The 72,089-nt window shown below is 36.5% G+C and overlaps 4 protein-coding genes and 1 long non-coding RNA gene across 5 annotated transcripts in view; 2 read left to right on the top strand and 3 right to left on the bottom strand.

Moving 5' to 3' along the window:
- The window catches only part of LOC128228377 (arrestin domain-containing protein 3-like), a 9,446-nt gene extending 7,228 nt beyond the window's left edge, over positions 1-2,218 (bottom strand). The window contains exon 1 of the mRNA XM_052939667.1: positions 1,909-2,218. Within this exon, the coding sequence (XP_052795627.1) occupies positions 1,909-2,023 (115 nt within the window). The 5' untranslated portion in view covers positions 2,024-2,218. The remainder of the gene's footprint in view (positions 1-1,908) is intronic.
- A 12,570-nt stretch (positions 2,219-14,788) lies between these two features.
- Positions 14,789-31,120, bottom strand: LOC128228833 (arrestin domain-containing protein 3-like). The gene is made up of 6 exons (XM_052940343.1): positions 30,845-31,120; positions 17,825-17,962; positions 16,619-16,842; positions 15,638-15,820; positions 15,290-15,472; positions 14,789-15,138 (listed from the first exon to the last, which is right to left on the bottom strand). The coding sequence occupies exons 1-6, from the start codon at positions 30,957-30,959 to the stop codon at positions 15,007-15,009; spliced, it is 975 nt and encodes a 324-aa protein (XP_052796303.1). The 5' UTR covers positions 30,960-31,120; the 3' UTR covers positions 14,789-15,006.
- Positions 31,121-33,461: 2,341 nt separating this feature from the next.
- On the top strand, positions 33,462-43,141 carry LOC128226562 (uncharacterized). Its single transcript, XR_008259695.1, has 3 exons — positions 33,462-33,565; positions 38,083-38,206; positions 42,366-43,141. It is a non-coding gene; the product is annotated as an uncharacterized LOC128226562 (long non-coding RNA).
- A 2,649-nt stretch (positions 43,142-45,790) lies between these two features.
- LOC128229070 (ubiquilin-1-like) lies at positions 45,791-57,832 on the top strand. The gene is made up of 15 exons (XM_052940721.1): positions 45,791-45,922; positions 50,125-50,277; positions 51,693-51,755; positions 51,991-52,125; positions 52,387-52,512; positions 52,755-52,805; positions 53,105-53,182; positions 53,489-53,606; positions 53,862-54,008; positions 54,303-54,526; positions 54,731-54,846; positions 55,172-55,326; positions 55,456-55,568; positions 56,081-56,165; positions 56,501-57,832. Exons 1-15 carry the CDS (start codon positions 45,812-45,814, stop codon positions 56,560-56,562), a joined length of 1,737 nt encoding a protein of 578 aa, XP_052796681.1. The 5' UTR covers positions 45,791-45,811; the 3' UTR covers positions 56,563-57,832.
- A 2,979-nt stretch (positions 57,833-60,811) lies between these two features.
- Positions 60,812-70,675, bottom strand: LOC128227039 (aldehyde dehydrogenase, mitochondrial-like). Its single transcript, XM_052937216.1, has 14 exons — positions 70,290-70,675; positions 69,698-69,802; positions 69,241-69,381; positions 66,743-66,872; positions 66,200-66,261; positions 65,916-66,044; positions 65,647-65,760; positions 64,136-64,238; positions 63,440-63,624; positions 63,041-63,205; positions 62,559-62,716; positions 62,034-62,108; positions 61,709-61,748; positions 60,812-61,230 (listed from the first exon to the last, which is right to left on the bottom strand). The coding sequence occupies exons 1-14, from the start codon at positions 70,335-70,337 to the stop codon at positions 61,198-61,200; spliced, it is 1,488 nt and encodes a 495-aa protein (XP_052793176.1). The 5' UTR covers positions 70,338-70,675; the 3' UTR covers positions 60,812-61,197.
- Positions 70,676-72,089: the final 1,414 nt, after the last annotated feature.

Genomic DNA, 72,089 nt, shown 5'->3' with positions numbered 1-72,089 from the left:
TAATAAGCATTGCGTTTTTTCTTTAAAGCACAACTATGCACATGTTTCTGATAAAGCGGCGGTCAGGAGGCATTATACGTATGTATTAGAATACAGCCTGTTTTTACCGCCAATGAAATTGCAGGTAAGCAATCATTAAGTACTAGGCTTAATAAGAATTTCTACTTTTAATTGTTTAAAGGGGCTAGGCTCCCGATGGTCCAAAAATCGGCAAGTACAGAATTTCCTCAAAACATGCCTACATTTGTCAGTGCTAATAGGAGGCCGATAATACATCACTGTACAGGGTTTAGACAATAAACACAACAATGAAGTTGCTGTCTCATCTGTGTTTCCTCGTTTTAAATAGCGCATACTTGTTTCCCACTAGCAGATCAAATCATATTTGTTGACGAGTACAGATAAATATACCGACGCTATTTCTAAACTTATTTGGAAATACGTGGTAGACAACTCCAGTAAATTTGGAAAAATGCGCAAAACTGGTAAAAAAAGCATGTGTAGTAAGCGATGTATTACACCAGAAAGTAAGATTCAATGCATTGAACACAACGATGTCAATTTTATGTTAGTTTTTGACAAATTTCTTGTTCTCTTGCAATTGTATCATCTGGTGTCTAGTCCCTTTAAAGGTCCACCAACTGTCAATCATCTAATACACAATCCCTGCGACAGATTTTGGGTTTAAAAATTGTCAGCCAATAAGCTTGAATTCTAAGTCAGTTAGATGACCTAAATTAAAATCATAATGATTAAGAAGGGCTCGTTCGCTACGCTCACTCCGCCCATTCTTATCCATGAAGATTTAAATCATGTCATCTAACTATTTCATAACCATCTCTTGTTTTCTTCTAGCTTAACGTGTTTGAATTAATAGTAAAACAAATGTTCGCTATAGAATTACACTTGACAGTTGACAATCATGTTTTATTCCACATGATTGAGTTTCAAACGCATTTATATTGCATGAACTTACATTTAATCCTGAATCGACCGGAGTACATACTAATGTTAGTCTTGTGATTCTGGTGGTTGGCAAAACAAACCTAAATCAATATGACCTCTTTATTTGGATGTTTGCGTTTACTTTGCTTCGTCGATTTTTCGATTAATGATCATTGACTATCACTGAATATTCCAAATACATATCGGATTTCAATTATATAAAACTTGTAGGAGATTCCCAAATGGTAATTTTGTAATGCTTTAAGATTATAAATATGTCATTTTAAAAATAAATGCTTTATTTACCATTTATTTAGTGTGAGTACATATTAGCAAGCTAACTTACTATGTTTTAGTGGTTTAAATTTTATTGTGTAAACTACCCACAAACTTGGACAGCCACTGTTTACATATACCACTTCACCTGATTAAAATCAATAATGACTGTCTGCTGAGTTACTGAAATAAATGTCTCCTTGTACAAAATATATATTGCTTACCACTATTGGCACTAAGAATATGTTGTTGTTTAGTGTTATTATTGTTGCACCAGAATTAAACCATTAAATTTTAGGTAGATCTCCCAAAAAATGATAACGTATGTTTATAATGTTTCAAGTTATGACTATGGAAGTAAGTGTCGATTTATGTATTGTCCAAGGTCAAGGTGCTAAGTCACAGGCCGGGTCTAACTAGCATGGATTAAGGGAAAACGTAACACAAGCTTTGAATGAAAATAGGACATTTATTAATGCCGTAAAAATATTTTTACGAAATATCGTAAAATATAACATGGAGAGTCTATAGCTTGGGTATAATAATGTTAACATAACAATGCGTTTATTCTATTTATTACCATTGATTCATATGATTACTACCATGGCTTTATTTGTAGTTTTTTACGTATGTTTAAAATATTTAGATAGCAAAGTAATACGATAATAGTGAATTGTGACCACTTACTTCTGACTTTAAGTTCTTCGCTAATTTCCAGCACGACCCTGCCCGAGACCTGGTCTCCCGGAAAGTATACTTGTTTAAGATTATCAATGTGCACAGCTAACGTTCTTTTACCCATCTTGCTTTCACAGTCGAAATTGAAAAATATCCAAAACGTTCAACAATCAATTATTTAATTCGTATAAGCGGTGTTCAAAGTATACTTGCACAAAACAGAATAATTGCCGTTATGTTCGGATTGCAAAATTCGATCATTTAAAAATATGAACCTACATGTATATGAATTGCAAAATGCTATAACTTCAAATACAGAGAGATCATTTGTACAAGGCATACGCTTACGACCCAAACTAATCAATACTCTAACAATATAGCTAAATAAGAATGATAAGGTCTCAAATCATACCAGTCTATACATGTAATAAATACCAGTCTATACATGTAATAACTGCTCAAGTGTTATTGAACATTTTAAAGCATTGGGCTTATTAATAATTTAAAATAATAATGTTTGGGTTTTGAGGAACAATCTTTTTCGGGAGTAAAACATATATCCCCTGTGACATATTTTTGGGTAATAGAGAGAGATTTAAATTTAAATTTGACGAAATAATGTTTAATCATATGCATAGAGCATTTGCAATTTTGGGGAAAAAGTTTGTCAAAAATTTAACGATGTCGTTGTAACAAAATGCCTCAGTCTACCTTATCAAGAATGTTTTGAGGGTTCATTCACATGATATAATTACAAATAAAAAAGATATTTAATAAAATAATGATAAAATTCATTGTGTATTTGGTAGTACTGACTAACTTGATATAAAACGTATTCATATTATATTGAAGAAATTTCAATGTGTGTGAAGTTGACTCAGCCATCGGCAATCGAAAATCGACATTCGATATTATATAGCAAATCTTCAATGTCGGGCTGGAATGTCGAGCTGGACGGAATTCTAGCTCGACATACGATATTTTATAGGAAATATTCAATGTCGAACTGCAATGTCGAGCTGGACGGTTTCTAGCTCGACATTCGGTATTATATAGCAAATATTCAATGTCGAGCTGGACGAAATTTTAGCCCGACATTCGATATTATATAGGAAATATTCAATGTCGAGCTGGACTAAATTCTAGCTCGACATTCGATATTATATAGCAAATCTTCAATGTCGAGCTGGAATGTCGAGCTTGACGGAATTCTAGCTCGACATTCGATATTATATAGCAACTCTTCAATGTCGAGCTGCAATGTCGAGCTGAACTAAATTCTAGCTCGACATTCGATATTATATAGCAAATATTCAATGTCAAGCAGCAATGTCGAGCTGGGCTAAATTCTAGCTCGACATTCGATATTATATAGCAAATATTCAATGTCGAGCAGCAATGTCGAGCTGGACTAAATTCTAGCTCGACATTCGATATTATATAGGAAATATTCAATATCGAGCAGCAATGTCAAGCTGGACTAAATTCTAGCTCGACATTCGATATTATATTGCAAATATTCAATGTCGAGCAGCAATGTCGAGCTGGACTAAATTCTAGCTCGACATTCGATATTATATAGGAAATATTCAATGTCGAGCAGCAATGTCGAGCTGGACTAAATTCTAGCTCGACATTCGATATTATATAGCAAATCTTCAATATCGAGCAGCAATGTCGAGCTGGAATGTCGAGCTGGACGGAATTCTAGCTCGACGTTCGATATTTATAGGAAATATTCAATGTCGAGCTGTCATGTCTAGCTGGACTTAATTCTAGCCCGACATTCGATATTATATAGCAAATATTCAATGTCGCGCTGGAATGTCGAGTTGGACGTAGTTCTACCTCGATATTCGATATTATAGCAAATCTGCAATATCGAGCTGTCATGTCAAGCTGGACGGAATTTTAGCTCGACATTCACTATTAAATAGCAAATCTTCAATATCGAGCAGCAATGTCGAGCTGGACGGAATTCTAGCTCGACATTCGATATTTTATAGAAAATATTAAATGTCGAGCTGTCATGTCGAGCGGGATTAAATTCTAGCTCGACATTTGATATTATATAACAAATAGTCAATGTCGAGAAGCAATGTCGAGCTGGACGGAGTTCTAGCTCGACATTCGATATTATATGTAGCAAATATTCAATGTCGAGCAGCAATGTCGAGCTGGACTAAATTCTATCTCGACATTCGATATTATATAGGAAATGTTCAATATCGAGCTGCAATGTCGAGCTGGACTAAATTCTATCTCGACATTCGATATTATATAGGAAATGTTCAATATCGAGCTTCAATGTCGAGCTGGACTAAATTCTATCTCGACATTCGATATTATATAGGAAATGTTCAATATCGAGCTGCGATGTCGAGCTGGACTAAATTCTATCTCGACATTCGATATTATATAGGAAATGTACAATATCGAGCTTCAATGTCGAGCTGGACTAAATTCTATCTCGACATTCGATATTATATAGGAAATGTTCAATATCGAGCTTCAATGTCGAGCTGGACTAAATTCTATCTCGACATTTGATATTATATAGGAAATGTTCAATATCGAGCTGCAATGTCGAGGTGGACGGAATTCTAGCTCGACATTAGATGTTATATAGCAAATATTCAATGTCGAGCTAGAATGTCGAGCTGGACGGAATTCTAGCTCGACATTCGATATTATATAGCAAATATTCAATGTGGAGCTGGAAGGTCGAGCTGGAAGGAATTCTAGCTCGACAGCGGGTTTAAAATGACTTTTTCGTGTTAGTCTTATCTCTTCTGTTAAAAAAAACAAAACTGTCCCACTGTAGCATGTTTCTTGTTTTGTGTTTATGTCGAATGTGAGCAATGTCTTGTAATTGTAATCCATAACTTGTTTTGCTAGGTATTTTAATAATAATATATCTTATATAACTCTGTGTAAAATTATTAATCTATTTAAATACCATAACAGCCGTTTGATATCTGCAACGGTATTAAAATTGAAGCCATACTATTTTGTTTTAATATTTTATGCGATGGCTTTCTAAACGGCTTAAAGAAAATAATTTTTGCGGCTCTTTTTTGAAGCATGGTATTCGTCTCATATGCGTTTGCTTACTTTTCCCCCAAACGCTACAACAATAGTCAAACATAGGAAGTATATACAATTTATAGAACAATTGTTTCATTTGATCCGTTTAAAAGTAATTGGGCTATCTTTGCAGTTACTTTCTTGTAGACAAATTCAACGTGCAGGTTCCACGACAATGATGAATCAATAACAATTCCAAGCATTTTTTTCGAAATTACATTTTCAATTAATACTTTGTCTACGGATAAATGAGTGCACATGTATTTCTCTTCCTTGCATTTCAACCCAACAACATGCAATTAGTTTTTTGTGGATGTATTGCCATATTGTACACTTTGCACCAATCCGATACCATATCTAAATTTATTTGCAACGTACGTTCAATTTCCTGCGTATTTTAACATTTTGCATATACATGTAGTGTAGTATCATCAGCATATATAAGTCAATCAAGAAATTTTTAATTTTTAAAGGACATGTCATCAATATATATTAGAAAAAGAATAGGACCAAGAATGGATCATTGAGGAACTCCAGACCTTATGCATCTTCATGAAGATTGGGAATCCCCAAACCTTATAATTTGGTGTCTATCTTTCATATACGAAGTTATCAGTTGGACGGAATTATCACTGAAGTTGTATAATTTTAATTTATTTAAAAGTATTTGGTGATCTACTAGACTAAACACCTTTCGTAAATCAAGGAAGAGAGCACCTACATAGTTTCCATTGTCAATTCCATCAAATTAATCATCATTTATTTTTATCAACGCTGTGTGACAAGAATTTTTTTCTCGAAATCCAGATTAAAATGCATGTATGATATTCGTATTGTTTTAAAATGTTTTGATTTGATCTGCCAAGTGCCGTTCAAACACCTTTGACAGTGTGTGTGTGTGTGTGTGTGTATATATATATATATATATATATATATATATATATATATATATATATATATATATATATATATATATATATATATATATATATATAAAGAAAAAATGGTTTGTGGTTAATAGTGTCATTATTATTATTAAACTCTCTAAGGTTCTTCCATAACACCCTAGAATCTTTACAGTTTTTACAACTGTATTGTAATAATCTTTCTTGGATCGAGTAACATTTTTTCTTGAAAGTCTATATTCCGACCACTGTTTACGCTATTTTAATCGATTTCTTTCATATATAGCCAACCTAATTTCGTCAGAAAACCAGGTTGGTTGTGTTTCAAATTTTATTCGTTTTTCTTTCAGTGGCACATGGTGCGTCAACACCTCATTCTGGCGCTTATACAACACTTTCATGGCTTTATTAGGGTTTTGAATTTGTTTAACCCCATTTATATTTGTTAAGATCTATGTAGAAGGAAATTTCATTAAAGTTCCTGAAGGACCTATATTTAAATGTATGATGCTAATGCGTGATTTCTGAAACCTTTTGCTCTAGTGAAACAAACTGGAAAGTGGTCACTTATACTTAAACTTGATACAAATGCTTCACATACTCGATCCACTGAGTTCGTTTATACATGATCTATAATAGAGGATGTTTTCTCTGGAACCCTTGTAGGAGCATTAATAATCTGATTTAATCCGTATTTCATAATACAATCCTGCCATGCGGTAGTTTTAAATGACTCACATTCTGCCTTATAGTTTATGTTAATGCCTCTTATGATATGATACTCTAAATTTAAATCCTCAACATTCTTTGACTGATTACTGAACATATTAATCCATTCTAACTTACTATCAGGTGGTCGATAAATGAAACACACTAGAAATCGTTTGGCATTGCAAAAACATACTTCAATCCAAATTGTTTCAATGTGTTCAGACTCAAATTCTTTTCTGCGAATGAAGGGTATATTTTCTCGTATGTACACGTTATAAGTATAAGTTTTGCGCGATGACATCAAATATAATTTGATTTCCCAAAATATTGGCAAGAAATGTTGGATATTCAAGCATGCAACGTGTAAACCTTTGCAAATATTTAGATTACAAGATAAATACAATACCTCCTTTTAGTAACCCATTCCAAAGATTTCTCCTATCAGGCTAGATTAAGTTTTTCTTGTTTGACTAGTACACATCAATGTACCATGCTGTAGCTCCCATGTTTATAAAGCAGCATACAATATATATATATATATATATATATATATATATATATATATATATATATATAAAGAAAAAATGGTTTGTGGTTAATAGTGTCATTATTATTATTAAACTCTCTAAGGTTCTTCCATAACACCCTAGAATCTTTACAGTTTTTACAACTGTATTGTAATAATCTTTCTTGGATCGAGTAACATTTTTTCTTGAAAGTCTATATTCCGACCACTGTTTACGCTATTTTAATCGATTTCTTTCATATATAGCCAACCTAATTTCGTCAGAAAACCAGGTTGGTTGTGTTTCAAATTTTATTCGTTTTTCTTTCAGTGGCACATGGTGCGTCAACACCTCATTCTGGCGCTTATACAACACTTTCATGGCTTTATTAGGGTTTTGAATTTGTTTAACCCCATTTATATTTGTTAAGATCTATGTAGAAGGAAATTTCATTAAAGTTCCTGAAGGACCTATATTTTAATGTATGATGCTAATGCGTGATTTCTGAAACCTTTTGCTCTAGTGAAACAAACTGGAAAGTGGTCACTTAAACTTAAACTTGATACAAATGCTTCACATACTCGATCCACTGAGTTCGTTTATACATGATCTATAATAGAGGATGTTTTCTCTGGAACCCTTGTAGGAGCATTAATAATCTGATTTAATCCGTATTTCATAATACAATCCTGCCATGCGGTAGTTTTAAATGACTCACATTCTGCCTTATAGGATATGTTAATGCCTCTTATGATATGATACTCTAAATTTAAATCCTCAACATTCTTTGACTGATTACTGAACATATTAATCCATTCTAACTTACTATCAGGTGGTCGATAAATGAAACACACTAGAAATCGTTTGGCATTGCAAAAACATACTTCAATCCAAATTGTTTCAATGTGTTCAGACTCAAATTCTTTTCTGCGAATGAAGGGTATATTTTCTCGTATGTACACGTTATAAGTATAAGTTTTGTGCGATGACATCAAATATAATTTGATTTCCCAAAATATTGGCAAGAAATGTTGGATATTCAAGCATGCAACGTGTAAACCTTTGCAAATATTTAGATTACATGATAAATACAATACCTCCTTTTAGTAACCCATTCCAAAGATTTCTCCTATCAGGCTAGATTAAGTTTTTCTTGTTTGACTAGTACACATCAATGTACCATGCTGTAGCTCCCATGTTTATAAAGCAGCATACAATTCTGCTATTTAATGTGTTTAATAATTTCTTTTAAGTTATACATTTTTACAGTGGTATGTCACCTAGCAGAACCGTGCGCGTGCGGATTGCCTTTATAGTCGGGTAAACTAGTAAACTTTTTATTTATTATTGTAGTTATGTTCAGTGCTCAAATCCATCTTTTATGTAATTGTACGCATAGATATAATAAGGTACAGCCTTTGTTAGCTTATTGTTCCGATATTTGTATCCATGTTTTCTTGTTATCATATACCCGAATTTAAATTAAAAAAATAACGTATCTTGTATATTTGTGAAGGAAATGAAGGCTAATAAAATTGATTGCCAATTCTCGCATTTTAACATACAAAAAGACGTTATAGTGTCACGACGGGGTCAAGCCATAATGCAGCCTATGATTTTAAAAATAATTTAAATAAGCAAATTAACAATTCATGGGTCAAACTTCTATAACTTCTATAAAAAAAATCAAGTGTTTAAAAAAAAGTATTGGGTCCCTTCCAGCTCGACATTGTAGCTCGACATTGAAATTCGCTTTATATTCTTAAAATATCGAGATGGATGCCGTCCAACTCCACATCCAAATCAAGCTGGACATTGAAGATTTCCTTTAATTATATCATAATTATGTCATGCGGAAATTCCGTCCAGCTCGCTATTCCAGCTCGACATTGAAAAATCCCTATATATTATCGAATGTCAAGATAGGATTGCGTCCAGCTCGTCATTCCAGTTAGACATTTAAAATTCCCCATATGACATCGAATGTCGAGCTAGAATTCCGTCCAGCTCGACATTGCAGCTCGACAATGGAGATTTGCTATTTAGTATCGAATGTCGAGCTAGAATTCCGTTCAGCTCGACAATGCAGCTCGACAATGAAGATTTGCTATATAGTATCGAATGTCGAGCTAGAATACCGTCCAGCTCGACATTGCAGCTCGACATTGAATATGTGCTTCGTATAATATCGAATGTCGAGCTAGAATTCCGTCCAGCTCGACATTGCAGTTCGACATTGAATATTTGCTATATTATATCGAATGTCGAGCTAGAATTCCGTCCAGCTCGACAATTCAGCTCGACATTGAATATTTGCAATGGAATATCAAATGTCGAGCTAGAATTCCGTCCAGCTCGACATTGCAGCTCGACAATGGAGATTTGCTATTTAGTATCGAATGTCGAGCTAGAATTCCGTCCAGCTCGACAATGCAGCTCGACAATGAAGATTTGCTATATAGTATCGAATGTCGAGCTAGAATTCCGTCCAGCTCGACATTCCAGCTCGACATTGAATATTTGCTACATATAATATCGAATGTCGAGCTAGAATTCCGTCCAGCTCGACATTGCAGCTCGACATTGAAGATTTGCTATATTATATCAAATGTCGAGCTAGAATTCCGCCCAGCTCGACAAATCAGCTCGACATTGAATATTTGCAATAAAATATCGAATGTCGAGCTAGAATTCCGTCCAGCTCGACATTCTCGCACGACATTAAAGATTTCCTATATAATATCGAATGTCGAGCTAGAATTCCGTCCAGCTCGACATTCCAGCTCGACATTGAATATTTGGCATATAATATCGAATGTAGCGCTAAAAATCCGTCAAGCTCGACATTCTCGCACGACATTGAGGATTTCCTATATAATATCGAATGTCGAGCTGGAATGTCAAGCTTGGCGGAAATCTAGCTCGACATTCGAATGTTGAGCTAGAATTCCGTCCAGCTCGACATTGCAGCTCGACATTGAAGATTTGCTATATAATATCGAATGTCGAGCTAGAATTCCGTTCAGCTCGACAGTGCAGCTCGACATTGAAGATTTGCTATAAAATATCGAATGTCGAGCTAGAATTCCGTCCAGCTCGATATTCCAGCTCGACATTAACTATTTGCTATATAATATCGAATGTCGAGCTAGTATTCCGCCCAGCTCGACATTGAATATTTGCTATATAATATCGATGGTAGCGCTAGAATTCCGTCCAGCTCGACATTGAAGCTCGACATTTAATATTTGCTATATAATATCGAATGTCGAGCTAGAATTCCGTCCAGCTCGACATTCCAGCTCGACATTGAATATTTGCTATATAATATCGAATGTCGAGCTAGAATTCCGTCCAGCTCGCTTTAATAAGCAAGCGCGCTATCATTGCGCCACCGAGGCTCACGGTCAAGATTTTTCATGTGAGGAAGCTAACCAGCTAGGTTGCGGAACGTCGGTGGTTCTACCCAGGTGCCCGCCCGAGCCTGAAAATTGCCCTGAGAGGCACCTTGGGTCTTCCTCCACCATGTAAAGCTGGTATGTCCACACCATAATGTCCTCGTAAAGAGGCGGGAGTGTCATAAAACTGGGAAATAACAACAGCAACAACAACATCGGTCTCAGCCGGTATAGCTGTTTTTAAGATGCGTTGTTATGCTACAGCAATTAGATGAATAGAGTGCATTAAGGTGGCTTGCCAGTTTTCTTTGACGTAGGTCGACGTAATAATGGTCGTAAAGTAAAAATATCGTAGCGCCCTGATATTTGGTATTCATATACAAGGACACCTCCTTCGTTTTGTACGATTCAGATCTTTATAGTCCTTTTTTTGTTTAGCAAAGGGCTGTTTTGTACAATAAATGAAAAATTGAAGTATCTGGAGTAAAAATGGCTTATTTTTTTGCTGCATTAATTCCAAAAACAACATTCGGATGCTCTTGACATGGGAAACGGAACAATGTAAGTCAGTGTTGTCAATCGGAATTTCATAAAATGTCACTATGATGGGCATTAAACGTTTGTTTTTTTTAAATGCGCGATTCTTTTGACCTTAGAGTAGTACCATACGATCTTCGGTGAACAATTTGGTCGACGAAAAACAATTCAATTTACTAACGACTTACGCAGTCTTTTTGCTATGACAATTCCGAACAAGTTTATGAAATAAAAAAAATCGGGTCTTTCCGTGAAATAGTTCACAAAATGCGTTAGAAGTAAATATTTGCATTAAAGTTGAAGTAGCCTAAACGACGTCATTCGACGTAACACAAGTTTCAACGTTACAAAATCTTAATGTAATTGCTGTTTGTGAAAATATTGACGGTAAGACCCCTATTTTCTATTTCATATTTTTGTTTCATATTCATATTCAGTTTAGATAGCCAGAACTGGCTAGTTTTCAGGCGGCGAGGATGCCTGGATTTCAATCCAGTGACGTTGGGTTGCTTACCAGAACGAACCAGCATTTCAAATATATTTCCAAATGTTTCTATTTTCGTAAACGCTTTATTTCTAAAGGATGATCTCAATTTCTGTCAAGAAAACATGACCAGAATCATTCATTTCCGATGACTTGTAAAGATGATAATACACTGTTTGCAAACAAAACCAAATTATCCTCCAGCCTAATTATCAGTTCTCTTTATTTCTATAGTAACCTTAAAACTACTTAGGTATATCTTCTATTATTGTAATACTTCTCTATAAGTGCAATAATGATAATTCAAATGAAAACCATTTTAAATTTCATTTTCAATAGATGTACACTTTTTTTCTAAGCGGGACCTCTAAGTTATACTGCTGTTGTGTCAGCTGTAGGCGCAGCAGGAGCAGCAGCAGCAGCAGCAGCAGTAACAACAACAATAACAACAAATATAAGCAATAGAAACACGACAGTGACTTTAATTGATATAGAGTATGTTAGTAATAGGTTAGGTGGGGGTGAATATTTTATAGATAAAATCGGGGGGTCATTATTTTATATAGGGTGTCAGTATTTTATAGAAAGGGGTCATTATTCTTTATTCTATATTCTATGGGGGTCAGTTTACAACGTTACACCGGCCAGCATGTGCGTTTGACGTCACGCTTCAATGTGCCTATAACATTTCAAATATCTGGTTCTGTCCCTGGCAGTAGGAAAGTGGTTGGCCAACAATAAACTAACACAATTTGAGTATTACCATATAGCTAATCATTGTATAGATATGATTTATAGTGCGTGAAGACGGGGGCGTAGTTTTTATTTCCGTGCTCCCTCCTCGGCAGTACTCACGGCTCCAAGGGCGCTCTGCGTCAACACCGTATTGGCTGGAAATGCATGAGTGATTTAAAAATCGAAAAAAAGAAAAGAAATATAACAGTTGTATATATTCAAAATGACAGATTTATCGGTCATTCATATAATTGGCGCAAACGAGTTCCTGTGTTGATTACTTTCAAATTATTGTTTCAGAACAACGGCGCTCTATAACAACTTCAAAAAAGATTAGCTAAAAGGCAACGCGCTTATCACGTACGAACTGCTGACGGCATGACCGTCTTCAAACACAGTCCCATAGGAGCCCCGGCGTTAGGCGGTGGAATTTCCGGTTGATCCTGAAGAGGTTGCGAGGCAGGTGGAATAGCGAAGCCATCTTGTTGAGCGATGTTGCGCAGAGGAATAGAACATATTACTATCTTGACGGTAACATCCAGATTAAACCCTATTACGGCAAGATCAACTGTGAGCTTAAAATCTCATTATGTTTTTATGATGAAAATTTATTTATTTGTATGCATATCCAAGTGACTCCTCTTCACCTTTTTACCTTTTTAACCCTTAAAATGATAAAAAATGAATTTATCGCAATGCAACAAAACCGAAAGCAAATCTAAATTAAGCACGCACGACGTCATTACGAAATTTGTATATCACGTGACTTTCGAAATGCAAATGATTTGCATTTTTTAGCTGAGAAGTTTTTGGTTTAGAAAAGATTTTCATGTAATGCATCTGAAAACACTTTTTGTCAAGATTTTACTCTATATTGATTGCAGTAAAAATAAAGTTATAGTATAAATATATATTAGTGGGGTTGCGAACCCACGCCGGTAAAGTCAAGATTATTTTTGCAGAAAAACAACACTAGATCCACAAATACAAATATCATTACTGAGATATATTGACATATTTATCATAAATTGATTACAGCATGTGGTTATGTCAAGCAACCAATCACGCAGCATCAAAGCTTTTGTGAAAATTGTGGTCTTCAAAAACGAATATCAAATATCAATTTTGCTGAAGGGTTCCAGCTTTAAATATCTTAGTTTTTACACTCCTAATGTATTGCCATATTTTATTTCGTCATATACAATATGAGGGAGGATTTCACTTAACAACATGGATGCTATGCTCCGCCCACTTATCTGCCACATTAGCATATAGCAAGTCAATGGACCAGTTTGGAATTTCGTTGGTATTTCCCATACATTTCCTTTTAATGAAGGATCGTGTGGACCTCGGTAATTCATCAGGCATTATATGAGACTACATCATAGCTATATATTCACTTTTAAAGTTTCTGTTTAAGTGGCCCTGAGGCTTTAACAAAACGAACGCCGTAAAACGGTTTACGCCAATTTTAATCGATTGCGAATTACTAAAATGACGATTTTTTGTTAAAATTAATCGAAGATTGAGGGTTTGATATTTTTGTTTTTCTGTAGTAAGCGTACTTGCTTGTTCACGGTCGTACTTGTACGGTGGCATATAGCTGCCGGAAAATAACCTGTTGGCGAATTGTTTCGCGTTAACCACTGAATGTTCGCGAAACCTTTTCTGTAAGATAAATATTACAAGACTAAAAACTGACTTGAAAGTGTCCAGACCTGCCACCTGTTACCTTTTTTTAGCTGTACAACATTAACAGGTTAACTAGTTATGGTTTAGTAATTCCACTTAATAAGTAACATTACTAACTGGTTAACTAGATAAGATTCGTGTAACCACTTATCTAGAAATGCATTCCAAAGTCAGGCGCTAACAGGTTATCTAGTTATGATTTGCGAGTTCCACTTAGTGAGTAACTTACTAACTGGCTAACTAGAAAAGATTCGTGCCTTGTGTTACAGAGGCACTTATACACGGACTACAGTCGTTCTGTGCTTTTTACCAGCAATGAGAACTCCAAAATTTCCAAAAGTTTTTACCTCTTATTCAGGCGGTAGTACCCGGTAAGTATCATTTTCCTTTTGTCCTTCAGTATGACACGGTCGGGGACTAAACCTGGGACCTACCCCATCCGTTCCATGATTTGTATGTATCTAGGGTGTTATTCTTTGAATTGCAGTATGTTGTATTGGTTGTGCTTTACGTTTTTTGTTAACAACAGTTCCACAGTTTACAGACTGTGAAATTTGAGAGATATTACCAGGGAGAACATTCAGTTCCATAAACTTGTTATGTGAATATGTAGCTGTGGATGTTATGTAATTCTATGTTGTTGTTGTTAATGATTATGATGATGATGATGTTGTTGTTGTTGTTGTGGTTGTTGTTGTTGTTGTTTGTCATTATCATTGTTGTATAAAAATCAATGAAAACACAGAGTTATCAGTCGTTCATGTAGGTGGTCTGCTTACTCAAGGAAACATACTTAATTTGCTGTTTTGACAATTTACAAATTGTTACTGCTAGCACGTTTAATGTCATTTTATTTTTTTTCAAAACATAAACATAATGCATACAAACACACTATGTAACAACTTCAATACCAAAAGTTTTCCTATAGAACAGACGGACTAAAATAGCTGCGTCGTGTACGCTGTGCTGACGGCATGACTTTGTCTTAGTATAGTTCTTGAAAAGCACCAGCATAAGGCGGTGGAATGTCCGATCGAAGCGGTAGATCTTGTTCAAAGTGATGGCGGCGCTGATGGAAGTGCAAAACCGTGTTGTTGAGCGATGTTGCGCAGAGGGACAGAACCAATCACTATCTCTATGGGAACATTCAAATCAACCCCTATTCCGAAAGGGACGACTCGGATCTAAACGAAAACAACGACGGAAATATGATTAAGAAGACTTTAAATAACTGCGAATTATTAAAATGCTGAATATTTGTTTTAATTAATTTGAGGTTAAGGTTTCATGGTCTATAAGCGGGCAAAGTTCACAACGGACGATTTTCTGGCTTACATTGACGTAATATCTTATGTCGATGATCCCGCACCCCCTCAGGAATGATTGCGGCACCGCTGGGATATGGAGCCGTTCCCCAACGAAGGTGTCCGTTCCGCCTCCCTCGATCTTGCCGTGACGTAATTTGCACAGAACGGTTTTAGCGGTTCGCGTTGCTGAACTCGCGTGATATGTAACCGACTGAAACGGAAGACAGAGAAACACGTAAATCAAGCGCATCAACATCGTGTACGAGGGTATGATGTGTAGTTTTGCACTTAATAAAATCTCTTCAGTTATATCAGTTGTAAATAAAACTAGCTAGGCCCGCTTGAATGTCAATCCTGAATCAAAACGTTTGCTGACCTTTATTAAAGAACCCTTTGAACATGTCATAGTGCGGTTGCTTTGGTTGTTGATTTCCGCCCAGAACTGGACCTCCTCCCCGGCCACGTAGCCCTGCCGCTCCAGCCGTACATGCGCGGAGATTGGGTCCGAGGCGCAGCAAAGGCAACACAAAACCTTCTGATCAGTCTTCTCAGCCCGACTCTGAAAAACACAAAATCCGACTTCAACAATTATACATTTGTAGGTACTCGTCCACGTTTAATGACTTTTTAAGACATCGAAAAAATATGATATGAAATGTGAACAGAATGCTTGTACCAATGGAAAATGAGTTTAAGTGTTAACACTTATTCAGACATATGAGAATTTGTTCCGTTTTCTTAAGCGTTAGCGACGCGATATTTGAAATTGACAAACGCCTGACAAAAATGATCAAATGTGTTTCTGTGAGTGTTTTTTTTTTCTTGTTGGTAAATGATAAAAATGTGTGAAATACCTCAAAATGAACAAAGATTAAAAATGTATTGCCAACGTAATATTTGAGTCCCAACTATATTGCAGTTGATCAGTAATCCTTCTTGTTTAAGATGCAATATACAGAATAAACCATACATTATTTTAAATATTTCTGTCATTCTGCATATGAAAAACACATAACACTGCATTGTAAGCTTAATATATCCAAAAAACAAAATAAAAATATCTTTAACAACACAGGTACAATCCGCATGGTTATGCCACACCTTTATGATCACACATCCCACCCCCCCTACCCCCATCCTTTTATCAATTAAAATAAAGGCAAAAGTGTGAGGTCAAGGAATAACTATAGGCATATCTATAAATTATCTTATTAATCTTATCCAAAAAGGGAACTGTAATTTACAGGTAGGTAAGGTTGGGGTAAGGCATAACCATGTGTCCAGTTATGCCCGGAGTTTGTTTGTCTGCCATAGTTCGATATACGTAAAAATTACGAATATAAATCACAAACCTAACCTCGAGATAGGGCAAAGTGTTTAGGTCCAGTATGTCCATGACGGTGATCTTGTGATGTGCGTGCATATCGAACGCCCAAGGGCGGTCGACGTTAGCATTGAACATGTACCGGACCTGGCCAGTCTGGTCTTCGTACGAGGATGGCACGTTGAAGGGGATGGTGGTCGTGAAAGGGAACGTGTACACGTTAGGGGCCATCACACTTACCTCCTCGCCCGTTTCCTCTGTGGGAGTAAATAAGCTAGGGTGTTAACTGCAGCTCCAAATTTCTCGATATATCTTAAGCGTAGTAGGTCTAAGTAATATATTATATAAAACTTAATAGGCAATCGTGATTATGTTCAAGGGCCTTCCAGATTTCAAAAGTGGCTGGGGAAAGCCAAATATTAGAATATTTAAAAAGTTCATGTTGTATTTATCTTTGGTGAACAAACCTTTTCACGAGTAAGACATACATCCTTTGTGTTTCGTGTTTCTGGGTAAGAAGGAGTTGACCAAAACGTAAGAATATTTTATCGGGGGGGGGGGGGGGGGGGTCGAAAAAGTATGTTTACAATATAAACCTACTTTTGTATCAAAATTCCCCAATCAACAATGTCTTGTGGTTTCTTGGTGATGTGTTTTCAAATAAGAAAGATCTTTAAACAAAAATGAAAAAAATAGTGCATTAAATTAATTCCCTGTTTTCAACAATTCAAATAACTGCAACCACCACAAAGCCACGATACATGTTGAGAATTCTGACACACAAAAAAAAACATATTCATTTCGAATAAAGATATAAATTACGAATAGTCCAAATGCTTTTTGATTGAATATCTGATAAAATCTTCTTTCGTAAAAATACTCAACTCCTAAACACACCAACACATATTGCAACGGAGGTAGGTGTTATGCGTGCTAAATATTGAACCTCAAAACGATTCATTTTATGTTATGGTCCTTCAAACAATATTTTTGATTGTGGAAGGCCTGTCAAATAATTTCGTTTTCATGGTTTAAAATGAGGATTTGATATGAATTACACCAAATCAGTGTACATTATCACGTTATAAGGGTTTAAAGTTGATAAAGTTCAGTCTCAAATATTTTAGACGGGTTCACCTTTACAAAGTTTAGATGTGTTTCCTATATTAAGATACTTATTAGTTTAATAACCGTCGGAAGAAACGGTTATTTTAACTTCTTCCTCTGTCATAAAACTACCTTTTCCATAGAGCGGGAATCGCTGTTCAAAGTAGTCCTCATGGCTACAGTGAGTGACACTCCGTTGTTGGTTATCATGGGTGGTATACGTCTCTGTCCAGCAAACATCCGCGAATCCATTAAACAGAAGCTCGATTTCTGCAAGGTGAACCATTTCATGTAAAATGTAAGACGATATCTCGGGTGAAATTATCCATTAAAGGATGCTTTTTAGGATTAAAAAATGCATTGCCTTTCCTAATCCATTAAATAGACGCCATGTCTGTTACGAATTCTGGAACAGGCTGATTTGTAACCTGCGAGGAAAACTAAAAATGTCTATATGTTTTAACCGTGGCTAATTATTTCCTTGTGTAAGTTTTGACATATAATTTAACATCTGTTTGGTGTTGCTGTTTGTTTTGCCCCCTTTGAAAACATGGGCATTCATTAATATTTGCAAAATTCGGAAGGTCGCTCGGGTGGTCTGTCTGTCGGTTTGTCGGTGTCAAGTCTTTCGCAGAATGACTCGAAAACAGTTTCACTTAAGACATAAAACTTCTGTCAATTGTATATGCTTTGATCAGTAAATGACCTCTTTTGTTTTGACGTCAAAGTTATGAGTTATGAAAAGAATGTTCGCGCAATAATTCAAGAAAGGATTGAAATGCGACCATCAAACTGTTTTGTTAGGTTGTTCGGATCGCGAATCATCGCATATTAATATACATGTTAATTGAAAATTGTGGTGATTGATTTTTTCCCGCGTTATACTGACGTAATTTGAAAGTCTGTTTCCGGTTACGGTCGGGACGTTCTATTTACAGAATGGGTGAGAAAGAATTACTCTAGTGTTTTTTTATGAAATGAAGTATATTTTAGGAATTTTTGAATGAAATAAGTACTATTGATGTAAATATAGGTAATGAATTGCGGGATTGGTGTCATTATCGGGTATATGAACGCAGTTGGGTTGGTTAAAGTACGCGTGGAGTCCTTGGACTCACACACACTTTAACCAGCATAACTGCGTTCATACCCCGAAAATTGCATCAATCCCGCAATTCATTCCTTAAATAATCCCTTTTGGAAAGGTACACATTTAACGTATTTAAAAATCGTTATGGTTACTGTCTAAAGCATGGCTTTCAATATCCAGGTTTAAGCCAAGAATGCCCACGGTCTAGAAAACATCGGGTGATTTTTGATATGTCGTGAACACATTCGTAGGTCAAATTTTTAGATCTTACTAATATTTCAACATAAACCCTTTATTTTGTTATTTCATCTCTGCGCGTGTGTTCCATCAGTATTTCGATTATGTTTAGTTCAGATAAATGATGAGTGAATATTAATGAATATTCAAAATACATATGGTATTTCAATTAATTGAAAATTGAAACGGATTCCCAAATGGTAAGTTTAGGTTATTGTTTATTTGGACCTACAGCTGAAATAACTGAAGCAATACGAATACATCTAGGTTTGTTTTCTCATTTCAACAATAACAAAAGGACAGTTTAAGTATTATTCCCTTTACTTAATACGATCCGTAACCAAAGTTTTAAACGTGCTGAAAGTCTGGGGAATGCTAAAATGGGTATCGGGAGTGATTTTGATGACGCAGAGAATTGAAGAGTTGATTGCGAGAATTAAGCCAATACTGAACATGACTTATGTGTTAGAACTGTTGATGTTGTTATGTACAATAAGTGTTGTTTTTAAAGAAAATTTGTGTGATAGTGTATTATATCGTTACGAAAGCTGTTGAAAAGACGATTGGTCTGTGAATTCTGCAAACAATTAGTGATATACACCAATTATCTGTCAATGCATGTTGCATTTAGTAAGCTTTGAATGATGCATGATATGAAAGCAATAACAATATATGGAAGAAGCTGCTGTAATATGCATTGACTTACAAATAATCTGTACATCATCCATTCGTACAGACTTGCAACCATGACATCCAACTTTATGCTCTCCTCCATCTGCATAGCATCTAGACAACCACTATACTATTCACTCTCTGAGCACGTTTGGTGGTTTGATGCCTGGAGAACAGCCTTGAATATGCAAACATGAAGGTATCGACACTGGCAACATCGCTTACCAAACATGTCAATTTCAACAGCATTGATAGCGATTTATCGCATATTTACACCTTACTTTAATATTGCTTAACAATGGCCTGGACTCAAATTGCATTAAAAGCACCAAAAGGTGAAGTTCTACACATCTTTGCATACATCGCATGTCATTTCAGTTAAATTTTCTCCATATTTGGACATTCTGGCTTGTATGACTCGATTTAAACAGGAAAACAAAAGTTGTAAAAGTCAGGAAATGGCATAGTTTAATAAACAAGACAGGATAAATACATTTCATAGTGATTATTTGACAGAAATAGTGATTATTTGACAGAAGTAGTGATTATTTGACAGAAATACTGATATTTTTTTTCCAAAAACGACACTTTAAAACAAAGCTGTCTGGTACCACGCCCGTACCGGCATGTTTTGTGAAAAACACTTTCGATTAGCCCTACATACATTAATACACCCAAAGCTACCCTAATCTGATAGTAAGTGTCTGATAGTTTCACTGTCTGTCATCATATTACCTGTGCGTCTGTAATTTAAAGGCGTTTTTCAGCTAAACCTGAACTCAAATGGCATTTTAAGAATCAAATGGTGCAGTTCTACACCCGTTTCAAGTTCTCGCAGTCACTTGAGCATGACAAAGATGGTACCATGATAGAAGTTGATCAGAAGGTGTAATACCTTGTAGCCAGTTAACGCTTACAAAATAACAAAGTCCTCTTGATCAGCAATTTAATTAAGTTTTCGAACACATTAATATTGCAAATGCATTTATAAATACATATATTCGGTATGATTTACAATTTATGATACAACCATAGCAAAGTTAGAAATATGTTTAGGAGGCAAATTACTTAGTCCCCAGGTATTTCATCTTTGATCAATGTGCTTTAAAGATTGCAAAGAGCAGAAATCACCCGCATTTCCTTGATCATTTTTGTTACAAATGTTCTGTTTACTTGCTTTATCCGATAATCATTCTCAACAGGCAATAAATATCTGGTCATATGATACCGAGACTTGTCATCTGATAATATCGGGTACCACCCTACTTTCGGTTTGAGTTTACCTTTGTGTTGCAATTTAAACATATCTTTACTGATGACGATGCCTTGTTTTATATTTGTAAAGGGTCATGCAATGAAGGTACCTGTAAAGTTTCATTGAATTTGGACTTGTAGTTTCAGATTGTTTTAAAGCAAAACAGTAAGTTGTCCATATTGTTGTTGTTGTTGTTGATATCTCAATGCCTTGTTGTATTTTTGTAGAGGATCATTAAATGAAGCTTTCTGTAAAGTTTCAGTGAATTTGGACTGGTAGTTTCAGAGATGTTTTTAAAGCAAAACAAGAAGTTGCCATCTTGTTGTTGTTGTTGATCAATCGTGACCAATTGTTGTAGCTTAGAAGAGGGTCACCCAAGGAAGCTTCCTGTAAAGTTTCATTGAATTTGGAGTGGTAGTTTCAGAGGAGATGTTTGTTTAAAACAAAACAGGAAGTCAGCCATTTTGTTGTTGTTGGTGCTGTTGTTGCTGTTGTTGTTGTTGATCAATCGTAATCCCTTGTTGTAAGTTTGTAAAGGGTCATCCAAGGAAGCTTCCTGTAAAGTTTTATTGAATTTGGAGTAGTGGTTTCAGAGGAGGTGCTTTTTAAAGCAAAACAGGAAGTCAGCCATTTTGTTGTTGTTGTTGTTGTTGTTATTCAATCGTGACCCTTGTTGTATTTTTGTAGAGGGACACCCAAGAAAGCTTCCTGTGAAGTTTCATTGAATTTGGCCAGGCAGTTTCAGAGGAGATGTTTTTAAGCAATTGTTGACGGACGGACTGATTGACGGACGGACGACGGACCAAGACCGATCTCAACAGCTAACCTTGAGGGGAGCAGGACTTTTCAAGCCCAAGACTTTTCAACCCCTTCTGAAAACGAAGACTTTTCAACCCTTAGACTTTTCAACCCCTATTTCAAAGACTTTTCAACCCCTACCTGTTTGGACTTTTCAACCCCTAAATCAAAGACTTTTCAACCCCTAGTTGAATTATTTTAATAGCCATATTGAAGACTTTTCAACCCCTTAATCAAAGACTTTTCAACCCCTACTCTGCATTATTTGATTTTTAAAAGAAAGTAATTGCATTGAAGGTGTCATTTTAATAATATTTTATTGTAGTGTAATAAGTTAAAATTAATTTTATTTCCTGGATTGGGTTATGAAACTCAGGAAACCATACACATAGTTTATCATAATGTAATACGTTAAATTGTATTTCCTGGGTTGGGTTATGTAATTCTTAGAACCATACACATAATTATGTTAAAGTAAAGTAAGATTTTGATGCTTGGTTGCCCCGAAAAAGTGTTGTATTATTAAGTGTTTTACACATTTGAACGAATTAACATATATAATGGACGAAGTTATGACCATACTTTTGTTCTTTAAGTAACAAAATTTAATAGTTGCAAAAGAAAATAAACACATGTAGAACACCGATAAAAACTTCCATTTAACAATTATCAAACTATCATTGCTTTCAAAAAAGGTTAGGGTGCTATTTCAGTACAGTTCGATTTTTGTTGTTCATAATACAATCAATTATGTATTATCTAACTATTCTGAGAATTGAGGGTAGGGCAATAAGTTAAAATGAAGCTTTTTTGTTTGGTTTTGAAATCCGGAAATCATACACAATATTTATCAAGCTGCTCATAGTTTGGAATGATGGCCATCAGGGTATACCATCTTTAATTAACTGTCACTTTCAAGTCACTATAACCTAAATTAAAGGTGTTATGAAGCCCCTTAATCCCTTAGGAATTTATGACCATGTCACACGTCTTCCTTATTAAAGGGTGTGTAATCTTTATTCCATTCTTTAATTGCATAAAACAAATGACAAAGGGGTTGAAAAGTCTTGGGGTTGAAAAGCCTGACAGCCACCTTGAGCAATTCGTGCTCCGGTGAGCTAAAAACACAGTTTCCTATCTATAATTGAGGAACGCCTAGGCCTAGAGACCTTGAACTTGGTAGAGGTCCTTCATACATGACCAGCGCTCTAACTATTTTGACGCCAGTTTGGCTTAGACCTTGAGCTGAAAATCCGATTTATTTCAATAACTGAAGAATGCTTGTATTCATGTACCTCAAATTAGGTATGCTACTAAACTGCATCTGCTTCCTTTTGGTCATGTTTCAACAACATTCGCGACGTCTTCGGTGCTTTGCATCAAACTTTGTCTTGTATATACCTTTCATGGAATTTCGTTTGAGGCCCCTAGGCTCAAGGTTAAGGTCAGAGTGACAAAAAATAGAAGAATAAATATAATTTTATGCCGACATAAAATGTTTTATGGATCTGCGGGTTGAACTGAATTACCCCTTGCTAAATGTGCGGGTTTAACCGGTTACATCTAAAGCGTGGCTTATCAGCGTTCCACGCCACGACCAGTGGTCACGTGGTGGGTGCTTGGCTTATCAGCGTTCCAAGCCGTGACCAGTGGTCACGTGGTGGGTGTCAGCCTACGGCTAGCCTCCCGCGTCAGTCATCCTAAAAAAATCTTCTGAGACACGTGCTTGCATATTTTGAGCAAAATATTTTGCATAATTTTACAGATATATTGTGTGCGAAGGTACATACTTTACGCATTATTAATAGGAATTGCTTCGTCCTATTTCTGGATTAAAAATATAGTGGTGGCAACCTTTCGATGCCTTTTAACGGGTACAGGGTGATACAGGAATCCAGTGGATTTCACGTGAAATCCGCTCAAAACGTGAAATCCACTCAGAACTCATTTATTTTAATTAATAATTATTTTTTATTGTATACATATTGGAAAGTGCCTCATAAAGGGTTTATATTTCAAATTTTATTGAAATTGGTCAAAAAATGAAGAAGTAAGAGCAATTTTTCGATTTTTTTTCGAAAATAGATCGGAAATCGAGGAGAAATCCAGATTTCGAGAAGTGAAATCCACTCATAACTCATTTATTTTAATTAATAGTTTTTCTTTTTTGTATACATATTGGAAAGTGCCTCATAAAGGGTTTATATTTCAAATTTAATTGCAATTGGTCAAAAAATGAAGAAGTAATAGCAATTTTTCGAAAATAGATCGGAAATCGAGTTGAAATCCAGTTTTCAAGAAGTGAAATCCACTTATAACTCACTTATTTTAATTAATAATTATTTTTTATTGTAATAATATTGGAAAGTGCCTTATAAAGGGTTTATATTTCAAATTTTATTGAAATATGTCAAGAAATGAAGAAGTTAGAACAATTTTTCGGAAATTGAAGTGAAATCCACATTTTGACAAGTAAAATCCACTTTTTGAGACGTGAAATCCACTCATAACTCAGTTAGTTTTAACAAATTATTTTTTTGTTAAACAAATAATTGAAAGGGCTTCATCATGGGTTTATATTTAAAATTTTATCCAAATTGATCCAAAAATAAGAAAGTTGTAGACCTATTTTGAAAAAAGATTGGAAATCGAAGTGAACTCAACATTTTGACATGTGAAATCCACTTTTTGAGACGTGAAATCCACTCATAACTCAGTTATTTTTAACGAAATATTATTTTTTTTGTTAAACACATAATTGAAAAGGCTTCATAATGGGTTTATATTTCAAATTTTATCCGAATTGATCAAAAAATAAGAAAGTTGTAGACCTATTTTGAAAAAAGATCGGAAATCGAAGTGAAATCAACATTTTGACAAGTGAAATCCACTTTTGGGGACGTGAACTCCACTCATAACTCATAACTCACGAGTCTGCCATATTAAACAAATTGTCAAAAGACTCGTTGACGGCCAATTAGGTGGACTATGTGCAAATCGTTACCCAGTTGACATTGATTGGTTCAATGATCGAGTGGATGCTTTGAACATACAACTTCACATCAATCTGCATTCCCGTTTTCCTGGTCGTGCATATCTATGGCGATTCAAGATATTTTGGTCGGCAGAGGCGAAGGCAATACACTTCAGTCCAGATGGTTGCCACCTTTCCAGAGACGGGTAGTTCAAACTTTTGTCAAATCTTCGGGCAGCCAGAGTTGCAGCCTTCCATACCACAGTCAAGTGATACGCAAGTTACGTTTTTATGTTTCAATAACTAGCTTGGTACATTACGCAAAAGTTTGGAATAGCTTTGCACTTCCTTAATTTATGAAGAATATTCAACTTCGTCAATGATATTCCATTACGATAAGCTTTATGCTTGATATTTCAGTTTGATTAGTTGAAAATACATCTTTACAGTTTTATTAATTGTATAATATTGTTTGTTACTACAGTGTGGCATGATTTCACTGTTTTCAGTGGGGTATGCAAATGTTCTTGTCTATGTGGTGCACAAGGTGTCCACAGGTGGCTTTGGAATGTGACCACGGTGTGGTCATAATTTTTTGCAGTCTTCACATTTTAGACCTTGTGCGGTGCACAATGCGACCACGGTGTGGCGCGGGTCAACCTTATTTAGTGCGGTGCACATTGCGACCACGGTGTGGCGCGGGTCAACCTTATTTAGTGCGGTGCACATTTTTGACCTTGTGCGGTGCACATTGCGACCACAGTGTGGCGCGGGTCAACTTTTTATTTAGTGCATTGTGCACATTTTTTAGCCTTGTGCGGTGCACATTGCGACCACGGTGTGGCGCGAGTCAGCTTTTTTTTTATTTTGTGCGTGCGACCACGATGTGGCGCGGGTCAACTTTTTATTTAGTGCATTGTGCACATTTTTTGGCCTTGTGCGAGCACATTGCGACCACGGTGTGGCGCGGGTCAACTTCTTTATTTTGTGCGGTGCACATTTTTTGACCTTGTGCGGTGCACATTGCGACCACGGTGTGGCGCGGGTCAACTTTTTATTAAGTACATTGTGCACATCTTTTGACTTTGTGCGGTGCACATTGCGACCACGGTGTGGCGCGGACCAACTTTTTTGTTTTGTGCGGTGCACATTTTTTACCTTGTGCGGTGCACATTGCGACCACGGTGTGGCGCGGGTCAACTTTTTTATTAAGTGCATTGTGCACATCTTTTGACTTTGTGCGGTGCACATTGCTACCACGTTGTGGCGCGGGTCAACTTTTTATTTAGTGCATTGTGCACATCTTTTGACTTTGTGCGGTGCACATTGCGACCACGTTGTGGCGCGGGTCAACTTTTTATTTAGTGCATTTTGCACATCTTTTGACTTTGTGCGGTGCATATTGCGACCACGTTGTGGCGCGGGTCAACCTTGTTTGGTGCAGCATGACACTTTTTCTGCGGCGTCAAAAACGTAAGGCTGCCACGGTATCTAGTTGTCCTTGCTGCCCCGACACAGACACTAACAAAGAAGCACCAATTCCACTACATGGAACAAGTCGAGACAACTCTCGTCATGCCTTGACTGCAGGTTGAAATAAGAAGGTGGCAACTGAGAGGCGGACTGGACGGCCTAGAAGTAAGAAAACGGCCAGCGCCACAGCTTTTCCGGATACCTCTCCAAACGTGTCAAAACGTACTAGGCTTTTGCAGTCACATTACAATTCGAATTGTGAGGCGGAGGCAGAAGCCCCGGTTCTGGCAAATCCGTCTGTATCTTCTTTATCGATGAACAATCATCACTTCATATCATTATATCATGAAGATTCCGAAAGTGAAGCTGAGATAGTCATCCCAGCCCCTCCGAACCCTTACAGTTCACGTCTGAGAAGATCAACCATCCACACAATGTATATCCCTCCTGGAGGTGTTCAGACTGTTCATATTCCAGGAAGCGACACTTCAGACTCAGATAAGTCTGTGGAAGACACAGACTACCCTTCTCGCCAACACTCGGAGTTAATAGGTAATGGCACACCAATTCAATATTCTGAGCCTATTAGCTCCCCAATCCTATCGCAAATAAAGAAGTCGGTCCTAAAAGCTATCTGGGCATATACATTGTAAATATATCGACATAGCTTCGCTTCTGCCGGCATCAATCAATCAACACCAATAAATATTCAAATAATCTATGTATATATTTTTATGCATTTCTTTATGTTGTGTATTTCTAGTGCAATCAACTCATTTCTTAATTGTTTGTGTATTGTTTTATACGTCATTTCATTGAACATATACATGTTAAGGCATTTGTTCTAGTATATTGTGGTTTTATTGTTACACGGTTATTCATTATTGGGCGGTTATTTGGACGCCCAATGTGCTAGTCGTGAATAATATGTTACGAGGATGTCAAACTCGTATTTATTATTTAGTTTTGACATTGAATAAATGTCCTTTTCACTGACTGTGGTTTATTATTCACGTCTCCCACTTAGTTGAACTTGTCATGGCCAGCCCCTCCTTATTCAGTAGCAATACATAAAACAGTTGAAACTGAATCTCACAACGAAGGCTGAAGTTCTTTTGTCAATCATTGAAAACCTGGTTTCGTCGCATTGCGGCGTTTCTTGTTTGCTTTTTAATATAACTATGTTATTGCTTTTGATTGGCATATATTTCATCATTAGTGTATTCATTTCTAAGACAAAACGGCGTAAAGTCGAGTGCGCTGCTCTACGACATCTCTTGTTTCTCTGCTTTATTACTGACATGTACATTACATGACATGGGCCTAGAAAACTGGAGTGATTATGTGATCACTGCCTTAAAATTAAGATAACATATCTGTACCCAAATAGATATATCACACATAGCATTTCAGAGAGCGTCCATAAATTGATTGAAATATAAAAACGTTCTGCAACGTTGCCTTACACACATTTTTCTTAATCATTGTACATTTGAAATATTTAGAGATTTTTTTCTACAACCGTAGTAGCGGTGAGAAGTTAGTGGCCTAGCGGCCTAAAGTTAGCGGCCTAGCGGCCTAGAGGCGTGAAGTTGCCGACCTAGCGGCCTAGCGGCCTAATTATTTTTTCTATTTCCAAGCAATTGTTAATGCGTTTTTTTTCAAAACAATGACAAATCAAAGTTTTTTATTCATACAGATACATAGCCGCCTTAAATTGTTTTCTATTCAGAACATTTTTATTTACCTTTTATTCTAAATCAAATTTAAATTACCTGTTTTATGCACAAATTATCACTCTGAAGCGTTTTTCAACTTTTTTTCAAAAAAGTCGATCAAGCACTTCAGCAACCTAGCGGCGTGAAATTAGCGGCCTGGCGGCCTAGCGGCCTAGCGGCCTAAATTGAATCCTATTTCAAAGCATGTATACATGTATTTTCTTCTAAAACAATGACATATTAACTGTTTTTATGCACACATTTACACATTGAAGCGATTATCAACATTTTTTTTTTCAAAAACGTTGATAAAGCAGTCCGCTAATTCTAAGCATCAAACATGCCTGTTCTTCTGAAACAATGATATATTTACTGTTTTATGCACAAATTATCACTCTGAAGCGTTTTTCATTTTTTTCTAAAAAAGTCGATCGAGCACTTCAGCGGCCTAGCGACTTGAAGTTAGCGGCCTAGCGGCCTTAAATGCTTTCCTATTTTTAAGCATGTATACATGCATTTTCTTCTAAAACAATGACATATTAACTGTTTAAATGCACAAATTAACACGTTGAAGCTGTTAGCGATAATCAACATAGTTTTTTCAAAAAAGTCGATTAAAAAGTCAGCTATTTCAAAGCATTAAACATGCCTGATCTTCTAAAACAATGATATATTTACTGTTTTTATGCACAAATTATCACTCTGAAGCGTTTTTCAACTTTTTTAAAAAAAAGTCGATCAAGCACTTCAGCGGCCTAGCGGCCTAGCGGTGTGAAGTTAACGGCCTAGCGGCTTAGCAGTCTAAAATGGTATCCTATTTCAAAGCATGTATACATGCTTTTTCTTCTAAAACAATGACATATTAAATCAATATTTTTTTTCAAAAACGTCGATAAAGCAGTCAGCTAATTCTAAGCATTAAACATGCCTGTTCTTCTAAAACAATGATATATTTACTGTTTTTATGCACAAAAAAAAGTCAATCGAGCACTTCAGCGGCCCAGCGGCCCAGCGGCCTAGCGGCGTGAAGTTAGCGGCCTGGCGGCCTAGCGGCCTTAAATGGTTTCCTATTTCAAAGCATGTATACATGCATTTTCTTCTAAAACAATGACATATTAACTGTTTTTATGCACACATTTACACATTGAAGCGATATGCGATTATCAACCGGTTTTTTTTAAAAAAACGTCGACAAAGCAGTCAGCTATTTCAAAGCATTAAACATGCCTGATCTTCCAAAACAATGATATATTTACTGTTTTTATGCACAAATTATCACTCTGAAGCGTATTTCAACTATTTTTCAAAAAGATCGATCGAGTACTTCAGCGGCCTAGCGGCGTGAAGTAAGCGGCCTAGCGGCCTGGCGGCCTAAAAGGGTATCCTATTTCAAAGCATGTATACATGCATTTTTTTCTAAAACAATGACATATTAACTGTGTTCATGCACAGACTATCACTCTGGGGAGATTATTAACATTTTTTTCAAAAAGTCGAACAAGCAGTTAGCTTTTTAAAGCATGTGAACATGCTTCTCCTTTTATTTTTTTTATATATTTTCTGTTTTATGCCCAACTTATCACTCTTAAGCAATTATAACCATTTTTTTCTCAAAAAAGTCGATCGAGCACTTCAGCGGCCTGGCGGCGTGAAGTTAGAGGCCTGGCGGTCTAGCGGCCTAAATTGAATCCTATTTCAAAGCATGTTTACATGCATTTTTTTAACAATGATATATTAACTGTTTTTATGCACACAGGAGAAAATGCATGTATACATGCTTTGAAATAGGATTCAATTTTAGGCCGCTAGGCCGCTAGGCCGCTAATTATTTCACGCCGCTAGGCCGCTAGGCCATGAAGTGCTTGATCGACATTTTTGAAAAAAAGTTAAAAAGAAAAACGCTTCAGAGTGATAATTTGTGCATAAAACAGTTGATTTAAAATTGTTTTAGAATAAAACGTATAGAAAAATGTTTTGAATAAAAAACAATTTAAGGACGCTATTTAACTGTATGAATAAAAAAAACTTTGATTTATCATTGTTTAAAAAAAACGCATTAACAATTGCTTGGAAATAGAGAAAAAAATTAGGCCGCTAGGCCGCCAACTTCACGCCGCTAGGTCGCCAGGCCGCTAGGCCACTAACTTCACGCTGCTAGGCCGTCAACTGCACGCCGCTAGGTCGCTAGGCCACTAACTTCTCGCCGCTAGGCCGTCAACTTCACGCCGCTAGGTCGCCAGGCCGCTAGGCCACTAACTTCACGCTGCTAGGCCGCTAACTTCACGTACATAACCGTAATACAAATTGCTGCTTTAGACATATTTAGTATATGCCTTTGTGTATTTAAACTATTTATTGTATTTATGAAGAACAAAACAAACGCTCATATCGAGTTACTGCAAAAGTTGAAACCTAGTGTATTTATTTGAGGCATTCAATCCTATCATTCCATTGAAGATCAATACAAAAGACTTATTATAACATTTTATTTACAATATTGTGCAGCATTTAATACTTCCTTGTACAGTGCTTTCTGGGTCTTTTTTGTCGATTAATTTCATATTCTGTAGAAACCTAGATTTCCCTATTGCATTCAAAGTCTCCTGTAGACATTCGTTTTGGAATGGAGTCCAATTTTTTAATATTTCAAACATTCAATGGCTATATATTTTATGTTTATAATGCTTTAAGTTATAATATGGAAGTAAGTTTTGTTTCATGTATTGTCCAAGGTCAAGGTGCTAAGTCACAGGCCGGGTCTAACGACATGGATTAAGGGAAAACGTATTACAAGCTTTGAATGAAAATAGGACATTTATTAATGTTACCATTGATTCATATAATTATTACCACGGGTTCATTCGTAGTTGTTTACGTAAGTTTAAAATATTTAGATAACAAAGTTATGCGATAATAGTAGAATGTGACCACTTACTTCTGACTTTAAGTTCTTCGCTAATTTCCAGCACGACCCGGCCAGATACCTGGTTTCCGGGAAAGTATTCTTGTTTAAGATCGTCAATTTGCACAGCTAGAGTTCTTATACCCATCTTGCTCTAACATTGGAAATTAAAAAGTATCCAAATCGTTAAACAATCAGAAATGTTCAAGGTATAAATTCACAAAAGTCTACTTGTAGCTCTATCCGGATGGCAAAATTCGATCAAAAAGAAAAAAAAAACTACATGTAAATGAAATGCAAATTACTCAAACTTTGAATACCGATAGATATGATCAGCACATGCAAACACGTTCAATAAACAAATCAATAATCAAACAATATAGCTAAACACGATCTCAAATTATTCTAGTCTATACATAATAAAAAATGTATTATCTGATCAAATGTTATTGAACATTTTAAAGCATGGCATATTAATAATTGCAAATAACCATCTTCCTGTAATGTGTTTAATTATATTTGAAATAATTTTCTGAAAAAAGAAATAAACGTTTGAGAGTCATTCATGATCAATTACTATTTGCTCTTCCAGCCGTTAAGGGCCTTCCATAGTGCAAAAGAGGGTGGGGAAGGCCAACAATAACAACGTTTCAAAAGTTCATGTCTTATTAAGTTTTGAGGAACACTTTTTTGGGGAGTAGAATTTGCACCCTTTGCGACATGTTTTGGGGTAATAAGGAGTTGACTTAAAATAAACGAAGAAGATTTTATCATATCTTGGATAATAGAGCAAATTGCATTGCAACTATATCTTTATGACATACTGCCCTAGACTACCTACTCAACAATGTTTTGAGAGTTTAAAGAATGTTTGTGCATCTCCTGCTTATTGTACTGTTGTCACGGTAGGGGCCAATTTCCTGTGTAATTGTTTATTGGCTCAGGGCCATTTAGGGTCCATTTCTATAATAAAACCTCCAAAACTGCACAGCAAGATACTCAGATCGGATATCTGATAAGACGGCACCAAGCAATAAGATCAATGCACAGAGGTTTTGTACTATACATAGTAAAAATACTTAGCTTTTTGATGGCATGAAATATTATTTCGTAAAATTTGCTCATAGAAAAATGTGTTCAATATATGCACATGCCACCAGGGACAAAATGCATGCCAAAGCCGATAACTAGGACATAAATATTTGTCGAGTTATGCCACTTTTTCGGTTTAAAAAAAGATGACAAGCATTGGCATTCACCCAGGGACGTTCTTGTTCAATTTTATCTTCGTGAAATTCAGATTATTTTTGCTGTGAATTCTTAGTAGATTTTGATCATGGGTCATGTTCAGACAAAAAAGTAGGTCACTTGTGTTTGGTTTATATGATGGCATTCACCTCGGGGGCAAAGATGTACATATAAACGCAAATACCCACAGGTGTAAATTAACCCTCGGGGGGGGGGGGGGGTCAAGAACGTGGAATCATGTGTAAAGGCGAACAAATGTCTCTGACTGTAAGTGTAATGGAAAATTAGTACTAGTCCTTCAAACAGGCAAATATGCTTCAATCTTATTCAGTTGAATGGCATGGCCAGATGACTTGTTGGGTGACCGCATCCATTTCACACAGTGTCCTACACACAATTCCTGAAAAACAGCTAGGACACTATAGTAAAGAGAGCATACCGCCCAAGTGAGAGAGAGGGAAAAAGCTTCCCTGGTGCAGTACCATAGAACCAATAAGTCTATAGCATGAAGATGTACCTGTGACACAATAACAGGTAATGGACTTTTGATAGATGAAGCTTACATCGGTGCAAATTCTGCATGCTCATGTTGTGGCTCAGGGTTGCTTAGACAGCTTCGGAAATTATGATCAGTCGTAAGTACTACAAAATTAAACCAGACAACGTTTACTACCCACAATTGCAACTTCAAATGAAAGTGTTTGACAATTAGTTCTGCCATTTCATTGTATAGACAACTCAAACTTATCATAGCATTTGTATTGCGGGATGAAATTTCATTCAAAACAGAACTTCTTCTGTTGACTTATTTTGGACTGATCACTGCTTGCCCAAAGAACTGGCCCTTTTCATGACAAATAAGTCTCTAAAAGTCTCAACAGATTATTGTTGGTACTTGTTGCTATTTGAACCTAATTAACGAGGTATACTGAAACCTAGAGTTTTTCCCGAAGCTTCAGTTAGGAAAACTATTCAATGTTACACACACTGTCAACATTTGCAGGCCTTACTGTGTCATAACGTGACCGTTAAGCTCTGCTTTTGCACTGTTTGCACGACGTGTAGTATCGCAAGCATTTAACTGGGTATTAAATCAGTGTGTGTATACCACTTGAAAAATTACGTCATGAATCTTATTTCGGAAGTTATTTAAAATGGTGAAGAAATAGTGAAGTTATCTTTGTTTAAAGTCTTTATTCGAATCAGAATATTGCCTTCCGACGTATCATTCATGACGCAATTTATCACGTGGTAATATACACACCCTGTAAATTAGTGTACCCTGTAATTTCAACATAACCCTTGGTAAAGGGAGCTCACTGCGTTTAAGATTTTTCAAACACAAATACATTTCGGTCAATAAATATAAACTGTTGGGTGTATCTTTTGATATTTACGCAGGCGCAAAGGCTACTTCCTGTGTTTTGATTGCTGACGTCTGGAGTGAAATTCATTCAAATTATCATTTAAAACTTTGTTATCTCGACGAGACATAAACAATGACACGTAATATGTTTTTGTATTTTATGTTGTCTTTTTCTTTTGATAATTATTATTATCTTGCTTCAATTTCCTTTCGTTATGTCAAATTACAAACTCTTTTCAATTTTCATATCGTAGAACTAGAAATAACTGGTTGACGGTCAATATCGGTACAGGATACAAATCTCGAACACCTGTTAAAACAACGTTTGTTTATGTTTTTCGACAATTCGGTGATCTTGGTCAATGTTGAGGCTTGCCTTAGCAACAGTTTTGAGATTTCATCTATTTCGTTGAGTATTTTAGTGCCCCAGATTAGAATTGAAGCAATTGGGTATTTCACCCATAACGTCAATTTAAAATTGGGTGAAAATCAAAATTCAAGACACTCACTAAAAACTTTGGCATTTGAATGTGTTTCAAGAATGGTGTACTGTGAAATCATTTAAATTCGTTGTCATGAAATTTCGTGGTTTGCCGAAAAATTCCAATTTCGTGGGTACTTGAATTCGTGGTTTTTCATTTTTGAAAAAAAAATCAAAACTGTGATCGTCCTAGATTGTCTGCATTATCTCCACGTGCTTGCCCGTGATTTCAGTCTTCTACGACACACGGTTTATGACACTTGCTAAAGAGGTATGACATGCCAATTAGTGCATATACCCGTGTCAGTTATCGATTTAATTTGAAATTAAGGTCATAAAAAAGATGTACCCTGATCGTAAATACGGATAGGCGAAGCCATTGAATGCCAATTAAGAATTTTGCAAACTGTGAAAACACCGAGAAGGTCCGTATATTTGAGAAAACAATCCCAAAAGAAAGCTGATGTTTACAAATTAAATCACTTTGAAAATCATCTCATTTCATAACATAATTTCAATCTTTTCACACGTTTTTGTTTAATGAGTGTATTGAACGCGTTGTTTTGAACATTGTCACGTGGGTGCTCAGGGCCTCCAATGTAATTGATTAATTATTTCATTAAAGAAAAAAATCGAGTACCGACACTCATCTTATTAGCCTGGAGATTTTCATGAACAACACACGTTTAGGCACGTGCTTCTGTCATTTGGTTCATAAAACACATTTAAATGATTTGGTTTATTATTTGTTAAAGGCAGATACATTATATTAACAAAACGATGATAGTAAGATATAAAGAGAGAGGGATATTTACGCTGGAATAATGCGACCTCTGTAACGATTAAACCCGAGTATGTACATAACATGGCAATTGAAAAAGTGAATAAAGGGTCTATACTTCGTGGGATCTTGAATTCGTGGATCACCCGACCCTCGAAAACGACGAACATTAATGCCCCACGAACATTAATGATTTCACAGTATTAGAAATAAACTTGGGGACAGTTTTGTCTTGGGTATAAACAGGCTAGCCTTTGGCAATGCCAGAGAGGTAAATTTAGGTCTCAAATGCGTTAGTTTGGGTTCAAAAGTGGTAGAATATCTAATTCCTTTAATTTTCAGTCAAAAACAATGATGGAAAGGATGTAAACAAAAATTTGATATATATGTTACTATTTTTAGATATTCGGAAAATACGCATAAAATGCATCATGGTTAAGAGACTTGTCAAATGTCAGTGTTTTTGATTGAGAAACAGAAGGAATATTACCTCTGGCTTGTAAAAACAATTTTATATTCAGAAGAGCTGCTAAAAAATCAAGTCAGACTGCCAAAACAGGTCAGAGTCACCGAGAGTGTAAGTGCAGACAACTGCAGAATTGTGTATGTCAATTTTCCTGGCAAAATGCCGAAAATTTTATACACTGTAGATAATAAATAACACCTTTGAAATGTTGTTTTCTTTAATGTTTTATAATATCATTGATATTTACAAAAATGCTGATTAATAGGATGCCAATTAACAAAGAATGCTGATTAGTGGTCTTTTGTACTGTACTTGTAATTTAGCAACGATCTCGGTCGAAGTGTGAAGTGATTTGACAAGTTGTCTATTGCACCATGTTCTTTAAAGTGACAGTTAAATATGGAATTTTAGCATGGTTTATATGAAATGAGGTTTTTAAAATATTTTTAGGGCCAATTTGATTTAATTTTGAGTTTTTTTAAAAAAAGCTTTCAATAGCGGTAGATTTGGACGGAAAAGCAGTATGGCGTTAGAAGGGTCGCAAAACCGGTATATTTTACCTACCGCCGGTAGAGCTCACATGTACTGTATGGTATAAATTCCTTTTCCCCACTGCGAGTAAAATAAAGAATAATTTGACATATAATAGTTCTATATAATTGTTTACAAAATACTTAAAATATTAATTTCAAGCTGAAATAAAAAAAAAACATTTTTGAATATTTGTTTGACTATTTTTCACAAAAACCAATTTGATTAAAGTGGCATTGGCTTAATTAAAATGTGGTAACCTAAAGTTCACAAATCTAGGTCCTAGAATTAAGATGACGGCCTAGTTTCAGTGGCTGTGCTATGTTGACAATATTTATGAATTCAAATGCCATTGAGTTCCTTAATGTCACAATATTAAAAATAGTTCATCCAAAGACAAGTAAAGAATAAAGATGACTGTGATTTTCGTACCCTATCCTGGTCGTACCAAAAGATATGTCCTGTACTTAATCTTTTTTTTTTTAAAGTATTAAAGGGAATAGACACCATATGATGCAAGAAAAAAGTTAAGTGTCTAAAACCAGGTCTTTTTCTGCCCATTTTGGGAAAAAGACCCTAGACATTTTGGGAAATTTTGAGTCGTGAATATTCATAAATGGGGAAATTTTAAAGTCTCCTGCGAATCAGGAAATTTTTATATATTAGTGTTTTTTCCCTTGCAAAAGACCTTAAAAGGCTGAAATATCAGTCCTTGGGGTATAAATATCTATTGCAATAAATTATGACACATAATGTAATTAATGTTTCAAACTGATAGATCTCTGAATGTGATGAAAATCAATAATTTCTGATTTCAATTAGTTCCAAAAATTTACATCTCATAACACATATAGTTTATTAGGATACTGAATGAACCAGTACAGGTAAAAAGACTTCCATAAAAAAGTTTTTTTTGCTTTTGTTTGATTAGGATTTTTTTCTGAAGAGGCCTAAAAAAAATACATTTGGTTCATGTAACCCGACCCTACCTACGGAATAGGCGCCGACCCTACCGTTTTAAATGTTTTTGCTTTTCACTTTTTTAGTTGAAAACCTTAAATGCTGATACAGGAGATAACTTTAACACCATTATCCAATGATGTAAATAACATACTAATATAAAGCCTAATTTAAAAAAAAGCCTACCCAACCTACCTTTTTTTGAAAAGGATGTTACCCTAACCAAACAATTATTTTTTTAGACCAGATTGGGAAAAATATCATATATTTTGCTTTGGACCCGTGGGTACTATAGAAAAAGCCCTGAAAACTGACATGAAATTAATAACGTTATGTACAATGCATTGAATTAATCTTTCTTACTGATGTATCACATTGCTAACAACTCTTGTTTCTTTCACAGTTTTCGCTTAGTTTTTCCAATTCAAAATTTACTGGGTTTGTCTACCACTATACATACCATTAAGTTAAGGCCATTCTGATTATTTCAGATGTTGTTCTTATGACTTTTAGAGAGAATAAAATGTGACAATACAATAAAAGGAAACTTTAAATATACCCAAAAGGTCACACTAAAAAGTATTTTTTATTTCATAAATATTCCTTTGTTTTCTATGAATATTTCAACTAGTAAAGGGCATCAAGGTTATTGTGAAGTAAGGTTAATTTATTGAAATGAATAAAATTTATTGAAAATGAATATATATATATTTATGTACTGTTTTTATTGCAGTATATGTTTTATACTAATTATTTATATTATCACTCAATAGAAAATTAAAACAAGACATAGAAACTAAAGAAATTGCAGAATATGTGCTTTCTTTAAAATCTACCTTGACTCAGTATATACCGGTAATAATAGAATTTACATACAGTACCTGAAGGAGCATTCATTTTCCAATTGTTCTTTGTTCACTTAATTAAATGAGTCCATTAAAAATCAAATTTAATTAAAAACCCAGGCCATCTTGTAGTAACTGTTGTTAGGATTTGTATGGTGAAGTTTGTCCACCTCTTGATAATTCAAATACATGTAGTATGAACACAGGATTGATTTTCATTGTAATGTATCACTATTCTTCTGTGTGCAGTAATGTATATGTGAAAAAATATTCTGTGCAATTTGGTTTGTTAAGCATTCAAAAGCACTGTGTTCTTCATACTGCATTTGATAATAAGTTTTGGCTGGTTAGTGATTGAATAACAGAACAGCTTATGCTTGTATTAAACAGGACATTAATAGCAAAAAATATGTGACCAAAAACAACCATCTACTCTTTTTTTATCTTTCAAATGTTATCAACATTGGCTGAAGAGTATTATATAATCACATGAAGCTTAGAGGGCTATTAAAAACATAAGCTAATATTATCATAATTATACAGTAATATATAAACATTACATAACTATACTTACCCTGGTCTTACTCTTTCAGGAGGGAACCAGCGTGAGAAGTCTCGAGAGAAGGCAGTTAAACTTCAAAAAGAGAAGGAGAAGAAGAAGGCTGCTGGAGATAAAGGAGCTAACAAGGGTCTTACACTGGAAGAGAGAAAACACCGGTCAGTCACTTCAAACAAGTTTTATTATTTATAATTGTTCATTGTGGGTCATTGGTTCCTAAAATATAAGGTTGTAATTGAAACTTTGCATGCATGCACTTTCTGGATTTGATAAATGATCTAAGTGTATGTATTATAATAATTTTGATTATTTATACACTTGCTTTGATTTATGTTTATTTGTTATATCCACAAAATCAGTTCATATTTTTTATGATGTTCTTGCATTTTATTTAAAAACAAAGAATTTCTAATGTAAAATCCTTACTTAAAATTTATTGAAAATACAGAAAATTGCACTTTTTACACTATGTATGCTAATATATTTCAACAGGAGGTGAAACCCTCCTGCACTTGTCCTGTACATGCCTTCATTATTTTGGTGGAATCCTGTTTGGCTACCAATATTTTTTTCCTGCTTCCAATCTTGAAAAGCATCATTTTGTCCTGACTTGCTCATTCCTTTAAACAAGGCACATAACTGTATTTCGTTTTGTGTCGCCTGCATGGCAGACTCATTCCAGATTTTGTATTACATCGCCTGCATTGTCAACACTCTTAACTCCAAAAGCTTTTGTGTAATCAACTCTTATTTTGGAAAATATGTGTATGAGCAGAATTTCTAAACAAAGTTTGATTACCAGCCATGAATCCACATTAACTTCAGATTTATGTCCTTTGAATTGCCTAAATTACACAAACTTAATGTTGTCCGCGCCGTAACTAAATGAGCTTTAGTCTGAGCATCACCAAACTTGATATTGATAACCAGCCATTCTCAGCTTTCAGAGTTATGGTCCTTCATCTGCTTAATTAACACAATTAAAAAAAGTCATAACTTTGCCATGTATTCGCAACAGTTACCACTCTTGTTGATCAGTTATTTCGGAATGATATTAAACAATTGATAAGAAATGACCAAATGAGTAGCTTAACTCCTTTCTTTTTAAATTGAATGAGTACCTCAAAAATCATTTACGTCCTTCTAAGTGTGGAGGTCAATTGCATACATGTATCTAACACTATTATCCATGAATTAAATTTTAAGAGCATTCTTTGTCCTCACTCCTGCGGTTAAATCTGTCTTAAGCTTCAAAACGCACCATTTACAACTTTCATCATTGAAAAGGATGGATACTATTTGATGTTATTATTGGTCTAGAACTCAACATAATTATGCTCCTAGTCTGAGTCTTCTGGTAAATTTCATGAGCACTTTTTTGGAATTTTTTTTTCATTTCACAAAGTATGATGATCTCAACAATTTTTAGCTCGACTATTCGAAGAATAGGTGGGCTATACTACTCGCCCCAGCGTCGGCGTCCGGTTAAAGTTTTAGGGCAAGTTGGGATTTTCACTTATAAGTCCAATACCCTACATTCAACTGACTTAATACTTCACGCAGTTGTTCAGGGCCATCACATGATGAGGTTAGATAACTCCATATTATTCTTTACACAGATTATGGCCCCTGATTGACTATGGAACTTAGGTTAAAGTATTAGGGCAAGTTGGAATATTTATTAATAACTTCTATATCCTTTGTTCAATTGACTTAATCCATCACACAATGAGGTTACATAACTCCATATTATCCTAAATACAAGTTATGGCCTCTGATTGACTTAGGTTAAAGTTTTAGGGCAGGTTAAAGTTTTAGGGCAAGTTGGGATTTTCACTTAAAACTCCAATACCATTCATTCAATTGACTTAATACTTCACACAGATGTTCAAAGCCATCACAGAATGAGGTTAGATAACTCCATATTATCTTTTATACAAATTATGGCCCCTGATTGACTATGGAACTTAGGTTTAAGTTTTAGGGCAGGTTGGGATATTGTTTAATAACTTTTATACCCTTCATTCAATGGACTTCATACTTCATACAATTGTTCAGGACCATCACCCAATGAGGTAACATAACTCCATATCCTTAATACAAGTTATGGCCCCTGATTGACTTAGGTTAAAGTTTTAGGCAAGTAAAAGTTAAGGGCAAGTTGGGATTTTAATAAAAAAAACTTCTATACCGTTCATTAAATGCACTTAATAAACTTCAAAATTATTAATGCCCATCTTACAACAAGAAACATAACTCCATTTTAAGCCTAAATACAAATTATGGCCCTTGAATTTTTTTTTTAAATTCCTTTAAAGGGCATATTTGTATATTCTTAACCACATTTTCATAATGGGAAATCAAGTTATTTGAATGACTTGCGTCATTGTTTGGGCTGGCTGGTAGGAGGGCAGCATCAAACTCACCTTATGTATTGAATAATTATGCCCCCCTTCGAAGAAGAGGGGTATATTGCTTTGAACAGGCATGTCGGTCGGTCGGTCCGTCGGTAGACCAAAGCTTGTCCGAGTGATAACTCAACAAATCCTGGACGTATGGTCATCAAACTTGACATGAAGGTTGGGCCTGACCAGTAGATGACCATTATTGTTTTTTGGGCTCATCTGGTCAAAGGTCAAGGTCACAGTGCCCTTGAATGGTAAAAGGTTGTCCGAGTGATAACTCAACAATGCCTGCACCCATGGCCCTCATAATTGACTTTGAGATTGGGCCTGACCAGGAGATGACCCCACTTTTATTTGGGGGTCATCGCACCAAAGGTCAAGGTCACAGTGACCTTGAATGGTAAAAGGTTGTCCTAGTAATAACTCAACAATGCCTGCACCCATGGCCATCAAACTTGACTATGAGGTTGGGCCTGACCAATAGATGGCCCCTTTTGATTTTAGGGGTCATTGGGCCAAAGGTCAAGGTCACAGTGACTTTGAATGGTAAAAGGTTGTCCGAGTGATAACTCAACAATGCCTGCACCCATTGCCCTCAAACTTGACTTGGAGGTTGGGCCTGACCAGTAGATGACCCCTATTGATTTTAGGGGTCAAGGTCACAGTGACCTTGAAAGCAAACTGGACAATTCCTGGACCTTTTGTCATCAAACTTGACATTAAGGTTGTGCCTGACCAGCAGATGACCCCTCTTGACTTTGGGGGTCATCGGGCCAAGGTCAAGGTCACAGTAACCTTTATCACAAAAAAGTTAAATCTTCTCCCAGTAATATCTCAACAATGCCTGAACCTATGATCATCAAACTTGACATGGAAGTTGGGTCTGACCAGGATATGACACTTATTGATTTTAGGAGTCATTGGGTCAAAGGTCAAGTTCACAGTGACCTTGAATGCGAAAATGTTTCAAGTGATAATTCAACAATGCCTGCACCCATGGCCCTCAAACTTGACTTGGTGTTGTGTCTGTCCTTAAGATGACCCCTTATGATTTTAGGGGTCATCGGGTCAAAGGTCAAGGTTACAGTGACCTTGAACGAAAAAAGCTTGTCTGTGTGATAACTTGTCAATGCCTGCACCCATGGCCCTCAAACTTGACATTTAGATTTTTGGTGACCAGCTGATGACTCCTATGAATTTTGAGGTCATAGGGTCAAAGGTCATGGTCATAACACACTCTATCCTCAAACTTTGAATGGTCATAATCTTAAAACTGCCTCAATGGCATCCAATGTCAGTGACAAATCAGCTATCATTTCAGTCCATGCATATTTCATTCAATTGTCCATATAATCCTGACAACATGGCGCTCAGGGGGGGCATAATGTTTGACAAACATCTCTTGTTTTAGTTAGGTTTGACATAAAGAGACCAAACTTGGTATTATTGCATCGTTATTGTATTCTAAGTCAAAGCGGCGTAGTCCAGCGCGCTGTCTTACGACGGCTCTTGTTTTGGTAATAGTTACGTTATCCACATACATGGATGTTTCAGCATGAGTGTTCAATCCAATCAAGAGAGTTGTTGGTAAGAGTTGTATACCATGTTGTCAAGGACACCACTTGTTGTCAAGGACAACATTCAATAACTAGCATGGTTGTATATGACAATATTCTGGTAACTAAACAGTTAGTTTCCGCCTACTAGTTACCATTCTGATAGGGGAGATACTTGATAGATGAAAACAAAGCAAACCTTTCAAACATGGAACAACTGACAACAAAGGGGAGAGTGACAAAAATAATTATTTTAGCAATCAAAATGTACAAATTCCTGTACTTTAACAAGTCAACAGTTCTGTTGCTTTGATTTAGAATGACCTTCTTGTAATGTTGCATTGTTTGTTTTTCAGAGATGCTGAAATTATGCGTCAAAAGCAGTTGGCAAAGCAGGGAGGTGCGCAAGGAGGGGCGGAGGGAGGTGCAAGTAAATAACAGCCCCTGAAGAGGACAGGAACTCATCTGAAGACCCCTCATTTGAACTTTGCATGAGAGTAGATACACTTTACTTTGCTGACAACTGTTGCCATTGTCTGTTGTGCTAACTTTGGTAGAATCAGTTACGTGTTCATTATACAGGAAACAGTGTTCACTGTATCACAAATCAGCTCATTCAGCAGTGATTCAGCTTCAAGATGTTACACCGCAACGAGAATAGAAAAATCTTGAATATAGAATTGTGATCGACAAGTTGGAAACTAGCTGTTAATGTGACTACACTGTGTTAAGCCAACCAATTTTGTCAATATTGCATTAATTACAGACATGATACTCATTGTTCTTTGATTAAAGCACAACAGAAATGGATACATAATTTGCCATTCATCATTTTGCTCTTTATTTCATGTTGTCTATCTTATTTGTTTTGTATGCTTACATTATAAATATGCTTTTTTATTCGTCGTCTATTTTTACACAAAAAAATGATAAAATCATTTGTGTCATATTCCGGATTTTCATTCGGCATTGAGTCATGAAAAGTTCAGACTAAATTATTCTCCATGCTAGTTCTATTACTGCATATATTTGAAGGCTACTTGGATATGTTTAGTAGTAAACAAACAGTTAATCATTGCTCTACTGTAGTGATATTGTGTACATTATGATATAATAAAACATGTGAAAGTTTCATCTAGTTTAATCGTATTTTATTACATATAATGTACGCCCGTCATATCAATCTTTTCGACAGACATATAATTATACAATTGGGGTGTGTCGGACTGTCGTTTAGATTGAAAAGTTATGACAAAATCAGTTTGCATGTGCATAAATAAATAACATTTCATGATAATAATCATAACATTTCATGATAATAATCAATTTAAGGTTTTGAATAAGTAAGAGATTGACTTAAAGATAAGTAAACGGGAGAGAGAGAGAGAGAGAGAGAGAGAGAGAGAGCGAGACAGATAGACTGAGAAAAGAAACGTGTAAACGAAGCTGTTGTCGCCAAGACCCCGTGGGCTAGTATAATGATAAGCAGACTACTCAACTCCATTTATTTTACATCTTTAAGTTGCAACAATTTATGTTTGTACTTTTTGTATGTATTCTGTTCGTCATTCAGATTACTGTAGCCGTGTAGTAATTTATTGGTATTCAGTGAATTATTGCCTAGTTTGAAGGAATAATTGACGCCGTTGTGCAGTAAACCGACTACATTTGAAAAGGAAGTGTTCAGCCTCTTCAATTTCTGTACCACAGACACAGTTAGGGGAAATTGCGATATGATTATTGTAAAGATCGGAATTTGAGTTGCTGCAATTATTACGCATTCGGGCATGATGAACTGAAGCGGATCTGTCGCCTTCTATATAAAATGAGGGGACTTTGGGCAACAGATCGTACATGTCACAAAGAACTGCATTTGAATCATATCCTTGTCGCATACAATATTAAACCTAAAATATGCTTATATATAAATGCGTCGGAGAGTGATTAAAGATAAATTACCGCAAGAATGTGTCGAAATAAAGCTATGTTGTTCAAAGCAGTGGGCTGTACTGGATAAAACATTGATATCATCAAGCTTTCAATGGCCTTTGCAATTGAAACAATAACATTTTTTGGGTAAGGGCGATTTTTTAGGGTCGGTCTAATATTTTAGAATATAACCTACATTTCCAGCGAATGAAACTGCCTACCTGCTTCCTATAAGTACATGTACGTACATCGCATAGTCGTTAACAACTTAATACTTAAAATTTAGCACAGTTTCAAATATGACGCCATAATTTGATTACCCGCCTATAGAAAACACGGCAAAAACATGCAGTGGGGGGATCAGCCCTGAGTAAAGTTGCGGCCCACCACAAGAGTATGACTCATTGTTTGAACAACGTACTTTTGTGACGAATATGTTGTTAGATATACTTAGTCTTATGGTTTGTGAAACATTATCAGTATTTGGTCCCAAAAATAATAAATTCAATCTGAAAATAGCATTCGAAATTCATTCTAGACCATACAATTAGCGATAACATTGTGTGTTTGTGGCTACCACTTCGAGAGTTGGTTCCCCGTCTATTGTGTATGGGCAGTGCTGCAAAGGGGGTACAAGAACTGAGCTGAATTCCTGGCTATCGGGAAGACATCACGTTTCAGTTTCAGTTTATTCAAAACATAGGCCCATAGAAGGATCTGCATAGAACAACGCAACTTAAGATTCATGTACAAACATCTGAAACATACACAAAAATACATATTAAAACAAACTGTAAGACATTATAACAACACATGACTAGATAATTTAAGTTAATATAATGAAACTCGTCAGCAACAGAACATTTATCACAAGACGGCAATTTCTTTGTTAAAGATCAGCAATATATCTAACCAAGATTGCTATTTCGGCATCTAGAGTGATAGAGTGACAATGCAAGGTCTTTTGGTAGTAAAACAAAGCATTTTTCAATAGAAAATCAGTTCTAAATATTCTATATTGCAAACAATTTCTTGATGTCTGTAGTTATTCAATCAAAGTCATAAACTGATCTTTAATTCTATGTCTAACAATAGTATGTAAATATATAGGATGGGGTGCAGATTCAGTAAACCAATAATATGCACAGCCAATTGTTGTAGTGAACACCCTTAATCGTAAGACAAGAATACGCATTTTAACAACCAACACTTTATACATTATAATTATAACCATTGAGTTTATCATTCTTAGTATTAACTATTCTACACCACCTAGTCAATGACTCTTGATTTAACAGCAGCAGCCAAAGGTAAAACATCAAGTTAACCTTATAACTTTAGAAGTAGACAATTTAATATTTAACAAAAGTTTACAAAACTGCATCGAAATATACGTACAATATACTGAGGTCATCACAACCACAGACATCTGTTTCGTATTACAATATTAGACTCATGCACCGATGTATCAAAAAGATAAAACGATACTTAATTGTAACTTTCTGGCCTTTAAATTGCTTTAAGCAAACTAAACATTGCTTTTCTAGCCTGTTCGCAAAAATATTGGTTGAATTAAAAGAAACTACCATCGTAATTAAAACTAACAGTTTGATCCTAAATATCTACAACCATCAACAATTAATTTAAATTACCATCAATATTACTGTAAAACTTTATTTCCATAAACAAATTCGATTCACCTAGTCGAATATTTGTCATTAATTGACTATTGCACAATAGGGTTGGGTCTTTTTTACTTCATTAGAAATATACTAACAATTTTCATCAGTGAAAACAAGTTTCATCGATTATCTTTTTCTTATTTTTTCTTTCTGGTAAATAAAACCGGAAGTACGCCACAAAAATAATCAAAATGGCTGACTCTGAACAGACCGAAAATTCTGGAACTGAAATCACAATTACTGTGAAAACGCCGAAAGAGAAACAAGAGATTAAGATAGACGAAAATGCAGATGTTAAGAAGGTTAATTTTCATGGCTTTCACCTTTCTGTTTTGTCCCATCTCATCAATACATTTAAAGTTCATTATTATTGACAGTCAATTCGAAGATATTTTTTATTTCAACTTTCACAACTCGTATATGATTTATAACACATTTTTTAGTCCACACTCTGATTTTAACGCGATACAAAAAACATCTTAGAATGACTCAAAGGTGTACGTTTTTATGGGCTAATTACAAATTTAGTCCAAATAATTGTACGTTGACGGATTTTTTCTTTATTTTTGATATGGCAAATCCTTCACGTACAAATTGTTTAGTATCAAAAGTGGGTAGTTGTTCCGATCAGGATTCCGGGTTAAAGCATATAGCGTCTATAGCGTCAGTAATTTATGCGTAATCATCAAATAGATAACAACTTAAGTATTAATTTAATAAAGATTATAATTAAGACAACATTTTGATTTAAACAATAGAAATAATATGTCACTGAGAATATAACATATAAATTAACGTCATTATTGACACTGGCTATTATAGGTGTAGTTTTCAACTTCGATTACTAGATAGCACGAGGCCGAGAAGAATGGAAATTCACAAAAGTAATTTAATGTGTTTCTCATCAAATAGATAACGTCATTTCACTTAGGCATTTAATTTAATAAAGATTATAATTAAGGTTAAATTTTGATTTTGAAAGCAATAGAAATAATAAAAATAGTAAAATGTTACTGAGAATATATCAGATAAATTCGCTATAGAGTCTCATAGATGTGTAGCATAACTTTGGCTGTAAAACAGGTCAGTAGAGGTCTTCTGTCTTTAGGCAACCTGCATGCGTCTGGATGACAGCCAGGTTTTTTTATACTGGGTATATCAGTCCTCACCTTTTTTGTTGTTTGTTGTAAACCTGGTTTTCTTTACTTTTAAGAGTGGAACTTATTAGAGGCAAATAAAGTAAACTCATTGGCTGTAAATGAAGGTTATTGTCCGTTTTTGGTAAAACCTTATTCATGAAAAGGACAGCCTGGAGCAAACTTTTAAAACAAAAATGGGAAAAATCATATGCTTCTTAATCTCACTAGACATGATAAAACAATGTTCTAATCAGATGGAGTTTCTCTGGGATATTTTTTGTATTTTATTAGCAAATATCGCAAACCTTGGGTTTCCCAGTCACTGTCATATGATGCTACGATCTGGGCTGTTTGGGGCCCACATAATTTTATTATCTAGGTCATAATAGATTTCATCCTCTGGTCAGTTTCAACATATAACACTTGCAGTATCGTCTTTCAATCTGCTCTGTATGGTCTGCTGATCTGGGCTGTATCTTCTGGTCTAGACTGATGATGAGCATTATCCTATTTGAAAAAATTGATTTGTTTTTATGTGTCTAAGTACTGATTCTATCCCCTGCATATATAAGTCAGTAGACAAGACTAAATGAATGAATACATTTTGTGCAACTTTACACGTCATAGAACTTAAAGAAAGATGAAAGTGAGTTACTGTTATAAACTTGCAGGGGCGTTGCTTTTTTGATGTTATCCAAGCTACTTAGGCCAGAGTTTTTTATCTTTAGATTTACGGGAGATTTTTCAAAAAGTTGGGTAAGGAGGAGGAAATAAAAATAAAAATAAAATGCATAAAATGTCCCAAAGGAGAAATAAATAAAAATAAAACGGATTTTTCTCCGATTTTTTTTATTTTTTAAAACTTCTTATATCATGAAGACAAAACACACCTTACTTGTGTCAGCTATTTCATAGGCTAAAAAAAGGGTGATAGATCACCACAAAGTTTCAAAAGCATAATTAAAAGATCCCTTTAATGACTGAAAATATTGACCTCAACACTGTGAGTTCAAGCGCTCATTGAAATTAATTGTATATATTTGTTCGAATGCACCTATGCATATGAGGTGCATATATTATCAACCCATGGATTTTATGAAACATGTCAGTGTAATAAAGAAGTTTAAATGGCCAATTCTAACCTTTTGCCCACAATATAAGCATATCCTTTCCATTGTGAAGTAATCAAACATTGAACACAGTTTCAGACACGGTATAATAAGGAGGTCAAATGTGTTTTTTCTGTCTTTAACGAAATAGCACCGTGACAATTTACCGTGATGTGGTTTTTATATAGAAAATATAACCAAAAAAAGTAGAAGCCCTGATGGAAATTCCTCTTCACTTCAAAGTTTGACAGGGCTTACGGATACACAGACAGTCAAAATCTACATTTATGTACTTCACCAAAGAAAATTCGGGAGCATTCAGATAAATTTTACAAGTGTTATATGTTTAAAAAAAACAGGTCTAAGAACTGATTTTAGAATCAGTCCTGAAAAATATCCTTCTAATTCCAGCTATGCCCGTTGGCAATAAGCAACGGATAAGTTTGACTTCTTGCACTGACTGCCAGATATCTTATGTTCAGATTTTTTCTCTTTTATCGGAAACACACACTATGTTATTATTACATCATTTTCAGTATTCTATAACGATTTAAATTCGAAATCATTATTAAACTAATAAACAACTACGAATATCACGATACCTTGTGTTTTTCTCTTCAAATATGTGATTGTGAAGCAGTGTGTTCAATGCTCCCCAGAGTCAAATTCAGAAAAAAATATCCATTTTGACTATGATGAACACGATATCATTTTGCAGTTTGTGTTTGTCAGAAGCTATACATTTTTGCGCTGTAATCCAATTCATCCTTGTTAATATACGACGTGCGCCAACGACTTTTAATAGACAATACAACCCAAGAATTTCTGTCTCCTTATTTTGACCGGAAGTTTCGCAATCATTCCACGAAACGCGAACAACATACTGAATCTACAAAAAAAAATCACAATAAACACGCTTTAAGTTCACCACGGTTTGATTTAAATAATGAAACATCGGAACGTTTTTTGTAGAAAAACATTTCTATATAGCTGCAGAAATTGCGAGAAATAAGGGGTATGACAAAAAGTACTTTCACTTTTGACAGGACGTTGTTATGGTAACGGGTACCTGTTCTGTTTCTCCGCGTATTTCCGACTGGTTTACGTGGTTTGTGCAGTAAAAAGACCGATAATGAATGACAATTGGTACACCAGTTGGTTCTGAGATACGGGTTATAGAACACTAATTTTATTTTGTTCTTAACATTGGAGCAACGTTCGTCGGAAAAAATAAAAATAATACTACGAAAATGAATTTTATTTTTATTTGGGTTTTGAAATATTTAGGTACGGCGCTCCCGTAAATCTAAAGATATAAAAACTCTGGCCTTATTGAATTAAGTGCCTTACATAATACCCTTCTGTTCATCAAATGATCCTGCGTGTTGTACTATCAATTTAAAGCTAGTTTCCAATTTGACGTTCAATTTTCCTTACTTTACGCACATGCGATGAATGATATGACATGTTTATATCATATGTGTGTTGTACAGTGTAGCTTATATGGCTAGTAAATTAAAAAAAAATGAGCTTTGAAGTGTAAATGGTAATATTTGACACATTCTGTGACAACCAGGCTTTTGGTAAAAAGATACAAGTAATTATTGTGTACAGTAAACTGTTTAACTTCATAAATATCTCATGAACTTCTTCTTAGTTCTTTTAAGCTTTATTAGTGGAATAAAGCTTAAAAGAACTAAGAAGAAGTCCTAAATTAAACACCCAAATATATTAAAAGGACATAATGATACTCTTTTCCCTGTTATTAATTCTTTCAAGGTTCAGCCTTATAACATTGTCTGAAAACAATGGAGAGTTTCTGGCACTGGGCCTTTACCTGACACCATTCAATTCGATAGATTATATTTCTTCATTATGTAATGAAATATTGATTGATGACAGCAGCGAGCTACAATGTACTTGGCCATCAAAATATGAATGAAAACAATTCAATATCAACAAGCCTGAATCCTTACATAACTGCTTTGCTTGAAAAATTGTCACCAGAGCCTGTTTCTAGAAATAACAGGATTAAGCTAAACTCACTAATTTCGAGAAACTATTGGCAGCCCACAAAATAAAGTTCAAATTTTGAACAAGCCAGTCAAGCATGGCAGTCTTGTGCTTATTTTGACCCCAGAGTATTATCCTAATCATATGAAAGAATAGAAAGTATGAGATATGTTCCAATGTTGTGCTTCGTAACAAAGGGTGTCAACAATTTTTTTATTTTATTTTGTTTTATTATTTTTTCAGCTGAAGGAGTTAGTTGGAGAGAAGTTCAAATCCCCAATTGAACAGCTCTGTCTTATTTTTGCTGGTAAAATATTGAAAGAGAATGACACTCTGAAACAACATGGCATTAAAGATGGTCTTACAATTCACCTGGTCATTAAGTCAGCTAACAAGGTGAGTGTTTTATACATGCTGTTTTTATATCAAACATGCATTTAAACATGCCTAGAATTATGTCTCCCCCATTCATGGGGAGACATATTGTTTTTGCCCTGTCCGTCAGTCTGTTCGTCACACTTCGTTTCCGCTCAATAACTATAGAACGCTTAGACCCAGCAACTTCATACTTAGTATGCTGGTTGTTCATGAATAGTAGATGACCCCTATTGATTTTGTGATCAGTAGGCCAAAGGTCAAGGTCGCAGTAAATTTGAGGTTAAAAAACGATATGTTGGCGGTGACCTTAAGCTTAAAAATGATTTCTGCTCAATAACTAAAGAACGCTTGTACCCAGGAACTTCATACTTGGTATGCTAGTTGGTCATGACTAGTAGATGACTCCTATTGATTTTGAGATCAGTAGGTCAAAGGTCAAGGTCACCGTGACCTTTAGGTGAAGAAATGGTTTCCGCTCAATAACTAAAGAACGCTTGCACCCAGGAACTTCATACTTGGTATGCAAGTTGGTCATGACTAGTCAATGACCCCTATTGATTTTGTGATCTATCTGTCAGTCAGTTTGTACGTCACACTTCATTTCCGTTCAATAATTAAAGAACGCTTGCACCCAGGAACTTCATACTTGCTATGCTAGTTGGTCATGACTAGTAGATGACCCCTATATAATTTGAGATCAGTAGGTCAAAGGTCAAGGTTGTCGTGACCTTGAGGTTGAGAAACGGTTACCACTCAGTAACTAAAGAATGCTTGCACCCAGGAACTTGGTATGTAAGTTTGTCATGCAGTTGACCCCTATTGATTTTGTGATCAGTAGGTCAAAGGTCAAGGTCACGAAGACCTTGAGCTGAAAAATAGTTTCTGATCAATAATTGAATAACACTTGCGCCGAGGAACTTCAAACAATACAAACTTCATTTACATTTTCCAAGATTAATCAACAACACTTTCTTCTCTTAACTTTTTAATACGGGTGAATAAGCCAAACTTCATTATTGGTTCGTCTCCAGTCCAAAATTACAAATTTCATGTCCATCATTTATTTTTTTCTCAGCTACAACCACACAATAGGGGAGACAAGCGCTTTTTCAAAAAAGCAATCTAGATTATTTATGTTTTCAAGTACACAGCAAATTTTATTTAATATTTGAGTTGACTACAAACACTATACACAAGTATAGATCATTTTATGTATAAAGGAAATATCGTGTTTTATGAAATGATATAAGCCATTTTGCATCTATGAAAGTCAGTGCATGTCCCTGCATACATGTAGCAATCATCATCTTCAGTGTTTACAAAGCGCCTCAAATGGAAGTATGCACACACACATTTCCAAGTACTAGTACATGATTAGAATAATTTTAAAGGATATATATATATATATATATGCATATTACTGTGTATTTTAGACAACTGCTGCCAGCCCTGGACCAGCTGACACACCCACCACAACAACCACACCCTCAGTACCGGTAAATACATGTATTAAAAATTAATATTTGAGTTCAGAGAGCCTTGTTCAACACATTTAAAGAGGCAAAATTATATGTTCACCTAGATTCAATTTACATATGGACAGGAGCTTACAGAAGTGCATGTTTGAACGTTTATGACGTTGTGAAAAAATACAGAAGAACAAGTTAACAAAGTTTTATTATAGATCATGGAAATTTAATCATGATAGTAAGTTTTGTTGCATGATTGTAGCCCAGTCGACCAGCTGCCCCAGATGTGAGTGCGTCCCCATTTGGGCTTGGCAGCATGGGAGGGCTTGCCGGGCTCAGTAATATTGGCATGGGCTCTGCTAACTTCATGGAGATGCAGCAGCGTATGCAACAACAGGTACAAATGCTTCCATAGAATTCTTGTAAGCCTCACCAGCATTTATTCATCTTACCTGTAAAGATGGATTTACAAAAATATGGTTGATCAAGCTATATCATTATGTCTTATGTATGTGTGAATGCATTCAAAGAAAATTGCCTAATAAAGAGATACGTTGAATTAAAAATAAGACTCTGGGAATTTTCATACTAAACATCTGTCAGGTATTCTAAATGAATGCACTAAGATATGCCCTCAAGTCCTTTGTATCCCCACCAGGTGACGCAGAACCCAGAAATGTTGCGTCAGATGATGGAGAACCCATTTGTACAACAGATGATGTCCAACCCGGATGTCATGAGGCAGCTCATGATGGCTAACCCACAGATGAGAGATGTTATGGAGGTGAGAAAGTCAGAGTTCTACATTGTATGTGTGGAAAGTTTCACTGGAAACTGGATACCTCTGTTTCCACTTATCTTTTCAAGGTATTCAATGGCAACAACAACAACAGTGTCATTTATTTGGAATAATGGAGATTCATTGATTGATGATAAACATCTGCTAGGTCTATGTCTTGTCTTCTAAAAGATTAATCTATGTTGTATATTGATAAGTTTGATACACTGCCATTGTTCTGTTTTCAGAGAAATCCAGAAATCACACACATGTTGAACAACCCTGAACTCATGAGACAGGTTTGCATTATTTATAGGTCTCATAATCATTTCAAAAGGACATGAAGTTCATATTATTGGAAATTGAGTTGGATAGAAATATCTTCAGATAGAAATATAGTAGTTGTCTCCCTTACACTGTTTTGCTTTAGAACTGCAATGCAAAGTTGGAGAAACACATTTAAATAGCTCATATTTTCCTTCTGAAATCTATGTTATAGATAGTGAGTGAATTAAAGACACATTTGCTTTGTAAATTAGTATACTCTTAATCTTTGTAGAACATTCTTCACTATTTCATCATGACATTTTCATTACAGACCTTGGAGCTTGCCAGAAACCCATCCATGTTGCAGGAACTGATGAGGTCCCAGGATCGAGCCATGAGCAATCTGGAGGTGACCATTTACACTTAGCATTATTTTACAGTCTCACTATCAGGCTTTGATGATTATTGTATACAGTTTTATATCATTTGGTTTTCTTCGAACAGAATCTGATGTTAATAAATAGATACAAAAAATTGTAATCAGATGTCTGTCTGAGCACAGAAAAAGTCTTTAAATAGATAGAATATATATTTTTGTGATGAAATGTTCAAATAAGTAATTGATATATATGAACTTGAGTGCCTTCACTGTGAAATAGTTGGTAATAATTAGTGTAACCTGTTAAACAAATATATGATTTCCATCCTATTTCAGAGTATACCAGGTGGGTTCAATGCCCTCCAGCGCATGTACACCGACATCCAGGAGCCTATGATGAATGCTGCACAGGAGGGATTTGGCTCCAACCCTTTCTCCGGCCTTGTATCTGGAGGTATGTTCAGTGGTTAAACATATTTGCTCTCCGACCAGTTAATACCTTGATTTTGAGTGACAAGTCATAAACAACATGACAAACACACTTGACTACACCACCATGTTATAAGTATTTAACTGTATCACATTTTTGGACAGTTCAAATGTTGGTGAGTTGATATATGTTTTAAGTTTAAAAAACAACAAGCAAACAATTATTTTGTGTTGATCTATCCAGGAATGAACACATAGCTGTTAATATTTTACATTCCAGACTCTGCTGGTACCCAGGCTGGCCGTGAGAACACAGACCCCCTGCCCAACCCTTGGGCCCCGCAGTCAGGCGGCACATCAGGCTCTACCAGCTCCACAACATCAACCAGCACCACGTCCACCACCTCACAGGCGCAGGGACAGTTTGGTAAGGGAACCACTGAGGTGGCAGCCTCCTAGTCTCTTTTAAAACAGACAATATTAGCTTCAGTATCTGTGAATATCAGGAGGCTTTTAAATAAATAATTTGAGGCTGCTGATGTGAAAAGAAAGATTAGTCCAGTTGACCACACGGCGAAGCATACGCACTTTCTTGGCCAGTTGCTTTGGGCTTGAATGTCTGCCTTTGAGCAAGGATAATGATAGAATTAATGCTTTTACATTGTTGCTACACAAACGTAAAATGACATAACCTACATTTCTTGTGGTCATTCTGTTGCAGGTATGTTCAACACACCGGGGATGTCCAGCCTCATGTCCCAGATGTCGTCCAACCCCCAGCTCATGCAGAATATGCTGCAGGCACCTTACATGCAGTCTATGATGGAGTCAATGACTGCCAACCCAGAACTCGCAAACCAGATCCTTGGGACCAACCCCATGTTTGCCAGCAATCCCCAGCTGAGGGAGCAATTCCAACAACAGCTGCCTACCATGTTACAACAGGTGTGCTCAGGAATATTTGTATATCAGTATGAAGGCAGTCTGTAATCCATAATATTGATCACAAAACTTCTATAATGACTTTTAAGTTCAATATTTGCCAGAGTCTTATCAGTCACATCCTTCGTCAAGGCAGCATGCAGGTTGTAGTCATCACTTATGTGATAGGTGTTGTTTTAACAGAAAATTTATTGTTTCTTAACACAGATGCAGAACCCAACAGTTCAGAACATGATGACCAACCCGCGGGCGCTAGAAGCCATGCAGCAGGTGATGCAGGGTATGCAGACTCTCAACTCCGAGGCCCCTGGGCTCTTTCCTAAGTAGGTGCAAAAGTTTTGACTGTATTCACATAGTTATAAAATTGCCAAGCATATACTTTCTTTTGTAGCTAGATAATACAAAAGTTTGTTCAGAAAATCATTTCTTTAAGGTTCAGACTGTAAATAGAGATTTTCAAGTATTAAATTGCAAGATTGTAGTTAAAAATTTTCAAACCACCCAAAAATGATATATATCAGGAGATAATTATCACCAAAATGATTGTTCATTTAAGGCCATAATATGTAAATTATGAAGTACCTCTTTGTCATCAAATTTATAATGTCTTTCTTTTCATACATTTCATGTTGTTGTTTTCCCAAACAGTATGGGGTTGCCAGCAGGAATGGCACCTTCCTTCCCTCCAGGAATGGTTGGTGGCTCCACAACAACTGGGACAACAACAACATCAACCAGCACCACCTCAGCAACCACCGGTAGCACCACAGAAACATCCTCTGCTACAGCTACCACTACAGCTTGTAAGTTATGAAATAGATATCGTTTCTTGTATAAGATTATTATATTCATTAAAAACAGTCCTAAATGATAAGTTAAATGTTCACTTTCTCTTAAGAAATTTGTCTAAATTTTCTTCATTTCACCCCCAGCTGGCACAACTGGTAATATGGGCCCTACCACGACCCCCGCTACGCCAGGGGGAGTGGACCCATTCAGCAACATGATGACACAGATGATGGGCATGATGGCACAGGGAAATGCGGTGAGTGACATTGTAGTTATAAATTAAGGTCTGAAATTAGGTAGAAATGCTGGTAATTTGTCAACAAATGACCATGTCAAGACAACTCTTGACAGCAAACACACTTGGTATAATGAGTTGATAACTTCCCTTGCAAAATAATTCCCTTTAAGTCATCAAGATTAATATTTTTCTTGAACAAGCCTGAATTGTAGCTTAAAAAGGTATATATAAATATAAGAGTATTACCTACAGGCCAGAGAATATTAACATGAAACAAAACCCTGATTGTGTTTTCACAAGCTTGGGCATGTGGGCTATGGCTAAGTTTGATTACTGCCTTTGGTGTATTTTCATGATACAGTCTAAACTACCCTGAAATCTTAACAACTCCCAGTTTAATAATTGCTTGTCTCATTAACCATAAATGTCTGTATTAATAAAAGCTATCTGTATTTAATAATTATGTACATTAAATCATAAAAATAGTACATAATTATAATTCCATTCACCTTTTGACGCTTCAACTTCAGAGCCAGCCCCCTGAGCAAAGATTTGCAAACCAACTAGATCAACTTGCTATGATGGGATTTGTAGACCGGGAAGCTAATATAAGAGGTATAGAGTCATTCATTTTGTTTACCAAATCCTAGTTTTAGCTCATCTCTTTTGTGTTTCAATTTCATACGGCGTTATGAAAGTTTCGTATTTCTTTGATATCCTTATCACTATTGTGCAATGTTTACTCAGACACTGGTTGTAACCTCAAGCTTATTGGTATTTTATTAGAACTGAAGCATATCTGAAGTTTCTTTCTGATGTTTATAAATTATTTGAATTAAAAAAATTCCCAATGTTATTTTTTTTAACTAGATATTGATATACAGAATATTGCGTAAGTATGCAGATTTACGCTGATAAAGTTTCATTTGCATATCTGTGTACTATTTCAGCCCTACAAGCAACGTTCGGTGATGTGAATCAAGCCATTGAGAGACTGTTACAACAAAGATGATGGCTCAAACCAGAGTTTCCCAGTATTCTATTCCTGACAAGCAAAAAGGCGCTATTGATCCATAAACACTGATAGTCATATACTGTTGTATAGCTTAAATTACAATAGTGTATCAATGAGAGTTGCAAAAATGCCTTAAATGAAAGATACACCATGTAAACACCTGCGCTTGATATGACAAAATGTATACAAATACTTATGGTAGCAATGTCCTAGATATTTTAATCAGAACTTTTAAACAAATTGGGAATATATTTAATAATTTATTGCTAAGTTTATCTTATTTCAGAATTAAAAGTTGCGTCTTAATTGTTGTAATTTTCCAATGTAATTAATTTGTTATATTTTGCCTCTAAAACTGAAACTTAATTTCATTCTTTTTTTGGGATTTATTGTTTTGTTAATTTCAAGTACAGTGCAAGAAATAATTTTCCATTTTATTTTACCATCCTGCAGAAGTTATTATTTAATATCAGATGCATCTTCATTAAATCATGTAATTTGATTGAAAACTCATTATGGATTTACAAAACTAAATATGTTACTGCTATCTGTATTTTTAATAGGTTTGGAACAGCTTTTATGGTAAAAGCTTATCACAATAATGCATAGCATACAGTCATCATTGGTTCTAAGGTCAGGATTATCTTGAAGCAAGATTGAGATATTTCAACTTCAAACTATTGTTCAGTTGTTTTTTGCTCAGACATTTGCATCCAAAAAGTAGTCCATATGAATATAACTGTAACCAATTTCAAAATGGGTCAAATGCCCTTTACCCTGCCTTTGGCATGAATCCCTCATGCACAAACTAACACTATTTTTGCAGGATTGACAATTATCTTAATACTTTAATACTAAATAACAATAAATACTAGTTAGAACCAGTAAAACTTGTGCAATTTGTGTAGTGGTACAGTCCAGTGCATTCCATTTGAAAGCCTATCACATCTAGGCTGCAGAATACAGAAATGGTTGTGAAATTTTGTAGGATCACAATAAAGTACATCTTAAGTCCTGTTTAAGTCAGAAGTTCATTCTAAACGATTAACAATCCTATTAAAAAAACATGCTTACCAGATTTTGTCTTCATGTGCAAGACCATAATACATACATTTACATTATTCTGGACATGACTGTAACTGTGGACAGCTGAACTGAGTGTTGTTGTTGTTTTTCATCATTTGAATGTTTTGTTATTTTGTGATGCTATATGTGTATCTAATTTGGTCTTTAAAATTCTCATAGATATAAAAAATATTACAGATTTGCAATTTGTTTCTGGTTTTTACTTTATAAGTATGTAAGTTTTATGAAGTAATTCTGCGGAGAATGATGATCAACTAAATGTATTTGAGGACTAATTTATAATAATTTAGGAGGACTGCGTGGACCTTAGTTGAACAGTCATAATTTAAGAGGACTGCGTGGACCTTAGTTGAACAGCCATAATTTAGGAGGACTGCGTGGACCTTAGTTGAACAGTCATGATTTAAGAGGACTGCGTGGACCTTAGTTGAACAGTCATAATTTAGGAGGACTGCGTGGACCTTAGTTGAACAGTCATAATTTAGGAGGACTGCGTGGACCTTAGTTGAACAGTCATGATTTAGGAGGACTGCGTGGACCTTAGTTGAACAGTCATAATTTAAGAGGACTGCGTGGACCTTAGTTGAACAGCCATAATTTAGGAGGACTGCGTGGACCTTAGTTGAACAGTCATGATTTAAGAGGACTGCGTGGACCTTAGTTGAACAGTCATGATTTAAGAGGACTGCGTTGACCTTAGTTGAACAGCCATAATTTAAGAGGACTGCATGGACCTTAGTTGAACAGCCATAATTTAAGAGGACTGCATGGACCTTAGTTGAACAGTCATAATTTAGGAGGACTGCGTGGACCTTAGTTGAACAGCCATAATTTAGGAGGACTGCGTGGACCTTAGTTGAACAGTCATAATTTAAGAGGACTGCGTGGACCTTAGTTGAACAGTCATAATTTAAGAGGACTGCGTGGACCTTAGTTGAACAGTCATAATTTAGGAGGACTGCGTGGACCTTAGTTGAACAGTCATAATTTAAGAGGACTGCGTGGACCTTAGTTGAACAGTCATAATTTAAGAGGACATCAAAAAAGTTTAAAAAAATATGCATGTCTCTATCAATGCCATTTTAAGCTCGACTATTCGAAGAATATGGAGGACTAGACTATTCGGTTGGCACTGGTAAAAGTTCTAGGGACAATTGGATGTTTCACTTATAACTCCAATACCCTTCATTCTTTTCAATTCATACTTGACACTGTTGTGCAGGACCATTGCAGGACCATCACGTTATTAGGTTACTTAACTACATATCATATCCTAAGTACACATTGTGGCTTTAAAGTTTTAGGGCACATTGTGTCTGGTTTAAGTTTAAGGATAAGTTGGGATTTAAGATTATTACTAAAAACTCCAATACCATTCATTCAACAGGCTTCTTACTTCACATAGTTAGGCAGCATAACTCCATAATATACTAAATACAAATGATGGTCCTTGATTGACAAAGGATTTGTTTAAAATTTGCCATCATTAATGCATTTATTTCTTAGTCAAAGAGGCATATAGTGCAACACGTTGTCTTCGAACAGCACTTGTTTTAACTAAATGTATTAATATTACATGTACATGAAAACGTTAAAACATTCAACTTTTTCATTAACATTTAGTATGCGCACTGAAAGGAAAATAGTCGCAGAACAAAAAAACATGTTGCATTTTTGTGTGTGTGTGTACAGAACATGTAATTAAAATACGGTAAAACTGCGATCGCTCGAGGATGCCGCGGTCCGAGCTGAAGCCTCGAGGGAACCGATGTTTCGAACGACCTCATTTGAATACATTATCGTAAAATGTTATCTATAATATCTTTTAAAAACATCCTTGAATTTAATACCTTTCTCATGCCTTTATTTAAATGGTTTATGCAGTGTAGGGCGTATGTCTAGTAAAATAACTAACGGATCTTGAATGATTAAAAGTGACGAAAGGACATTAACGGGTGTTTTTGCCTCGTTTAATATTCAAATGTATTGTTGCTTAACACACTAATGTTTACTCTCGTCGACTCGTATCTGTCATATGGGGTTATTATTACAACAGTTGACTTCATATTAAGCTGAAAAAGTTGCAACAAGTCATAAGTGAAAGTGTTTGTCAAAACTTGGTCAAAGGATGCATACGCTATGCATACCAATCTGGTATGAGGCCGGTTTTTCTTCTCTTTTATCTCTTGTCCTATGAGGGTGGGCCTAGGACTGGTCCAGGATCGGTCTTTAGTGGCAATGGAGCAGTTTTATCGACATACCACAACAACTTACTGGAATGTTTTCCGATTATTTTCGCAAACCGAGGCCCATTCGTTTGAATATTGTTTGCCTACTCTTGTAACTTATTGTCTATGACCCCAATCACACCCGAAAATGAAGGGCATACAAATATTTTTTTCTATGTCCATGCACCCACCCGTCCGTTCGCCCGTCCCGTTTTCGTGTCCACTTTAAATCTCTTTAACCGGTGGATGAATTTGATAACTTGGCGAAACTTGATCGAACGGGTCGGCTTGAAGAGCGATGTTACAGCCATATCCTTCCAAGGTCAATGGCACACTATATATAGCCATTGTTTGTGTCTGTTTCATCACTAAGAAATATAATGTCAGACAGTTACTCTTTCGATCTGTGACATAATTTCCCAAACATCGAAGGACTTCAGAATAACATGGTAAAATATTTACCACATCCGTTCAAAGTGCAGGGCGCGGCGTAAGCCATTTTATATTTGACAGAATCAGAATATTGTTTCTATACTAAGTAAGGGCAAAATATCGTGTCCGAGAGCGCATGTTCCGCTCATGTGTCGTCAAGGTCTAGGTCACACTTCGGGGTCAGAAGTCAGATGGCCTTAATTCAGGTAGGCAAAATAACAGTTTAAGTTTAAGGCATTACATTTGCCTCACATTGAGTGACCGTGCAGAGCAGATGTCGCGGCACATACTATTGAGGAAAAGCCACAGACACTCTAGGTCAAGTCGAAATGCAACCAGCCATTGTTCGACGACTCACTCAATAACGTTTCAACCGTTAAAATATTTCATTATCGAGTTAGGAGTATTCACCACAACAGTTCGCATATTCCGGCCACGTACATACACCTTCTAGCAATGACAATCAACGAGACATCTTTAAGTTCATAAACCACTAGACATTCTAATGTTAATTGTTTATTAAACATTTTAACTTACACCTTGCATTCAAGATTAATGTCTTATAAGTCAATACTAAAACATGCATCTAGTGGTTACGAGTGGTTACGTGATTAAAGTATAGGTTTAGATCATTAATAAATAGTAAGATAATACGTTCATACTACACTTATAAACAACTGTTTGTTCATCTGCACTATGTTCTCTTACAATGTTTCACCAACCCAACAGTATGCCCTTCTACCAGTAGATATAACATATACAGATGTATACATGTGTGTATAGCAGTTTATACAGAGTGGCTGATGTACATGTTTAGAGTACGAGAATCAAAGCACTCCGGACTGTGGTTGGCCAGAGGTGCTGGCTCTCCTGACAGTTCCTGTCACTACGGTAGTTTGTACGGGGTCTTCACAATCACCTGAAACAGTCAACACATGGAATAAAACATCGCATGTACATAACATAGCTGTAAACGAGGAGTAAGCCAGCACTGCGCGTTAAATATTAGAATCCCGCGATTCGTTGTGTCGCACGTTGGAAGCGACCATATTTTTTCTAGTTAAGGTCAGAACTACCTTGACATTTGACCTATTGACTTCAAAATCAACAATTGTCATTGAATGACCATAACCAGTGTGTATACCAAGTTGTTAGACTATACACAAAGTAGTTCAAAAGTTAGCGATGGGAAATAAAGTTTGATTACGCGGCGGACGACGACAGCGGACAAAGTACCCCACCCCAAGTGTCTTCATGATTCACAGGCAACACAAACATTACATTCACATGACAGGAACACATAATCTTCCTGATTGTCTGACAAGTATCAACTAAGCAATCATTAAACACTTTTATAACATTGCGGATTTCATTTTTTTTAAAGAAGATATACTTACGTTCTTGACTTCCGTATAGGCGTGAAGGCCGTATTCACCGCTGCAATGTATAGTTATACATGTTAGCAATCAAGCATGTGACAGGATACTTGTATATACAATGGACTGTTTCTTGGTAAGCTTAAATAAGACGGAAAATAAACATGTTGTGCTGAAATTTAGATTTTACAGAAAAACACACGTAATATAAAGGTCAACATTCGAAAACTTGTATCAATTATTGGATAGTTACTTAATATAGAACTTGTGTCAAAAGTATTGATGCCAAACGATACTTGAGGGATACTTCTGACTGTGAGCAGTAGTGTAAATAGGAAAGCCTTACAGTTCCCTGCCAATGCCGGACATTTTGAACCCTCCAAACGGGGCGTTCATCTTAAAAACGTTGAAGCAGTTCACCCTAAAATGTAATAATATGAATTTAAAACAAGAGCATTTACGGACTGCAACATCCCCCGCCAAATTGATAGATGAGAGCTATGTGTATATGAAGTTCGAAGTCAATACCTCAAAGTACTTTCAAGCTATGCTTCGGACAAGATTGCGGACACGCACACACACGCGCATGCATGCACGCACGCGCACGCACGCACGCACACGCACGCACGCACGCGCGCGCCTATCATAACCATGTATAAATATTTGCCACTCGGTTGGGATAAAAAGTCACTACAATTGTATCTTTAGTAACATCAATCTACATGGTACTTTAACCTCATATACACTTCATATAAATACCAAATAGTATACTTTTCATAGAAGACTGTATCAAGGCTATGCATATCACACATCCAACCATACCCAAGCTGAGCTATCAAATCTAAATATTACACAATATACTTTTACATACCAGACGGTACCAGCCTCGAATCTGCTACTGATGGCGAGTGCGCTATCAAGGTCTTTCGTGAAGCAGGCCGCCGCCAGTCCGTACGTGGTGTCATTGGCCCGCTCGATCACCTCTTCGATGTCCTTGAACTTAATGATCTGCTGCACTGGTCCAAATATCTGAAACAGTAACCGACATTTGTAAAAGTGCGTCTAAGTTTCTGATTTATTTTCGTCACAGTTGGAACAGACATGCAATGGTGACATGGTGTTTTATAACCAGCATTCTGGTATGTAGATGTGGATTATTTATGTATTTATGTGTGTGTTTCCTGTATCAAATTTTGTTTTCAAATTCTTTTCAGTCAACTCGGCGGCAACTGATTATCTAAATCTGACAGTAAATGAAATAAACAATAGCAGCATTATCACTGACCGAATCTCATAAGCTAAGCATGTATTGTTTTAAGGAAAATAATGGAAAAAAACTGTAATGTATATAACCTCTTCCTTGGCTATTCTCATATTGTCGGTGACGTTGGAGAAAACTGTGGGCTGGATGAAGTAGCCCTCGTTACCCAACCGGGCCCCGCCACACTCCAGCTTCGCACCCTCCTTCTTCCCACTCTCGATCAACTCAAGAATCTTGTCAAACTGCTCCTCGCTAACCTAACCATTAATAATAGCATAGTGCATTAAATCGCTGCACTAATTTAATGTGGTATTTGAACAAAAACAACGCAGTGGGACTCAACGTACAGGCCTGTACACGTAGCTACACCGATATTAAACTCAATTATCGGAAAAAACAACAACTGTGTTTATGAAAAGTATTAAATTTGCACAAAGTGACAACAGGAACCTTCACTTGAAGGACAAGGACAAGTTATCCAAAGGATTTACCTGCGGCCCTGACTCGGTGGCGTCGTCCCAGGGACTGCCGACCTTCCTGGACTTAGCGCGTGCAGTGGCGCGCTTCACGAACTCGTCGTAGACGTCCTCGTGCACGAACGTCCTTGATCCGGCCGTGCAAACCTGACCCATGTTGAAAAAGATGGCGTTGTGGGCCAATTCCACCACCTCGTCCACTGCGGGGAAGACATTGAGAGTAATGTGCATACACGTACATGTATGTTAGCAACGAGGTGTTACATAGCTATTATAAAACGGTTCACTCGGTTTAAATCAAGAACACCGTTAGTTTCTTCGTAATAAAACAACCATTTTTTCGGTTGGACGATGGTTTTGTGACATTTTTGCATACGGACATAACTAAACCACGGCACATAATTTATTAGATCTAGGCTAGTTTCCTCTGGTTTCCGCTAATAGTAATAAGATATATTCACAATGCCGTTTGAACAATTTCAAATGTGAAATGTGATCATTGTGGACTATTAAAGTAGGTTTTTTGCACAGTCATTGAATGGCACTATAAAAGGGTTTTTATTTGAAAAACAGCTGTATTTAAATACAAAAATCATGGCAACATATGTAGAAACCGGTTTCCTTTGATATCTGTTCATATAATGTCCCGCTTCCCCCCCCCCCCCCCACCCCGCCATTTTCCCACCATCAGTCTACCCCCGGGCTACTCACGGTCAGCGTCCTTGCAAACTATGACGGGACTCTTGCCTCCCAGCTCCAGAGTAACAGGCTTCAGGTTGCTTTCGGCCGCTCCCACCATCACAATTTTGCCAACCTGAACAAGGAGAACACCATTTTATGCACCAGTCAATTGTAACCACGCCCCCCCCCCCAGGTCCGGGGAATAGCGGGGACTTTGACTTTCGGTCCAGCCAACCCCGGCTAAAATCCCCGCCCTGCGGGGACGAACAGAAATCCCCTTCGTAAAATCCCTGCCAAATGCCCCCGCACTCCAGGGTCTCTAGGTAAGGCCCATTCCGCGCTATATTTAAAGCAAAGACAAAACCACCGCATTCACCCGGCACTGCGGGGCCACCTGAAAGGTAAAAACACGGCCCATTTCCCTGGCTATCCCCGGTATATCCCCGGACCTGGGGGATGTGTGGTTACAATTGACTGGTGCATTAGAGAGGAGATATTTAAAAACCTCCAACGTCAACTATCATAATTTGTCCAGGTATTTATAAAGATAGTGTTGGTAACTAATGTAAACATATTGTCATAACCGCCACGCTCAAAAGGCGTCAAATGTACCCATGCAGACTTGTTTCATTAGTCAATGGATAGTGAGATTTAAAACGATGTTCAACAAAGACTATTCAATTGGGCCTCACGACCTTTCATGGAACTTTTGTATTTAACAACAACCACTATGTATACATGTTTTTTCTTCTTTAGTTTTAGAAGATAGAACAAATCTAAATTGTGTATCCGTTTAAATAAATCGCTATATTAAAGCTGCTTTCTATGAACTTGTCACCATGTCACCTGTCATGAAGCTATGGTTTCTACCAATTTCGACTCTGCTATCCTTGAACAGCTTAACCCGTTAAAATGCTCAGATGCTTGATGAAATGTTTTATTTTTACAACTCGAATCGGTTTATACATATATATTTAACGGAGGGAGTGTTTTTTTTAATAATTGCTAAACCTATAAATACTTGTTGAGTTTACTACATTTACACCTTATTAAAGTGCTGTATCATTTTACATACAACAAAACGTCTTACAAAATTATCGCATATATTGTCTAACCTGTCCGTGCATGTTGTATTTTTTACAATAAGATCTCTCAACAAGGCTATACGGACCGTAATCAATAGAAATTAGTTCAATGTGAATGCCCTACATATACATGTTCAAGGTGACTCACACATGTTTAGGTCAATCACCTTTTTGCTTTGATCGATGGCTACATTACCTTTTTGGTTGTCAATAGATGTTTGTTGTGTGTGTTTTACATGCGACAAAGAGTTGACAAAATACAGAGATAAGCTCAAAGAAAAACAATACACGCGACTTCTACCATGCCAATTGTATGTAATTGTCTGTTAATGACCTTAGGGGATAGCTAATTATTATTGTTTTATCACCATCATAATCATAGTATATTGTTTCCATTATTATTATTATTATTACTTCTGAAATTCACCGGAAACGAATACGTCAGCGTGTCCTTACCTCGGCAGATCCTGTAAAAGCGACTTTTCTGATATCAGGGTGGCTTGTAATGGCGGCGCCAGCCGTGGGACCATATCCGGGAACAACGTTCACCACACCGGACGGGAAACCAGCCTGAAATGAATGTGTTCCTTGAGCATCAGAACCTGGCATTATTAGGCACTGTATATATCTTAATAAAACATGAAAATAAACTTTCAAATTGAGTTCGAACTTCATTCGAGACGAAATGGACTAGCCACATGACGTCATAAACAAGACCGACGCACCTCCTTAATAAGGGAGCAAACATATAGGGCGGTGAGCGGCGTCTGTTCCGCAGGCTTGAGGACCACTGTGTTTCCGCAAGCAAGGGCCGGGCCGATCTTCCACGCCATCATCAACAGCGGGAAGTTCCACTGGCAACAGAAAACACGGGGACATGAAACCAGGCAAACATAGCGATTCATATGGCTTTAAATGAAATATTAACATCAAGACAATGGAAATGGCATCATAAATCGAAAAAATCCGGCTTATTCCTTTATACATGTAGATGCTAAATTTCTTATACCGGAATAATCTGCCCACAGGCGCCAATTGGTTCATGTTTGGTGTAACAGAAGAAATTACCACCTGCAAAAATGATAATATCGAGTAGTTTGCAATCTGAGGCTATTTAAAATGTACATGTATATGATTACACGTGTGTGAAATCGATTAGATTCAATGCATATTTTATGAGGTTTCTAGTACGTTATGCGAGTCAGGTCTTGAAACTGGAGAAACAGATCAGCAACCTTATCCTTGGGCATTATAAAGAGACGATAAACGCAAATGTTTGTATAAATAAGTGTAATCTATATGGATGAATGAAGAGCAATGAATGCATTATGCATGTCTGAGTACGCGCATATCATTTATCTTTGCTTTTGCACACTGTGAATGCACTGAAGACACATCACCAATGCATTATCAATATTGCCTTTTTTACAGCATTGTGTGTTTAATACATATAAGTTAATTGATACATATCACATAGTTTAAAAATAATAATTTGTATAATAATGTCGTGGGAGCGTCCCCCTGCCTTCCCGTAAACGTCAGCCCTACTTACGGACAGGGATGGTTTTCCCGCACAGCTTGTCCGCCCAGCCGGCGTAGTGGCGGATCGTCTCCATGACAAGATTCATATCCGTCCCCATGGAGTCCTTGAACGGCTTCCCATTGTCAAGCGTCTCAAGGCTCTGTAACACCCATACACACATCCAGGTCTGTATATTTAACGTCTCAAGTCCGAGTTTAAGACTCAGACTCAGGAAAGCAAATTCTTAAATGTCATGATCTATCTGCATTGTAGTTATTATTGACAGAAAATGTTTAAATGATTGTTTAACACTGTATACACAATATATACTGCAGCTTTACTGTCATTGCTCAACTATTAACAGTTGTAAATCAAATTGAAGATTATCTGTTCCGAGTCTGAAGTCTCAAACTCAGACTCAGACACAAGATGTTGGTGAATACCCAGCACTTCCCACTTAAGCCTAGGACACATTCTCTGACAACTCAGACACCAGATGTTGGTGAATACCCAGCACTTCCGCACTTAAGCCTAGGACACATTCTCTGACAACTCAGACACCAGATGTTGGTGAATACCCAGCACTTCCGCACTTAAGCCTAGGACACATTCTCTGACAACTCAGACACCAGATGTTGGTGAATACCCAGCACATCCGCACGTAAGCCTAGGACACATTCTCTGACAACTCAGACACCAGATGTTGGTGAATACCCAGCACATCCGCACTTAAGCCTAGGACACATTCTCTTACAACTCAGACACCAGATGTTGGTGAATACCCAGCACATCCGCACGTAAGCCTAGGACACATTCTCTGACAACTCAGACACCAGATGTTGGTGAATACCCAGCACATCCGCACGTAAGCCTAGGACACATTCTCTGACAACTCAGACACCAGATGTTGGTGAATACCCAGCACTTCCGCACTTAAGCCTAGGACACATTCTCTGACAACTCAGACACCAGATGTTGGTGAATACCCAGCACATCCGCACGTAAGCCTAGGACACATTCTCTGACAACTCAGACACCAGATGTTGGTGAATACCCAGCACTTCCGCACTTAAGCCTAGGACACATTCTCTGACAACTCAGACACCAGATGTTGGTGAATACCCAGCACTTCCGCACTTAAGCCTAGGACACATTCTCTGACAACTCAGACACCAGATGTTGGTGAATACCACGCACTTCCGCACTTAAGCCTAGGACACATTCTCTGACAACTCAGACACCAGATGTTGGTGAATACCCAGCACTTCCGCACGTAAGCCTAGGACACATTCTCTGACAACTCAGACACCAGATGTTGGTGAATACCCAGCACTTCCGCACCAAAGCCTAGGACACATTCTCTAACAACTCAGACACCAGATGTTGGTGAATACCCAGCACTTCCGCACTTAAGCCTAGGACACATTCTCTACCAACTCAGACACCAGATGTTGGTGACTACCCAGCACTTCCGCACTTAAGCCTAGGACACATTCTCTAACAACTCAGACACCAGATGTTGGTGAATACCCAGCACTTCCGCACGTAAGCCTAGGACACATTCTCTAACAACTCAGACACCAGATGTTGGTGAATACCCAGCACATCTGCACGTAAGCCTAGGACACATTCTCAAGCCTAGGACACATTCTCTGACAACTCAGACACCAGATGTTGGTGAATGCCCAGCACATCCGCACGTAAGCCTAGGACACATTCTCTGACAACTCAGACACCAGATGTTGGTGAGTACCCAGCATATCCGCACTTAAGCCTAGGACACATTCTCTGACAACTCAGACACCAGATGTTGGTGAATACCCAGCACTTCCGCACGTAAGCCTAGGACACATTCTCTGACAACTCAGACACCAGATGTTGGTGAATACCCAGCACATCCGCACGTAAGCCTAGGACACATTCTCTGACAACTCAGACACCAGATGTTGGTGAATACCCAGCACTTCCGCACGTAAGCCTAGGACACATTCTCTGACAACTTAGACACCAGATGTTGGTGAATACCCAGCACTTTCGCACTTAAGCCTAGGACACATTCTCTGACAACTCAGACACAAGATGTTGGTGAATACCCAGCACATCCGCACGTAAGCCTAGGACACATTCTCTGACAACTCAGACACCAGATGTTGGTGAATACCCAGCACATCCGCACGTAAGCCTAGGACACATTCTCTGACAACTCAGACACCAGATGTTGGTGAATACCCAGCACATCCGCACGTAAGCCTAGGACACATTCTCTGACAACTCAGACACCAGATGTTGGTGAATACCCAGCACTTCCCCACGTAAGCCTAGGACACATTCTCTGACAGCCATGTACTACAGGATAATGTGCATATCGCGCTTTGCAAGGTTATTGGTCAAGGCAAATACAGCAGGACAATAAATGTAGGATAAATCAGACTTACACTGACCGCGATGTGTAAAGTTATAAAAAATGTAAATAATATGGTTGACATGCTCTGACTGAGATGTGCGGTCCTTCGACACAATGTTCTCACCGCGATGTATACGACGTCCCTCTCGATGAGGTCAGCCAACTTGTTAAGCAGCCTTCCACGGTCGTAGGCGTCCATTGAGCGCCAGGGGGAACCCACTTTGAAGGCCGCCTTCGCCGCCAACACCGCATTGTCCACATCCGCCTGAAGAGAAAACGTTCACGAGGATTAAAAATTTGACACTTTTCTCGGTGATGGATATCTTTGACGGGTTTTAAAGTTATATGTATATTTAATTTGTCATAGCAGTGGTTTGTCCAAGCAGTGTTTTGAACCAGCAGTGTTCTATCCTCATTTCATACCGAACCCTTCCCCCGGCAAAACATATAGTTTGATACAACTACATGTAGGTGTTCACTCTTACATTAAAAATAGAAACAATTTGTTCACGTCAACATGAATAGAGAAAAATAAATGGAGGGATGGTTGATAACAATCGAAGATTGTGTAAATCTTTTACCTTGTCTCCCTCCTGGATGTCGCATATCTTCTTGCCGGTGGTCGGGTTGATGGTCGGGAACGTCTTCCCGCTCACAGAGTTTACCCACTCGTTGTTGATGAAAATCTATGGGAAGGAACCATATGCATTGCAATAATAATTGCCATGTTTATGATGTCAAAATAGATATGGTTTTGGGTAGTTTAAACATTTTCCTATGGTATATTGTTAATTTATGAAAATAATGACGAATAAATATAATTCCGATATTTGTTCACCGATTAAGGTTTTAAATCAAGGCTGCCGACAGTTCGACATTATCCCATTACAATTTTAACAAAGGAGAAACGAATACCGTATATTAAACGAGACGTAAATAAAACAGCAAGCATCAATACCAGTAATATAGAAAACGTTCATCTCAATGGCTGCCGACAAGAGATATGATGCATACTTTTTGAATGGTAACACACCTGTTGTTATAATTGGAATAGATATATGCCTTGTTGTTATAATTGGAATAGATAGATGCCTTGCAAGGTTTGGCAAAGAAATCCTGGATCTTGAACTGCTATAGAAATACATTTTATTAAAACATAAGAGTAAAACCTACCTGCGTAAATTTAATTGCAGGGTTTACGATCGGTTTCGACAGAGACATGGCGCTTTGTTATGAAATCCCTGGCAATCTTGAATTTCTGTTCGCAGGTTAAGTCCGGATAACAGGCTCAGCACTGAAAATCTGTAGTCTATTTTCCAACACCACTATCTATTCAGATATATGCGCATGATACTTTCTCGATAAACACTAGCTAGGATCCTTATTTATGTTTTCCCGAAACACTTAAATTTAATACCGTTTTAATTGAAGTAATCACTTTTAAACACATCCAATTGAACGCTCGAGTGTCAAACAGCACGTATACAAGTGTATATAGTACGACTTAGACTATCGAACAAATAACTTTGTTTACCACTAAAACCTCCGCACGTAACGGTGCGCATGAAAGATCTGTGAAACTCAATGCAGTGATATATATACATAGCAGGGAAAATAAAGTGATCCCGGCGTGATTATATCAAAACTAGAAACGCCTCAATTAGATAGAACAAGGTAGTTAATGTGGGCAATAAGGACATTTATTAGACCGAAGTTTTGAAAATCCTAATACAAGCAATGACCTGCACCCTGGTCTTTAACAAGCACAACAATTATGTACATGAGCTTGCTATAGCACATGTAAAATCACTTCAACTCAACCCAACTCAATTCATTTCTATTGTAAATAAAGTCCTCCTACCTAGACTACAGTAAATACAATGTTTACAAAAATACTATAATAGTGTCACTCTTTTTTCCTGACTGTTTATCTATTTTTCATGGCAGTCATTATTTGTGAGACAATAGATTCATTACAGGGTCGAATGAAATTTGAGATCTATTGTACCAATTAAAAATATAGTTTGTGCTTTTACCCTTTATTTCTTATACCCGGTTTTTGAGGAAAATCGAAAAACGCATGCCACTTATTTGCAATGACGTGCACATTTAATTGTGACCCAACTCAGCGAAAGACCCATCCTAAGGCACCGTACGTCTATACTCATTTTAGTTGTATTAACATACAACATTCCCAACTGAAGCCATTGAGCAGAATCTGACGTTCTTTATTCCTGCAACAGCGACCTTGAAAATATTAGCTAAACTTATTCAAATCGTATCCCAAGGTACGTGTTCACATGAGTCAGATCCACTCCATGTGTATTTTCATCGCAATATTTTTAAAATGGAACTCATCTATTCAAATCTCATAATTAGTGTTACATAAGGTGTATAATAAAATATATAAATAAGTTTTACATCACAGCGCGTGACTCATCTGACATGAGGGGTGCCAGATTGAATATTCCTGCACGGAATTGATGTTTTATGCATATTTCTTATACCGTTAGTAACGGTTTAAGCCATAAAACATTTAATTAAGGACGGAAATATGAAAATCTGCGATCTGATATTTTGTCAGCAGTCTTTCATCACTGGTTAGCAGATATTTACGCAAAAATTTGCTAATTTCAAGACAAAAAAATAAAAAAAGTAGGAAAAACGGTAAATCTGTGAGAGTGCAGCTTTAATGTTATTTAGAATAATGGATTTGAAAAACCCAATAAAATAATAAAGCAACGGTATGTCCGAAGGCCAAATGCGCATATGCTATTTACAAATTAAAAAATCAAAGATTCACAATGATAAGGCATAAAGTATTTTCTAACGTGTCGAAAATTCGCTTAAGCGGTGGTAATCATATCCATGATCAAAGGTTTATTTTGTAACAGATACAGCGACAAAGATGGTTAAGATAACGACCTGCAGGCTATTGTATCAAAATGTATACAATTTATACAATACCATTGG

This window comes from Mya arenaria, chromosome 3 (genome assembly GCF_026914265.1).
Source record: "Mya arenaria isolate MELC-2E11 chromosome 3, ASM2691426v1".
Classification (NCBI taxonomy): Eukaryota; Metazoa; Mollusca; class Bivalvia; order Myida; family Myidae; genus Mya; species Mya arenaria.
Note: the sequence above shows the minus strand (reverse complement) of the source record. Positions and strands in the feature narration are given on the sequence as shown.

Coding starts and splice junctions, on each gene's coding strand:
- LOC128228833 (XM_052940343.1), bottom strand. CDS start 30,959: ATGGGTATAAGAACTCTAGCTGTGCAAATTGACGATCTTAAACAAGAA. Junction 17,963..30,844: donor CGAAGAACTTAAAGTCAGAA/GTAAGTGGTCAC, acceptor TTCACCTTGCAG/AAATCGAGCTTCTGTTTAAT. Junction 15,473..15,637: donor CAAAGGGTTCTTTAATAAAG/GTCAGCAAACGT, acceptor CTTCCGTTTCAG/TCGGTTACATATCACGCGAG.
- LOC128229070 (XM_052940721.1), top strand. CDS start 45,812: ATGGCTGACTCTGAACAGACCGAAAATTCTGGAACTGAAATCACAATT. Junction 52,806..53,104: donor ACCCTGAACTCATGAGACAG/GTTTGCATTATT, acceptor TTTTCATTACAG/ACCTTGGAGCTTGCCAGAAA. Junction 54,009..54,302: donor ACAGGCGCAGGGACAGTTTG/GTAAGGGAACCA, acceptor ATTCTGTTGCAG/GTATGTTCAACACACCGGGG.
- LOC128227039 (XM_052937216.1), bottom strand. CDS start 70,337: ATGTCTCTGTCGAAACCGATCGTAAACCCTGCAATTAAATTTACGCAG. Junction 65,761..65,915: donor TTTGCTCCCTTATTAAGGAG/GTGCGTCGGTCT, acceptor CATTCATTTCAG/GCTGGTTTCCCGTCCGGTGT. Junction 64,239..65,646: donor CTTTTACAGGATCTGCCGAG/GTAAGGACACGC, acceptor CTCCTTGTTCAG/GTTGGCAAAATTGTGATGGT.